Raw genomic sequence first — 72,089 nt, 5'->3', positions numbered from 1 at the left:
GGTTTTTCCGCAGCAGGTAAAGGCAGGGTTTAAAACAGTCCATTTTGCGCGGGTCCCTCTTAAGTGGGTGCAAAATGATCGGACAAGCCAGATGTGAGATCACTAGCTCTTCCTTATTATTCATCTAATCATCCCCTGGACCCCTTTATAATGGAACGGTTTTCTCAAGAGGGGTCTTGAAAGGTTCCAGCGTTAAGCGAGCGGAAGAAAGAAAAAACACAGCAAACAAATACGAGCGGCAATGAGAAGGGGCCTGCACGCTGAGAAAAATGCAGCAGAAGGATGAGAGTGAGCGACGGGGCAGGATAAAAGACAGGCGACTGCCGAAGTAGTGACAAGTTGGACTCAAAACAGCCACCGTAAGATCAGGACATTGGCAGCCATTCTAGGGACTCGTGATCGATTGCTGACAAAAACTTGGAAAAAAAACACGATTCAGTGAAACTTATTTCAAAAAATGTTTAATCTATAGCATGGATGATTAAGTTAAGATATTGAAAGCGCGATGATTGAGTATACTTTGAAGAAGCAAAATAGTCAATCATTCATTGCAACAGAAGGCGAAATGAAACAGCTAGTCATTTTTTATGAGATGAGGAAGAAACAGAGCCCTGGGCCAGAACCCAAGCCCACTCAATTCGTATGTTAAAGTATTAGTTTGACAGACAAATTAATTTGTCTGTACCCAGATTAATTTTTTTTTAAATTGTCAGCCAAATGTATGGAAACTCTGCAGATCCTCGAACATTGACGTCCAATAGAGCTTCGTAAAAATCGATTACACGACAAAGTAATGAGGAGAATATGACGTGGTAGGTCAAAGCACGTGGTCGCATTATGTATCAATGAATAAAGCCCAGGCCCATAACATATATCAGCGAGGTAAGACTCTCTCGGTGATGTGCACATGTCACCAGGCCACAAGCTCTAATCCAGGGTAGGCCAGCGTAGCTATTCATTTTTCTGAGGTGAACTACATGATCACCACTGAAGTGAGTGACAATTGACATATACATGCAGTTCATTTGACCTACAGCTGGCAATTGGTCAATGGTCATGCCGAAACAAACCCCCTTATTTATTCAGCGAATAGAAAGCCTTTCCTTTAAGTATGCATAAATATTCTCTTTAACTATTGGTTGTCTGGGCATATTCTCCTTTGTAGACTGTACAGATTTTGCAATTGTTTTCTAAACTGTTACTTAATGGTGAAACTGCTGAGATGTTTTAGTGTTAAACGAAAGTGTTGCTATTCACTAAGCAGACATTCACTGCTGACAACCTTTATTACCACATCAGTATTCTTCACCATGTCCCATTTAGCTCAAAAACACACAAGCCCTCAATTGTTTTGATTTACGATGTCCCTCAATCGTTTGGAGTGTGCTACTTCTCTCGTTATTCCAAGCCACTGGATCATAATGAACATCATTTACCTAGACAAAAATGCATAATATCAATGTCACATCACCTACTTTAATTATGAAGGGTATCGTGTACGTTCTATTCAATAAAATATAATGGATGGAAAAGTTTGTAAGGTAAGCTTGAATATTATACTCTTAAGTCAAAGTAAGTTCTTGGAGTAAGGATGTTCATCAGGAGCTTCTCTCTTCTCTGCTAAACTGAGAGGAAAGTTGTGTCCAACCATGATTCGACGCGGGTGGAATAAATCCTTGGGGGTGGTATAACTAATAATGTAATAGCCTTGATTATTAATTAAATCTACTTGTATTGTGCGATGATTGAGGTTAAAATGTGTTCTTTCTTACCATGGATAATAAAAAGAACAATACATCTAAGGTTTGCAATGATTTTAATCCTGACTGAGAAATATGAAACATTCAGAGACTTTTTAGTTTGTGAGAAGGAGACCCGAAATGCAAAAATAGAGCAAGGGCGGTGATAATATTATTTTTCTACTTTCCAAATTCTATGTGTTATCTTAAGACGGTATTTAATTGGCACACTTACGCTTGTAAATGTTTCATCTACTTAAGGTGAGACAAAGCAATGTATGCAGAGTCAGAAATGTAAAAGTTAGACACAAAGATCCAGGTCGATAGAGATTTACAGAGGTTAGCAAGATTGATATTAGAATGACAGATCAAAAGAAAGGGGTTCCAGGAGTTGGGATCACTGGCAGACAAAATTGCAGGTACATGGTCTGCTTTTTCATGTTTGGGTATTTTGAAGAAGAGTAGGGAAGACGAGCTGTCGGATCTTCTGGGCATCCAAGAATGGATCCATTACTGAGTAATGACACAGGTGCTGTGATGGGTAGAGGGAGATGTGAATTGCACACAAGACTTTAATATATATATATACTAGCAGCCCGTCCCGACCTTGTCCGGGAGCAACAGGCTTCCCCGACCCCTGCCCGCCCCGACATTGTCCAGCAGCCCGGGCCCCCGCCCGGCCCGTCCCCCGCCTGCCCCGACCCCCGCCTTCCCCGACATGGGTCCCCTTACCTCAGCCGCCGCTTCTCTCGCCTGTCCGCTGCTCGCACCACCACTGGCCTGTCCCCTGCTCCTCACGTCACCGCTCCTCCCCCGCGCCATGTCCGCTGCTCCCTTACCTCAGCCGCCGCTCCTCCAGCCTGTCCGCTGCTCGCACCGCCGCTGGCCTGTCCGCTGCTCCTCACGTCACCGCTCCTCCCCCGCGCCATGTGCGCCGCTCCTCGTCGCGCTCTTGGACGCCGCTCCTCCCCACGCTCCTGACGTGAGCACGCACGTCGCGGCCAGCGCTACTTCGGAGGGACTACTTTTTTTTTACTGTAAATGTTTTAAATAATGTTTTTTTTTTATTTGTATAGCCTATAACCATCTACACACCCTGACGATTCCAACGGTGTATCGGGTGTGTGGATTGGCGCTGTGGTTCCCGAGTTTACCCGCCTCAAAGGCTGAAAGTTCTTCCTTTATTATAGTAGTATAGATTTCGTAGTCGGGAGCCAGTGGGGATCTCAAGCAGGGGTTTAGAAGGGGTTAACTAAGGTACATTCTTAATTAGTCTGGTAGCCTAATCCTCGGTGGCTTGAATACAATGTATCAAGTATTTGTAGAACACTTAAATATGTCAGCTGTGTCAATAAAAATGTGTTCCTTTTATTGTGCTTTCATCCAAAAAGCTTTCAAATTGTAACTCATTTTACTGAGCCTGGAAGGATGAAAATCTGTCGCATCTATGCTAGAATGCTAAAACTCTTGTGTTATCTCTTCGCTGTCTATCCCATTTTAAAACGCATCTTACACTTTCTCACTATTTCTTGCCCTGCACTAACAAATACTCCTAATTAATTAAAAACCAAGAAAAAGATCCCCCTTTGCACTTATTATTTTCTGATGGAAACTACACAAGAGGATACAACTAGATCTTATTGTACCCCCCGATTGAAATCAAGGGTGGACGTGAGACGGTAGTTTTTGGAATCCCAGATGATGACACTGGGCACTTAAATGTGCAATGATGGGACAATAATTATCCTGAGGTGGTTCAAATTTGTCTTTCCCAATCCATTATTTCTCTGCACTTTTTTGTCTTCTTTATACTGAATCTAGGTAGTGCCAAATGCGGCAATAGTTCTCAGATTGATTCTTTGAGGAACGTTACTTTTAAGACTTAAGGATTTCTGTGTTTTTGTTGAATAAGAATTTGGGGGATTGAATACTTTATGGTCTTTTTAAAATTTCCCTTTGACCTTCTACATCGTGATTCTATGCTAGAAGCTCCCAACTTCCTGAACTATCTTTCCAGCATGGGAGGCTGTGATGGTACCTCCTGTACGTCACTGATGACGAGAGACAGAATTATTTTTCTCAAACAGCATAACAAAAAGTGAAGTCAGTTCCCACAGCCGAAATGAGTAATGCTGAAAAGATTTAAATCATACCCAAAGTTTGATTACGAGCCACATACATTGATGATACATAGTCTCCATCTTCACAGGCCAGCATCTCATATGTCAATTCAGAGAATAGTCATAGTCCCTACCTCAAAGACTTCGGTTTTGCCCATGTTCGTTTTAAGTCAGAGGTCACACACCCACTCCATGGGCTGCCCTGTGCAAACTTGGAAAACTCTGCTAATAGAAGCCAATGCCCATCTGAATTAGTCCCATCTTGGGCCATCTGCTTCATTGCAAATACGTGCATATATTCTGGTTCATTAAGAATTACTTTACAGGCATTACATGGGTAGAGTGTCGAATGACATTATGAATGAAACACTAAACCCCACACTAGCCCACTTCTAAAAACTGTCACCATGAGAGGAGGGATTGGGCCTTGATGGGGCAGGACTTTCAGCTGCGTACAATCTGAGGTGCTTTAAATACATTGCCTCCCACCTTCAACACCAAAAAAACGCTTCTGTTACTGCTGCCATTATGGGTGGATTTCACCCACCATAAGGGACATCAGTTGAATAGAGTCTCCAAATAATTTGATGAAAACCATCTTTCTACAGGGCTTAGCATCTATTTGTCTGAACATCATCTTATATTAGCTTCTCACTGGCTGTGTTATGATTCATAAATGTACCACCATATAGGCTTAGGTAGTCACCCAACTTTTCACCTATATTTCTCCTGCCTTTACACTACATAACAAATTTGGTATTGACCTTTTACCTAGTTAAGGTGTTGCATAATTGTTGTGTGGTTTTCCCAGAAAACTAGTCTCATTTATTATGCATGAGGATTCTCGGACTCACAGCAGCACTTCCCTCTTTCCCTTTCGTCATCCTCGAGCGACATGACACAGCAAGGTAGAATCCCCGAGGGTACCTTTTGGGTATATATACACCATATCTTTGCTGAGGCAGGCAGAGGAAAAAGACTTCCATGTTGACACACTGACATGAGGCGCTGAGGTTCCTGCAAACAGGCAATCCAGCTCGCATTGGTCTGACATCCCTCGCGGGGTGTCCATCTCGAGACCAAGATGAGGTCCCACAGTCTCTCACTTCAGGTACTGGGGTTGGCTTTAGCCTAGTGGGATTCTTGGGTCTACACCTACATACATGCTAGGTACACTAATGTACATCTAGTCAGGGTTGCATCCTAGGAGTACGCTTTATTATTGTTATGTATTAATATGCTTGCATATATTCATTGCTCTAGCACTATGGTAGGAATCTACCATCCATTTACTCTAGTGTTGCGTATAATCATTTATATCTGTTTCTGTCTTATGATTGTTTTAGCACACCGATTTTACACTAGAATGACGCTTGTTAAATAAATGCTTTATTTTTTTGATTTCAAAGTATTTTATTTATAAAGAAGTGACAAAGAATAGAAGGTACATAATATAATAAAAGTGACACAATTGATTCAAGATAAACGCACAATCAGAGGCTAAAATTGAGGTGTAAGCAAAGTAAATGCATTCAAAAGTAAAAATAGCCTGTTATAAATAAAAGAACTAATTAAGTAAAGGCTACTATCAAAGCAATAATCAAAAGTATCACTATCAAATTTTATAAGTGGGGACAGGGGAGGAAATAGAATAAAAGAAAGAAGAAAGAAAGAGAGAGCGATAGAAAAGATGAAAAGGGACAGAGGACAGGAAAGAGAAAGAAGAAGAAGAAAAAAGAAGAAGGATTCCCACCGGACTAACCCAACACGTAAAAACATAAGACACCAATTAGACAGACAAATTAAAAGGAAACTGAGCAACCAACCCTTTTGTCGACAAATCCATATAATCATCCTAAGCTTTCCAAACCCCACTAGAGATGGATGGAGAGAGATGAGCTTGATCAACCAGAGTGTGAGCGCTGCGCAAAAAGGAGACCCAAGCCCACCATGTATGATAAGAAACCGAAGAAAAGGATTTCCACTCCATAAGTATGACTTTCACCGTAACAGTCAGAAGGAGATCCATCAACTGTAATTCCATTGGATCTAAAGGATAGGAGTAGGGGCAGCCAATGGACCCAATAAAATTAGAGGAAAAGAGAGTTGGAACTCAATACCAAAGATGAGAGAAAGATGTTTATGGATGAGGTTCCAAAAAGGCTGAAGCAGGGAACATTCAAAAAACATATGCTGAAAATGGTGCACAGACAAAATATCGACTACAAAATATCGAATGAACAAAATATCGAGTTAAAAATATCGACAACAATAAAATATCGATTACAAAAATATCGTTGGTCAAAATATCATATAAAATAATGATAAAAAAATATTGAGTACAAAAATATCGACTCAAAAAAATCGATAATATGTAGAAAATATTAATAGTAATATAAATTGTAGTTAATGTTTAGGAGCGGGATGTTGGGTTAATAGGGGATAAGGGTGGGGAGTAATTTAATTATTATTAATTAATTATTATATGTTTGTAAATATTTTTAATTAATAATTAATTGGTAATTAATTATTTTAATTAGTTAATTAATGAATATAATTTTGTTCATATTTTTAATTAGTAATTAATTGGTAATTAAATAATATTAATTAGTTAATTACATTAATTAGAGTAATTTATTTATATATATAATTTTTAGTTATTGTTAATTAATTAATTTTGAAAAAATAATATTAATTATTAAATTAAATTAATTACAGCTAATGTGCTAATATATTTACTTTATTGTTATTGTTAATTAATAATTATTTGGTAATTAAATAATATTAATTAATTTTGGGTAAAGGGGTATTTTTAGGGTTCAGGGTCAGTTTTCAGTTTTTGGGTAAAGGGGAATTTTTAGGGTTCAGCGTCAGTTTTCAGTTTTTGGGTAAAGGGGTATTTTTAGGGTTCAGGGTCAGTTTTCAGTTTTTGGGTAAAGGGGTATTTTTAGGGTTCAGGGTCAGTTTTCAGTTTTTGGGTAAAGGGGTAAAGGGGTATTTTTAGGGTTCAGGGTCAGTTTTCAGTTTTTGGGTAAAGGGGTATTTTTAGGGTTCAGGGTCAGTTTTAAGTTTTTGACTAAAGGGGTATTTTTAGGGTTTAGGGTCAGTTTTAATTTTTTGGGTAAAGGGATATTTTTAGGGTTCAGGGTCAGTTTTCAGTTCTTGGGTAAAGGGGTATTTTTTGGGTTCAGGGTCAGTTTTCAGTTTTTGGGTAAAGGGGTATTTTTAGGGTTCAGGGTCAGTTTGGGGTTTTTCGGTAAAGGGGTATTTTTAGGGTTCAGGGTCAGTTTTCAGTTCTTGGGTAAAGGTGTTGCTGTAAACTGTGTGAGCTTGGAAAAGGAGGCGCGGGCAGGTGAGAGAGCCGGTGGGGCTGCGAGCACGCAGGCAGGGACTCCAGTGTCCAGGAGCCCCTGCGCGCCCATTTGACACACCTGGGCTGCTCTCCCCGCTGGCCACACCCCCCTGTCCACCAACCAATTAGCAAACAGTAACCAAGTTCAAAGCAGACCACTAATCCCGCTCAGCGGGAGCGAGCGGGAGCGCGCCGGGAGAAGCCCGGGACAAGGGTGGGACCGTCTGTGGCCGTCAGGGGCCGTGGGTGGCTGGGCTGGGCCACCCCTCTGATAAGTTTATTCCTTTTTTGGGGCTTGGTCATATTTAGGTTGATTACAGCTGATGTGATTGTTACCCTTATTGGTTATTTTGTGCTGAATTATAGATTGGTAGTTTTTTATTAATATATATCTATTTTATAATGTCTTCTTCAATTCCTAATTCCCTCCCTGACCGTGTGAGCATCTCTATACTTGGTCCTTTAGATACATTTTTTGCCAAAGCAACTAGGGATGTTGACAGTGAGTTATCACTGGCGGAAAGAAGGGCCAAACGACGCCTCTCTGTTGAGGCACTTAAGAGACAGGCTCCTTCTTCTAGTAAAGCGATACCATCCGCATCCACAGCAGAACAGGTAGAGATGGATGCTGAGCTTTTCAATACGGATAGCATTCCTCTTATTTTTCAGGAAAGCCAGCCATCCGTGGGGGATCGAGATATGGCGGAGAAAAGTTTGAGCGACTTTTCTACGTTAATATCAAACAACCTCATAGATCTAAATACTCCATTGCCCTCGGAAACTGATCCCCACTGTCATAGTAATGTTTTACCTCCCCCCTTGAAGGTACAAACAGAGGTTATTACGTTGCTTCCTTCTCCACCCACTACTAATACGACCATTGTACATCACGGTTAAAAGCGTAAAAATGGTGTTTCTTCTCCAGTTAGGAAAAAAAGGAAGAAGGGAGGGAAAAACAAAAGTAGGCATACCAACCCGTGGAAACCTTTAGGGACAGAAGCTCCTAAATCAACTTTGTCAGTGGATATAGGGGACATAGCATCAGAGGGGACAGAGGGGACAGAAACAACACAAAAGAATGTAGATATTGAGCATATAAATACCTCTAATGATGGATTCCTAGATGCGGTGGAAAAACTGCTAAAAGCTCTTATTCTTCCTCTGGTAGAAAGACTAAAAAGGCTGGATAAAAAACTAGACTGCCTCCTTCCACAGATTACGCCCCCTGAGAGTGTAACACCAACTATCCCAGTCATGGTTACTAAGGAAAAAAATGCTAATAAGTCAACTAGACAACATAATCTCCCTGACAAACCAAAAAATGTACCTCCCAATAAAAACCCTTCTCCTACATCAGATACACCAGTAAACATAGCTTCTAAAACCATGGCTAAAGCTAAACCTTCTGCTGCGGTCTTGGAGCCTACTCAAACTAATAATGCATCCACTCCACAAATAACTTACACTAATAAAGCTAAATTACACTATAAAGATACGGTACAATTACCGCCGGAGTCCTTTAGCTTTGTTATTGTTCTAACAGGAGTTCCAGTTATTCCGGAAGGAAATACGGAATCTAACACAAGCTTAAAAAATAAAGTGATCCATTGGTTTCGTTTGAACAGGCCATTACCTGTGCATTTGAATGGTGATATCGTATCAGTTAGAAGGTGTCGATGGGTAGGAATACGTCCTAAGGATATAGAGGGTGACCTGTTTATAGTGAATTTTAAGGACCATAGGGCGGTATCTTACATAAGTGACTGGTTTGTTAGTGGTAATGATGGTGGAGTGTCAACGCGAAATCTGACATATTTCTATCCTGAAAATATGATGCTTCCTACAAACAAACCCCGGCAGAGATATGGTTTGGATTTCATCCATCATCAGAAACCACTCACAAATAACCCAACTTTCACTTACTCTAATAGAAATTCTAGATTTTACCCTATGGTAAACCACTTAAACTCGTATTCTAGTTCAAATAATCATTACCCCACTAATCCTAGGGATTTTTGGAATATTCCATTGTCAAACATGTTCTATCCTTTGACTCCAATGAACCTAAACGACTGACTGCACTCAACTAAACAACAAAATATATTAGCTAGGGATGACAGATCAACTCTTCCCCCCCTTATGGAGGACTACATGTCTATGCAGATCCCGACCCATCACCATCCTATTTTAGGTAATGATAGGAAAATAATAACTACGGATGATATAAAACGCATAGAGACCTCTTATTCGGTCCAAAGACGGGGGGATAGTATAGATATTCATAGAATTACAAACACGGGTGATGATGTGGAAACGGGGATTGGTGTTAAGGATAGATATGTATATGAGGCTGCTGATTTGGGACTTAATGATACAGGAAATAGGGTAGATGGGTGCGAGCAAACCCATTTCCCAGATAGATTGCAGGTGGAGAATGAGGGTAATTGTGTAAAGGTTAGTAATTTCTGTGTACTCTCTTGGAATATAGCGGGCTTTGGCCAAAGGCCGGAAGATCCTGCTTGGGTAGAATTTGAAGATTCTTTTGACCTAGCCTGTTTACAGGAGACTTGGAGTACTGGGGATCTGAGCTTGGATGGTTTTCAAGCCTTTAATGTCTCAGCAATACCATCACAATCGGGGCGAGCTAAGGGTGGGCTTATGACAGCAATCTCTGTAAAACATAATTTAAGGTATGTCAATAGAGTGGTGGAAACACCCTGGTATCAACTACTTACCATTAAGGAACTTTTTGCTGAAACTGTTCTTCTTATTAATTGGTATTATAATATATTTGATCCTAATGAAACTGCAATTATTGATAATTTACAGGAAGAGATTGCTAAGGTGAGAAATAGAATTTTCCCTCTCCTTATTATATGGTTAGGTGATTTTAACTGTGAGTTATGTAAGCTTAGTGGGTCCAGAGCCTGTGGTCTGATGGATTTAAATGACCATCCTATGGCCCATTTCTCTCATACAAAACAAGGGGAGGCCATAAATAGTATTGTAATAAACAATAATTTATGTATTCTCGATATGATTAGTTTTTCGGGTAACGTGAATATACCCACCTTCCAAGGCACGGGGGGCAGAACAAGTTCAATTGATTTCGCACTGGTATCCATGTTTTTTTTTAGCTATTTGACAGATTTTAAAATTGAGGCAAACCCAGCTAGCGATCATAACCCCCTAATTCTGAGCTTTAACATTGCTTCTGAATTAAAACTGTGCCCGGAACAACCTATAGTATACACTCAGAATCAGGGTGTCACTGTAAGGTGGAATAAAGTACCCGTTAGGAAATTGGAGATAGATATTTTTAAAGATAACGTGGCTCAGATAGAAACTTGTCTATCAACTAATCCTGACCCAGACCATATAATTACGAGTTTTGAGAAATTAATGGAAAATGTAGCTACTCATTTACTTGCAAAAACAGGGGGAAATAACCTACACCAGGGGCCCAAATGGTTTAATATTGAATGCTCTTCTGCTCAAACAACTTTGACTAAAGCATTGCGACAAAATCCAAGAGATAGAAACATGATCATACTAGCCAGGAAACAATATAAGCAGGCAATTAGAAAAAGAAAAAATGAACTAAAGACCAAAGCATGGGAAGACCTGGATAAAGCAGTCGATTTAAGGGACAATAGACTTTTTTGGGAAGTAATAAATAGGCCCTTTTTAAAATCGGGGGAAGACAATACCATTCGAGTTCATTTACCAGAGGAAACCTGGGTAACTCATTATAATAACATTTTTAATCCCAAAGACACATTACAGACTGCCACCTTGGAGGAGAATGATCCTTGTAATATTAATATGGAATCAGCCAAGAAGTTTAGCGAATCACTTATGCTCTCAGAAGTAGAGCTGGCTTTGACCAAGGGAGCATCTTTAAAAGCCCAGGGCCCTGACTCAGTACCCCTAGATCTTTTCAAACATAATCGGGGGGTTTGGGTTCCACTACTTTTGAATGTTTTTAAGGCATTGATAGTTGGGCCAATTCCGACCTCCTGGAAAGAGGCCGTCTTGGTCCCAATTTTTAAAAAGGGTGACAAGTATAATCTATGCTGTTACAGGCCAATATCACTAATAGACTCGTCATGTAAACTAATGGGTAGGGTGATATTGGCACGACTGGAAACATGGGCAGAGTCGTCGAGGTTATTGTAGAATCCCAATATGGTTTTAGGAAGGGGAAAGGAACTGGTGAGCAGTGTCTGAATCTGGCATTGATTATGGGCAAGTACATGGGTGCCAAGAATGGTTCTATACACTTGGCATTCATGGACTTGTCCAGTGCCTTTGATACAGTATGCAGGGACAAATTATGGTGTATGATGGATTCTATGGGCTTTGAGGAGCCGTTGGTCACCCTCCTCCGCAGGTTACATACCGCTACAAAGGTTAGAATTAGATATGGCCGTGGAGGAGAAAAAACAAGACCTATATTATCCACTGAATGGGTCCGACAAGGATGTATTTTAGCACCTTTTTTATTTTTGGTCTACACGAATGGCTTAGAGGGCTTTTTACTAGAAACGACTGCTGATTTTCCAAAGATAAATGGTAAAAGAATCCCAATGTTGTCTTATGCAGACAACACTGTTTTAATGGCACTTACCCCTAATAGCATGCAGATATGTTTGAATGCGTTTGACATGTTTATGGGTAAACTAGACTTAGGTGTCAATTTTACTAAATCTTTTGCCATGACTTGTGGTCAAAAAAATGTTAAAATACGGAAGTATATGGTGAGGAATGCCACTATTGAGAAAGTGGATAATTTCTGTTATCTGGGTAACCTTTTTAATAAAAAGCTGAATTGGTAACCTTTGTTGACAGCCCGGGTTCAGAAGGTTACACAGTCAACAGAAGCTCTCTTTCGCTTCGCCAGCAAGTTAGGCCAGCGACGTGTAGCTGAAATTACATCGTTATACAAAGCTAAGTGTGTTTCTGCCTTGACCTATGGTGCAGGGGTTTGGGGATCACAAAATTGCGAAAAAATACAAACTATGGAAAATAAGTTTTTAAAACGTTTACTATCTGTTCCATTGGGTACATCTAACACATTTTGCCACGGAGAAGCTGGAATTGAGTTTATAAGTGATATTATCCATGTTGCACCTTTAACATTATGGGCTAAAGTCTGGCGATCTGAAGAATTGAAATTAACAAAAGATATCATTCAAGATTGCCTTAAACTTGACCACTATACGCAAATCCCGTGGCTACGTTATGTTAGAGAGACTTTTTATAAAATAGGTCTGGGTAATATGTTTTTAAATCCTGAAATGCTTAGTAAAGATGCTAAGGAAATTATTAAAAATGCCTATAGTGCTAATCTAGGTTCTTTAAAGACAAATGATCAGGTACTACGTGTACGAGGAAAATTAGTTCGCCCGTTCTATTTGTCATATATTATGAACACGCAATGGCGTTTTTATCTTACAAGATTTCGCCTTGGCACTTTACATTTTCTGTTTGCATTTCCAAAGCAGGGAGGTTGGTGGGAAAAGTTACCCTGTTGCCCCTGTAATAATAGGGTTTCGCAAAACACTCTCCACCTTCTTCTTTTTTGTACTTTGTATAAAGTTCCAAGAGACACTTTCATCAAACCATTACTGGTTTTATTTGGAACACGTTACTTTAAAGAAGCTTATGATCTTCTATTATCCTTGCCAACTGCAAATGTTTGTAATGCTGTCTTAAATTTTATTAGATCAGCACTGGTGATTAGAAACAGATACTGAGTCTTGATGGAAATTAGCTTTAATAACTTGTACTGTGATTTTACTTAAACATCTATTTTGTGATTTTATGATGATCAATTGTAAATGTTGTTTTCTTTTGGAAAATTTTATATGTATACTTTTATGATTTCTATATGGAATCGAAATAAAGTTATTTGAATTGAATTGATTGGGTAAAGGGGTATTTTTTGGGTTCAGGGTCAGTTTTCTGTTTTTGGGTGAAGGGGTATTTTTTGGGTTCAGGGTCAGTTTTCCCTACTGTTGCACCCACAGGAGTGGGAATAGTAATTTTAACCCCTACGCTATCCAACGCTTTCCCTACGCTTGCACTCTTTGGAGTGGGAATAGTATTTTTTACACTTCTGGTATCGTACGGTAATATAATAGTATCTTATTTAATTATAGTATGTTACTATATATATATGTTTTAACAAATAAGATTGTAAAAAATCATTTTTATTATTTTCATTTATTATTTAATTATTATAAGTTAATTTAAGTATTTTTAAGTATATTTTAGTAATTAAATTTGAATATCGTTTTAATTTAACACAGTTTTTAATAAAGTCGATATTTTTTACAACTATATTATTGTAAACGATATTTTGTACTCGATATTTTTGTACTTACCTGTTTGTAGATACAAACTCGATATTTTGACTGTCAATATTTTGTCCACGATATTTTTGCAAGTCGATATTTTGTCCCTCGATATTATTTCAGCGATCCGCTGAAAATCGCCCGCCAACAATCCACAACTCCAACATAAATTGTCATCTTTAAGATTGAGCGAATGTAGATGAACAGGCGTCCAATGAAGGAGGTTGACAGAGAAAAATTTAGACTGCATTAAGGATGGGGCGATTTTATTGCGAAGAGAGAATTTACCAATCAACTGCCAAGTATCTGAGGAAATATGATCTGTAACATCATGATCAAAATGGTGTAACCATTTTTGTTGAGCAGCCGTATGTGCGGGTAGTGAGGCAGATGATAAAAATTTATAAATCTTGGAGGCTACGTGACCAGATTTAGTCCAAATATGAAAAAGAGAAATGGTAGAAGAGGTAGGATGAAGACGTACCTTAGCAAGGGCCACTTTAATTTTAAGAAAAGTATAAAAATCAAGGTTTGTTAAAGAATGCTTTTGAGCCAAGGTGGAAAAGGGTAATGGCTCCTCAGAAGCACCATAAAGGTGTTTAACAAGAGAAATCCCTTTAGCCGCCCAATAGGACATGAGGGTGGGAGTAATGTTGAGTTTAATTTTAGAATTCCGCCAAATAGACGACCACCTAGTTTTATGTAATGGGATTGCCACTTTCTTATCTATTCTCCTGACCGCAGCAATTGTATCAAGAATTATAGAACGAGAAAACAGGATATGTAAAGTAGATGTGGTGCAAAAAGAGGCAGTAGGCAAAGGAGATGCTAAGTCCTGTTCTATTAGTAGCCAAGAAGGAACATGAAGAGGTTGCGGAGAGAACCATAAAGCACCTTGAGAGGCCAAAAAGGCAGTTTGGTACTTTTCCCAATCAGGAAAATTGCAACCTCCCATATCACAAGGTCGTCGCAAGAATTTGTATGCAAGTCTAGCACGTTTGTCATTCCACAGAAATTTAGATGTCAGAACATCAATTTCATGAAAAAAGGAATCTGATAACTTAACCGGAAGCATGGATGAAACGAAATTAATAATGGGTGTGATCATCATTTTAAGAGTCTGGAGGCGACCCCACCAGGAAATATGTTTCGGGGACCATGTATCCAAAAGACGACGCACTTTAAGAAGAGTCTGGGATTCGTTATAGGCAGTAGTGGCATAAAGGGTAGAACAGAAATAGATACCTAAGTATTTCAGGTGTGTAGACTGCCATTTAAAGCCCGCAGAACCCATATGAGAAGGGAAACAGTAGGCATTCAAAGGGAACATTTCCGTCTTATCTTTATTTAGGGTATAACCTGAGACCGTTGAGAAGAGGGAAATGGTACTTGAAATAGCAGGTATTGCCAAGGTGATCTCGTCTGAAAAAATAAGAACATCATCTGCGTAGGCAGCAGTTTTAATACAGTGAGGCCCAAAAGAAAAACCTTTAATGTCTGGGTGTAACTCAATTAGTCTAAGAAGAGGATCAATAGATAGTAAAAATAAAAGCGGAGATAAAGGACAACCTTGTCTAGTGCCCTGACGAAGATTAAAAAATGACGACGTAGCACCATTAACTCTAATGTTAGCTCTAGGTTGAGAATATAAGGACATTACCATATTAATGAAGGAGTCGCCAAGGTTGTGTGCACATTAAACAGCACGAAGAAACGACCAAGAGACCTTGTTGAAGGCCTTTTCAGCGTCAAGGGCCAAGGCCGCGGCAGGAAGTTGAGACCGTTTAGCTGCACCAAGAATATGACAAAAAGTGCGTATATTGTCTCGCGCAAGACGTCCTTTCACAAAACCGGTTTTAGAGGGATGAACAAGATGAGGGATAAAGGATTCTAATCTTTTGGCCAGGATTTTGACAAAAATCTTAGCTTCCATGTTGAGAAGAGAAATAGGACGGAAGTTTTTGGGATCCGAATGGTCTTTCCCTTCTTTTGGGATCACTACTATAGTAGCTTCAGCCGCAGTACCAGAAACAGACCCATCCTTAACAAAAGAATCAAAGACAGATTGCAATTTGGGAACAAGCGCAGGGAGAAAAGTTTTATAAAATAAAATAGGGTAACCATCAGGACCCGGGGCCTTGCCAGATCGAGTAGCTTTAATTGCGGTAATAATTTCCTCAGGGGAAATCGGCCTATTTAAAAAAATACGATCATCCTCAGAGACAGACTGAACCGGAACTGAGTTTAAAAAATCCTGACACTGGTCAAAAGAGGATTGATTAGAAGGAGTATATAATTTATTATAAAAATCACGAAAAACTTCAAGAATTTCCCCAGTTTGGAATTTTTTAGATCCAGAGTGGTCAGTAATAGAAGAAATTTGCGAGGACTTAAAGGAGAAATCCTGAAATTTTAATGTAGCTGCAAGAATCTTCCCAGCTCGATTTTTTAACAGTAATTTTTTGGATTTTTGCGCTTGTACTCCAATATGGGCTCTTTTAGTAACAATAGTATTATATTTGTATTTTAGTTGTTTTATTAACTGTAAACAGGATGTATCCTTAGATTGCCTAAAGGTGGCTTCCAGAGTTTTAATTTCAGTTGATAAATCTGTAAGCTCTTTTTTAATATTAGAGTTCCGTTTGGACATACATTTAATAACCTGACCACGGAAAGTGCATTTAAACGAATCCCAGAGGACGATTGGGGAAGAGACAGAACCTTCATTCTCATGGAAAAAAGTTTCTATAGCCTTAGAGAATTCAGTAACCTGAGTAGCATCATGCAAAACTTCTGTATTCAATCTCCAGGAACGAGCACGTGATTTAGGAAGACAGCGTAAAAGTAACTGCAGCGTGATCAGAAATCAAAATAGGATGTATAAGCGGAGAAGAGGAGGACGAAACAAGAGAAGAATGAACAAGGAGATAGTCAATACGAGAAAAGGAAGAATGAGGCGAAGAAAAGAAACAAAAGTCACTACCAGTGGGATTGTGAAGACGCCATATATCTTGAAGCTGAGTGAAGGAACACATGTTAAGCATTTGTTTGTGGGATTTTGGAGGGCGAAACTGAAACGCTGAATTCCTATCCAAAATAGGGTCCATCGGTAAATTAAAATCACCGCCAACAATAAGATTCCCAGAATGCGGGGTATCATTTAATTTTTTGGTAATCGATTTCCAAAAGGTCGGATCGTCAATGTTAGGAGCATAGATATTCATCACATAAAGATCATTATTTCCATCCGACAATTTAGTTAACAACCAACGACCCTCAGAATCATGATCAGAAGAAATTATAGATAAACCAGAATTCTTCGAAATTAATGTAACAACCCCATTACGTTTGCCAGAGGCATCAGAGCAGCAAACATCCGAAACCCATCCCTTCTTCAAAAACAACGCCTCTCTGGTAGAGACCTTGGTCTCTTGAAAAAGGACCAGGTCCGAAGAAAGAGATTTACAATAATCTAAGATTTTTGACCTCTTCACCGGATGATTTAAACCCTTAACATTAAGGGAAAATACATTCAAACCCGGCATGGGAAGAAAGAAAAAAGACGCCATGGATGACAGAGAAACAACCAACCTCACAGAGACAAGGAACCAACCAGCAAACATAGGGAACGAAAAGGGAGTATCCGCGTGGGTAATCCGAAATAGAAAAAAAGACAGAAAAGAAGAAAAGAGAAAAGAGAGAAGAGAGAGAAGAACCAGTAGGGGAGGCCTAAAAAAAGACCAAATTCATACTAGGGAGAACGTGGAAAGGTGAGCAAGGGACCCGTACAAGGAGGAATATTAATCGATATCAATAGCCCCAAGAATATGTCCAGCTGATGGCATTAAACTAGGAAATGGGAACAATCAAACTAGCAACGAATATCAGCCTAATATTATAAATAAACACAATGTAACCAGTAAATCTGTACAAGCACACTAAGGTAACAATCTAGTATCAAGAGTCATACTCATACTATGTATTAATATCAGACAATCTGATAAACAAACAAAACAATGTGGTAAAGCATGAAAAATAGATAAATACATGAAGAGAATTATGTATATCCCAAAAATAAATATTCAATTAACAAGAAATCCTTAACTGCATAAAGTTAACAATATGTAATTGAAATTGAAAATGCAGGAACATATAAACATATAAGAAAAGAAAGAAAGAAAATAGGAGAAAAGAAACAAAGAAGAGAGAAAAGAAATGACACATATCAGCAAAAGAAAGGTAACTATTAGTAATAGACAAGAATCAAGGAAGGAAAAACTGACTTGAAAGGAATATGGAGATGGAATAGAGACTACTAGGGCTGAAGACAAGATAATGAAACTGAAAGAATGACCGACTAAAAAGCCAGCAAAAGAAATAGGTTATAAAGAGTACAAAGAGGAGAAAATGAAATAAATAAATAGAGTAAACAACATGAGAAAAAGAGAATATAGAAAGGAGATATGTTAAGGAGAGGAGTGAAATGGAAGACCGAGAAACCTATAGAAAAATAAATAGCAACAATGGTGGAAAGAGAAACAGATAAGAAATCTAACAAGTAAAAATCCAAGGAAAAGGGATACAAAGAGAAGACAGTGCGGACATAAGGAGAACGGAAAAACTCCAGTAACGGAGTTCGAGATTAACACCGAAATATAGGATCAATAGGAGAGAGATGAGAAAACATAGGCATACAGAAAACCACCATCAAGGAGACACAAGGAGACAGTTCAAGTGCCCGAGGCACCAGGATCCTGCGATGTCGCTCTTTGAATCTCCATCTCAATCTCCAACTGGTTGTCCAGGAATGTAGCTAAGTCAGAAAATTCATCTCAGAAAATTCATCTTAGAATTCATCGAAAATTCTGGAACGTCCTTTGTAAGTAATGCGGAACTTCGACGGACCAGAAAACAAAAAGGGAATGTTCATCTCAGAAAGACGTTTCCGAAGATTAAGGAAGCCCTTTCTCCTTATGACCGTATCTCTGGCAAAGTCCTGAGAGATTGATATTCGATGTCCTTCCCAGACGACATGTTTAGCCTTCCGCATATGAGAAAGAATCTGTTCTGTATGTTGATGTCGCAGTGGCTTAAAAATTATTGCTCTTGGCTGGGTTGCCGATTTAGAACGAAACGTTGGAACACGATGTGCTCTTTCTATCTCAAATTCTCTCTGGAATGAGATTTGTAAGGTGTCAGGAAGCCAATGATTTAAGAACTCAATCATAGACGAAGATGATTTCTCTGCATCCTCCGGCAGACCAAAAATGCGTAGGTTAGATCTACGATTACGGTCCTCCTGCTCAGTGAGATCTCTTCGCAATGCCGCCATTGAGCGCTCCAAGTGGCTGAGGGACCTGGATTGTTTCTGCATACCATCCTCTGCACAACTGATACGTGACTCCGTGGCCGATACACGAAGAGAGAGGGCTTTGAAGTCATTTCTAATAGCAGACACCTCCACTTGCAGTAAATCTGTATTAGTTTTTGTTGACTGCGCAATATCATGCACTTCATTAAGGCGCGTTAATATTGTGTCCAGAGTGGAGTTAGTGTCTGACTGAGCGGACTCAGGCGTAGGGGACAATGACTTAAGTCTCTTAAGCGAAGTGCCAACATCCTTTGAGTCTTTGGTATTCGAGGAACGGCCCATATTTGCAGCCATGAAGGAACAGTCTTCCAGAAAAAATACACAGCCACTTGAGGAAAAGAGGAGAGCAAAAACTGCGTAGTCTGCACCCAGAAAGTGAAATAACAGCACACTGAGCGCAATGGGCGCCAATTAAATAATAACGGCAGACTTATATGCAGGACAGGCACCAAATTGAATGAAAGAGCCTCATATACAGCAGGAGGTCACAGCAAAGACATCGTAAGAAAAAGAACAACAACAGCAATAGACAGCTGCACTGAGAAAATCAGAACGTGGGCAACATAATATCCAGCCAAGCAGCAAAAATAGCAGAAAAAAGAAAGAAATGTTACCAACTTCAGGCACCGTAGAAAAAATTACCTGGACAGCCACCCAAACCGGCAATAATGTATCCAAGGCGGCACTTCTGAAGAGAAATGTCAGCTCCGTCAGAAGCGAGAAAATGGAGGCCGCCCGTGAGGGAAACGAGCGTCACAGGAGCCTGACAGAGAAGACATTCAGCTGTTGGCAGAATTCGCCGAAAATGCCTTCAAACAACTCCCTGCATGTTCCGCCGCAGAAGAATGCCGTTTCTTCGCGAAGGGGCAATCAGGAAGCGGAGGAAATAATCCGACGGGACACTCTCGCCTCGGAGCTCAAGCGCGACACGCCATGCTGCAGCGGCGCGCAAGCCACGCCCCCAAATAAATGCTTTATTTAAAAACGTCACCACCTTTTATTCTCTGTATCTCTCTGAGACAAAGTGAGCACAAGTGACTGAGCAAAAACTATTTTACTGTTCCACGATCCCTGATGGGACAGAGTTGCCATGTTCGATAGTTGATAAGAACTATTCTCTCCTTGGTAAGAGGGGTTTATAGTGGCAGTGTGAACTAGCTGGTATACAGGCGAACATACCCTGTGGGGGTGCCTGGAATCAGTCTGGACACCAATCCCACAGTCTATGTTGTCTAAACGCACAGATCCTATATAGGTTTATAGGAACTAAACAACAGCTGAGCCTTTAAAGGCAACTGCTATTGTGTGACATACAGTGGCACCGTGTAGGGTGTGGGTTGAAAGTATTGAAATCCCACAGCAAATATCATACTGCAGCTATTTGGTCAAACCGTCATTTCATCCCCTTCGTCTTCTCTTCATTTCTTTACAATGAAAGTAGCAATTAAAATTGAAAACGATCTGGAAATGTACTTTTAAAAACTTTAGGCCAGGAAGCTTTAGTCTGTACTTTCCCTCCTTCAAATGATTGCATTCCGTGCAGATGTAGTGGAAATGATCTTTGTACTTTTAAATGAAAAATGAAATTTCAAACTATTTGTGGTTGAACCAATTGTCAATCACAATAAGGTCCTTCTTTACAATAGAATGGCACTGCACGGTGCCCCAATTTGCATTGCAGCACTGAGCTGCATCATTCTAAAAGTGTAGGAATATACTGTATTTACAAGTATATGGTGCATTCTATGTACTGATTCCTGCGCCTGCACAAATAAAGCTGCCTAGCACCAATGCAGTCACCTTTGCACTATGTTGCAAGGGTGAAAGCAATGCAGTGATGATTGATTTTGTGCAGGAAGGGACACCATCATGCACAAAATCAATCAATAGAGATGATGTCCTCCTTCTATGCACAGTGCAGAATGCAGCACACATAGGAAGAGGAAAAAACAAGAAGAAATAAGAATATTTCTCCTCATTGCGCCTCCCTAACGCCACCCCTTGGATGGAGTTAAAATCTCACTCATACCAGGTTGATGATTCCTCGTAAATCTGGGAATGCTTCAGATTCTATGGGTGTTGCGTGGGAACACCCACAGAAACACTCATGGAACAACCCTATCACGCAGTGTTCTGTGTGAAATGGGCAAATATTTACAAGGCCATGAAAATCTACTTAAAATGGTTTTGCGTGCCTTATGAATATGCTGCAGCATTTTGCGCTACCGGAGCATAAAAAAAGTGACGCTCTAGCAGGGCAAAATTGTTGCTAGGGCCTTGTAAATGGACTCTAAGTATTTAGAATTATTCGCAGACAATCCTTGTCAGCATTATACCTAGTATAATATGTAACATTAAACTACCTTGGAAAGTGAGATACCCACACTACCAGACCACCACTCAGACCGAGAAGGGCTTACGACAGATTAAGAATACTTCATTGTTCAGAGTTGGTCAATACTCTTGCAGACTTTACCTTGCAGCATTTGTTTAACAAATGTTAGAAAGAAGTAGTGCCATGGCTGCTGATGTGAAACGTACCCTCCATTCACCTTACACAGACATTTTGTATTAAAATGTAGTGGGTTTACCAATGCTTATTCTAATTACCATTAGTCACGTTTTGGTGAAAATTAGACCTCGTTTAATATGGTACATGAAGTTCCTGACTGGATTCTCACCTTAGCAAATGTACCAATATATGCAAAATCAACGCATCATTGTCACAAAAAATAAATGTTAGAACATTTGAATTGTGACATCCATTAAAGACAATGGAACAACACTTGCCTATTAATCTACTATACGCCTGCAGACATGAAAATGAAACTTCCCTAATTTACAACCTCTGGTTTTCTCTATCCCCTGCTTTTTACTAAAAAATATGGGTGGTGCAGGCAAATTGAAGAGTTGGAAGCTGTCTGTAGGAGGAAGCAGAGAGCCTTCCACTCTCTCCCCTCCCACTATTCACAGTTTCACTGGAAACATGGACACATGGAGGGAGGAATCTTGAACATTGCAAAATGAAAAAAAAACAGCTTGACAGAGCCAACAGAAAATTCGGGGGCATAGAGACTCTCTCCACAGTTCTTAATGTCTGTGTTAGTCAGTAGCTGCTGTGGTCATGGGTGCGGCATTATCTACTCGTCCATCTTCCTGGTGGCAGTCTTTACGCATGATACTTCTCCCTTCCGGCAGAACCAGTTCCTTAGCTGAAAACTCAAAAAAAGTTCTCCCAGGATGGCCCACATTGCCCATGAGCCACCAGAAAAGGGAAGAACAAATGGCACACTTCCTGTAACATACCACGCCAAAGTCCCAAGAAAAACCAAACAGGAAATAGTCACCCGCCATGCCCGAGTGGGAGGGCAAGACTCAGGACTGCATCCAGGAAAACCAGGACTCGGAGTAATGAAGATTACCGGTAAGTAACCGGGCAGTAACTGTCAAACATACACAGAAAGAGCTGTGAAAGGAAGCAAAAGCTTGGAAGCTGATGTGCTTTGCAAAACCCCCTGTTATTCCCAGTGGGCTCTTTATTTAAATTGGGACATTCTGTACTCACAGAATAGAATGTTCTAATTGGCTTGTAGCTCACCTTAGAGGGATATATTGACCATCAATGTCTCTTGTTCCCTTTGGTTGAGCCGGTAACACTGGAGTGGGCCTTTAATGACCGCTATGCCCGCTACAATGGGCAATAAGTCTAAATTAAATCATTTCTAGATTATCTAATAGTTTACACAATTACCTGCTGCAAGTACTTTCCTTCCAGGACGGTATCACATAACTATGAATATTAAAGCTTTACGAGTGTGAAGTTGTCTAGAGGGAGAAACCAATGTTATTTTTCACAATTGTCTCGAATTCCAGTACGTTTGTTTTCTGTAGCTCCTTTGAAACTTTTTAACATCTATTTGAATAGACAAATAATTGAAAATAAATTGGACTCAATTGCGTCCGTGGGATTTAAAAGAAAAAAGTGTATGCGAATTCAGTATCTGTTGCAGAAGATCCTAAGAGGAGGAGGAGGCAGTATCACAGTAACCAGCAACACTAATTGGTAAACACTTCTTTTTATTACCCTCACAATTGCCAGCACAGATCTAGCCCCAACAACAGAGAAAGATGAAAGTAGTCCTATGAAAAACACATGGATCCCATTCAAACAAATAAAGAACATGAAAGAGGATCTGTGCCTAGAGCTCATTTATGATTTACAAAACCCGTATTCATGGCATAAGTTCTATGAAACTACAACATTAATAGCTCACCGACATGCTGATCAGTTGAGAAAAAGTGTCATCAAATTAAAATGCCTTGACCTTGATAATACAAGCATCAATCAAATACTACAGTGTGCATATTTCTGTTCCTTCTTTCTATTAGCCTGCGCCTTCAGTTCCTCTAAAACGAATGCACATCTGCTCGAATCAGAAAGAGGCCTATTTTTATGAAGGGTGGTAGAGGAAGTTCTTTTCAAACGTGCTGCTATTTTTTGAAACCTGCAGGAACATCGTTTAAATTATTATTATGCATTTCATAACTTGACACTCGTCGTCAATATTTATCCCCAACATAGGAAATGTTTACCTCCAAAAAACAGTCTGAGCCACTTGATAAGTGTTTTGTTTTTATATTTATTTTCATGTGGTTGTATTGTCCAGCCTCTTTTGAACATTTTAACGCCCGGTTTAATTACAGTGTTCTCCTTTTTGGTAGTGATGTACATGTTCTAGTATGACATTAGCACTCACAGCAACTTTGGGACATAACATATTCTGCTACAATTAGTGGATTCATTTATTTTAATTAGAATAACCGCTTAAAAGGAAATCAGATGTAACCAGACTGACATTTTTAATGTCATTTCAAATTCTTGTTATCTTGTTATGTCTGTGAGAGTACAATAAACATTGACAAGGATAAGGTATATTTATTTTTATTCATATTATTCGTATTCGTATTCGTATTCAAAAACTTTATTCGATACATAAAATGAATCATAAAAGTATTGAACATACAATCATATCGCATTTCAAATAGGAACACATTTGTACTAATAATATTAAAAACTAATTTGAAGACACATTTAAACAAAAAAAAAACAAAAAAAGTTTTTTAAAAGAGACATAATAATAACAATGACAGAGATTCAAAAAAGGTTATTCATTTTTGTTGCAAAACCGTCCAAATGTTAAGTTGAACAGATATCACAAATGACAACTCATGGTACGAGGAAATACTTTGTGTAGTAGATTTTCCCTCAACAAAACACAAAGAGAACCCTTTGGATATCCTTATCCTTCGATAGCACTTTTCATGGATCTAAATTAAAGTTGCCATATACTGATAGTTTGCATGTATTTTTCTTTATCTAGCTCAAATCTGCGTGGCTAGCAATAGAACACTATATATTAATGGGTTTTGGTTCACAATTCAGAATTATGTAGATTCATTAAGAATGTGCACATCTTCTAATTACACTATGTCATCATATTTCTCATATTTACAGTTTCATTACATTTCATGCACATATAGAATTAACTGATTGGACGAGGTCCGATCGATGTTCAGTGAAGGATTTGAAACCTGATGCCAGATTCCAAAGTATAAAGCTGAGCCCTGATTTCAGAATGTATAGCTGAGCCAAAAGACCACATCTCCTGTCAGGGTAACAGCTGCTACCCTTGACTTGCCCTTTCTTACCCCCTCTTGGAATTTCCTTTTCTACATGTCGAGAAGACCTGAAAAACAGGCCAAGGAACCGCTGGTTTTCCAGGATCCGCGTTGGGACACGGAAAAGGAGAAAACTGTCGTCAGCGTGCCGGGAGGGGCATATATGGCTCTGCTGACGGCACATCCGTGGATGACGTCAGGGTAGAACCGTGCGATGTCACCCCCAGCAGGCAGAGGTGCTGCTGCAGAAAGGTTTCCGGACCGAGTCTGATGCTTGGGGATATTCTAAGTTAAGAAATCTGCGGCTAGACTATGGCTCTACCAGATACATCGTTACCGAAGGTAAGTAACTCGTCCTTTCTACCCAGTGATCAAGGAGGCAGCAGCAGGAACTGAGAGTAAACAGATACCTAAGAGCCATGATTTTGTGTTCACTCCTACTCTAATCAGAAAATAGGAGGATGTGGAGAGGCTAAGAGTGATGTCATTGCGGCTTTTGTGTGTGGAATATAATGTCAGCTACCCCCTGGCATTCGGTGCATTGAATTCTTTAATAGCATTTACACAGTGTTGCTTAAGTACAGGTAAAGCTATCAAAGAAATCTGCCAGATCTTTTGAATTAATATTATTTGGTTACTTGTTAAATTTATTAAAAAACTGTTAGTTGTCTGTGGGGCCCCTGAACCTTTCCATGTTCCAAGATGCTAGACATAGGAAGTTATTTACATTGCACTGTTAGGAAAGGTTATTATAAATGCAATGTGAACCAATGAGATGGTGTTCCACATTATCAACTCAATCTCGTTCTCGCCCTGTGCAAGTCATCAGTACTGCTAAATGTTAGTGGCCAAGCCAACAGTTACCCTCCTGGGGAAACTATGATGTAAATGCCTATCACTAATAAGGCTTCTACCCCTCCATGGTTTCTTGAACTTTACTATAGCTTAAATAATACACTCCTGTTTGGGGGAAACAGTCTTTTATGCCTAGTCTTTAGTACACAATGTCTTTGCAAACATCGTATGTCAGTATTCAATTCAAAGAATCTTTATTCGGTGATTAAAAAACACCATAAAAGCACACACATATTTACATGAATAAAAAGTCATTAAACATTTTCAAGATCCTTATACAAAGTATTAGTGTTAACATGAAACACAGAAAGGAAAAATGTAACACTTTTTAAAAATATAAAGTCAGAAACATTTCATTCGTCTCCCCTAGTTAGCCTTAAACGGACCGCTACCTTAATAAAATTCATTATACAACATAAAGTTAAGGGGTCCGATGCTTTTTGTAAAAAGACTAATGCCTCCCTGGCGTGTTCCAGTTTGGCTTTTTTTAAGACATTTACAAGAAATCTGCGCCTAGGCATTGTGAAAAAAGGACACAGTAAAACAAAGTGAAGGGAATCCTGCAGAGACCTATTGTCGCAGCCGCAGGGTCCCTTCCGCTCAATTGATGTTGCGAATCCTGCTGGTGATGCCAACATAAGTGGGAGTAAGTTCAGTCTGAAGCGACACATCAAGAATCTATCCTGTGCGTTATGCATAAGATACAAATATGGCTCCATACCCTCCACGCTCTTCACCAGGTTATGGGCCCTCACTGTGTTTTTAGACCCTTCGGCCTCAGCTCTGCATTGGTTTTTCCGCTCTAGGAAAGTTTTCCCTACTTGCATCTTGTGCTGGGCTACAATTGTTGCGGGGTTAGTGAAGAGATTCCCAAAGCCTAGTTCATCTAGGGTATTCTTTACGTAATTGAGCCAGGGAATACGCATACATTTAACCCTCTCCAAACAGTCCGATAAAATTTCTCTGCTAAGAGACGCATCAGGATTAACCCAGATTTTTAACCAGGCCACAATTGTCCTAAGTTTTACCAAGTCATCTAGGTATGGCCTCCCTAGTTCCCTATGTGCTACAAATCCAGCAGTACTTGGGGGTGCCCTCAGGATGGATTTCAGATATTTGTTTTCTTCCCGTTGAATTCTTGTGGTGTTAACAAAGCCCCATACTTCTGCCCCGTAGATTACTTTGGAGCATGATACGGAGCTGTACAAGTTCATCACCTGTTCCGGGCTCCATCTACCCAGCCTCCTGCCGTAGCTAGCTATTGCCCCGTTAGAGGCAATCATTTTACTACAGCGCTCCTCCACCAGGGAATTAAACTGTAAGGCGCCATCAAAAGTTACACCAAGATAAGGAAACGTTTTGACCTCTTCTACTATGTGGCTTCCTATTGTGTAAGTGAATTTAGAGGAAGTTTTTTTACCAGCCAGGAGCACATACGATTTACCCAGGTTAACAGAAAGATCTAAGGCACTCATGAACTTAACAAATCCGTCAATCAAGATTTGTAAGCTCCTGGGTGTGCGTGCAATTAGGACCGCGTCATCTGCGTAAAGCAGAACAGGAATATGACGCGACCCCACCCTTGGGCAGTCTGACTTTAAAACTAACAGAAACTGTTCCAAATTGTTGAAATAAAGGGAGAACAAAAAAGGGGCGAGAAGGCAGCCTTGCCGGACTCCACTCATACAGGGAAAAGAGTCGGTCAGTCCCCCCTCTCTGTTAAATCGAACCTTAGCCGAGGTGTCGCTATGCAGTTCCCTCAGTATATTAATTAAGCCACTCTCAATCCCCATACTGGACATCATGTCCCACAATTTCTCCCTGTTGACATGATCAAATGCCGCTGCCAAATCCATGAATCCCATATAGATTGATTCATCGCTGGCCAAGATGTATTTGGCAGTCAGCATATAAAGGTTCAGACATTGATCGCTAGTGGACCTCCCTGTCCTAAATCCATATTGAGTGTCCGAGTATGTCAGTAATCTACTTCACAAGTAAGTGGATTTCCCCATTTTCAGCATCTCTGATTTACACCTCAAGTATGCTGGTGTAAGTGCAACCGAAAGTGTGGAAAAGAGCAGTATTTCTTTCAGTTTTCCAGCTGCTGTGTATGAAGTGGAGACATGATAGTGAAATCAAAAATTAGGATGCAGTTTTTGTCAAATTACAATAAACTACACATTAGTGCTCTAGGCATTGAGAATGCTACGCACATTCCTAGTTAGACAATGAGGTATAAGTTACCTATGTTCCTTGAGTATTACTCACTTCCGTCTGCTTCTCCATGCAGATGTGCAATACGCAAAAAACTGTTTAAAGATTGCAATTTCTAAGTTAAACCTCCACTCATAAGAGGATGCTCCTATCGCAATATACACTTTTTTTGTGAATGATTACACTCCATTTTGGGAAAATGTAAGAAAATGTAAGATATTATTTTTTTTACGTCTCCTTCAAGCGGGATCCACTAACGTGTCACACAAAGTGCCATAAAAAAATCCCAGAATATCTTGTGATTTTGTTTGTTACAATTGTCACACTTTCACCATTTGCTCTGTTGTTGTACCAAATGATCTAGTGGAAAAGGTTTGCTGTCAGGATCAGAGTTGTGACTGACCGTCCCAAAAGCCTCATTCAGCTGGGTCTGGAGAGCACCCCATCGGTCAGACTACATCAGTGTCTTGACAGTGACTGCCTTAGTAATTTTGATATTATAGAATAATAATGTTGTGACAAAGGAAGAGACGCAAGCAGGGCCTCAAGTACTGCATCACAAGAGCAGGTTGGAGGCTGTGGCGCAGAGGAGCAGGGAGAAGCACAAAGGAGCTGAGCGGCTTCAGGTCCAGATTGGAGTGGAGTAGTTAGTCTGCATGGTGTTGTTTTCTGAGTTTAGCAGAGTTCTGCTGCTTACTCTGCAGCCTACAGCCCACAGCCTACCACCCACCAGGTCTAGTGTAGAACCGTCACTAGTGGTCTTCCAGTGGGTTATGGTTAGGTGGCAGCACGGGTCACATGATTGAGTGAGAACCAGTGGGTCTTAGTGGGTGGTGGACGGTGTGCGGTCAGCGGGTATGCCCTCAGCATGTACAGTAGAGGCTGGAGGAGGCAGGGTGCAGATGCAGTGAAGAGGAACACAGCTAAGGACCTACAAGGCAGTACATTGGGCTACCTTCTTGCCCTGGTCTGGAACCCCCTTGGATTTGTACCTGCACGTGTCTTTTTCTGTTCCCATTCTGCACCTTCACCTGTTCCTTGTCTGTGCCTTGCCTGTCCCTGTGCTGTGAGTTGGATACTTTTGCTGTGTGATTTGAGTCCAAGACACAAACTGAGGGATGGAGTTAAAGGTGGGTGTGGTTTTAGGTACTCTCACCATGGTAGGTTGAGCATGGGTGCCACCAAAGCAATCTGACTAGGTCAAGGTGTTGCTTGTGGTTCTGGTGAGCTCCGTCCATAACCTTACTCTTACTAAGTATCTAATTTGGTGGAGGCTGAGAAGAGGTGTAGACCAGCTGTGTGCTTTGAGGGAGAGTACTACAGCCACACCTGATGGTTGGAGGTCTGGAGGATCAGGTTTCATCATCGACATTTCAGCCAGGTAGTGCCCAGGTGAATATGGGTAGTACGTCTTTGAGGTGTGGTGCTACAAGTTGCGGAGATCTGTGGTACTGATGCCATAGAAGGTACAATAGAAAGGGGTGCCCCTGGATGAAGGTATTAGTAGGAGTCATTAAGTCAAAAGAGTTACAAAAGAGTTAAGATCAGGAAGAATAATTTCCATGAGGCATTGCCGAAAAGTCAAATCCTTTAAGGAATACACCTCCACACATGGGTGTCCTAAAAGGGAAAGCAACTATACCCTCATTCCTCTCTAAACCAATGGATGAAATTAATAATTGCAATCTTAACTCTTTGAATGATTCAACGAAACCTCAGTCGTAAGGAATCACTAATGTTATCCTCGCAGATGGGTTGCGCATGGAAATCATTATAAATTCACATCATTCACATCACTCCCACTACTTTCTCAACAGACAATAAAGATAATTCTAGATGTCTTGGGTCATTTGTCTAGAATCTGACCATAGATAATACCTATGGGGAGGTTCAACAGGCAACTCAGGTCACTCAGGTTTTGGCGGGATCTCTTGGAATGGACTATACACTGCCGATATTTCACTTTTAAAATATGTATTCCTGCTCCAGTAGGGATACAGAATCAAAGATAATGGGACCAATGTCTCAGAGAAAGTCAATAAATTAATTTTGCAGTACACCCAGTAATAACTCATCTTCAATGTCAAATATATCGGTGCATACCGAATTGTCACTTAATCCACCTGTTCACTTTCCAATGGGTTATGTCTGTTTTCCTAAGACACTACAATGTCTTGAATGAATCCTGTTATCTATCACAATTCTACTAGAAACAATGACAGACATTTCTGATTGCATTCTGGATATTTTAACTGTAATACTGAAAGAACTCCCAATGAAATCAGACATTCATTTTAATTCAAATAGTACAAAAGGTACCATCAAAAGCAGAATGGATATTAGTACCTAAGCTAGCTTTATCACCAAAGTGTCCAGGGAACCAAAACCACCAAGAACCAGCAAGAATACCTGCAACACAATGCAGTTCATTCAAAGTGCGTTCACGTCAGAGTTGAACAGCACCCTCTCCAAAACCAACGTTTCACAAATCTCGGAGGTGTATTCTAAAACGAGATAATTAGGTACTTGTATAACCACGATGATAAAGACCTACCAAAATGCAAATATTTTGTATAGTTACTGTCTACTTCAAAGCCTATTCGTACTGAAGTATATAAAACGGATGATTGGGACCACTAAGATGTGAAATGTGGCGGCGTTCATTATATGGTAAGCTAGACTGTGCCTTATGTTTATAATCTTTGAGCCCCTTGTGCTAGTCAAGTCCGGCTCAGTGAGTGTTTAATACTTGGACTGGTTTTTATTGTAGTCCAAATTAAAGAACCAGCCGGAAGAGATTGGAACACGACTTGTATATCATACATGAATTTTGTTGTATGTATTCCTCCCTTGGCATTAATTGGGCATCTTGAGGTGATAATTGCATGGAGATGTAAATAGATGTATATAGAGGAAGCCTGGCACGTATTTCTGTGGTTGTAGAACTAGATGTGTTTATAGACACGTTGGGTGTTCATTATTGAAAACACGTTGGGTGTGCACTGAGAAAAATACTTCTGATGCCACGTACCTTGAGATTTATCACAGAAATTAGTGTTCAATAGATTTGTGATCATTTGTGTAAATAGATTGGTAGAATATATTCCTTGTAAAATCATCTGTTGTATATAGAATGTAATTGAGATGTCTGTTTTTCTAGGCATGAATTTGATTTGCCCATCAAGTCCTGATGAGGCATAGATTTACAAGAGGCTGAAATGCGTCGACACTGTTGTTTGAAGACACCAATTCAAACAAAAATTTGTTTGACTAAGCCAATAAAATAAAGCTTGAATTTAGAGTGCTAGAGAGAGATAGGTTAAAAAACTTCTAACCCTGCGACACTGTCTTGGAGTTCGGTTTGTGTTGGTGATCTGGAAATAAGGAATGTTTTTGAATGTATCTGAGATAAACATCCTTGGTTAAAAATAAATAGGGAAAAAGAACCTGAAAAATAGGGTTCGAAATAGTGTGTATGTATATATAAATGTAAATGTATTTGTATGTGTATATATGTATAAAATGAGTATAGCAATGTTAAATATGAGATAAGAGAAATGTAAGAAAAAAGATGGTTTAATAAAAAGAAATACTTAAACCATATAGATGTAGATGGAATTTGTGGAAATGGCGGATTAAAATTGGAGAGTCTCCTTATACATAAGGCTTTGGATGAAATCCGATGAAAAACGATCTTTCATAGAATGGATAAATTATGGTACCCATTCTGAGAAAATTAGATGGACAGATAACCATTCCGTAGGCTATATTCCTTGTGTTTTTGCTTGAGTATTCGACACATTGAAGATGCGATGAATCAACTCCCCAAAATGTCCCAGATGCCTTGTTGGTTTAATGAATTCCCCTGAGATAAATGTTGCCCTTGGAACAAGCCGGATTTCGGCCTAACTGCTCCACATTATAACTGCATTGCAATGAATCCTGGAAAAATGTGTTCAGAGGAGAGGCCTATATTGATTCTCTACTGCTTTCCACCACATGACCACGCCCAGCCTCTGGAGGAAACTTCACACTATGGCCATCCCTGAGGAATTATTCAAGCTTAATATTGGCCTGCACACTTTTGCATGGGGTCACGTTATGCTCGGAGGCAAGTGTAGCATTACAACAAAAATAGACACCAGAAATGGTTTAAAACAAAGATGTCTATTGGCCCCTCTATTGTTTTCGTTATATATTGCTGAACTGCCAGAATTGGTAGGGCGGGTAGGTAGGTACTATCCCAAACTGGGGTCAAATCTTCCGGGTATGCTATTCTATTTGGACAATAATGTCTTATTAGATCGGACACCTAAAGGAATACAGAACCATCCTACTTTGTTTATCGTCATATGCTGAGACACATTTTGTAAAGGTAAATATAAATAAAAGTAAGATTATGAAGTTTCGTGCAAGGGGTTGTTGTGCTCCTTAGAAATGTTGCTGCCATCTAGGTAGCATAGCACTGGAAGTAGTTACATTTTACCTATACCTAGGGAAAGTCCTCACAGTCAGTTCAACTGAAAGGGCCCCTTCCACACATTATATGAATAGGGCTACCACCCATGCAAATACACTTAAAGCATTTTACAGTGCATAGGGGTGAGGGCACCTTAACCTGTTCATAAAATACAAATTCCACCAAACCTGTTAAATACTATAGAGACTGTAAAAATAGATTGGCATTTTATGCGTAGGACTGATGAAATTTATATGTTGAATTTGTGCCTTAAACACATTCGTACCAATCGAGGCACTATGACTAGAAATGGACTTGATAGCCACATTTATAAGGGATTGTGAGCCGTAATATGGGGGAGTTATCGTCTTCTACATTACAAAGAGGATACCCTCAGGAAGTTGTTAGCCATAGAATGTTTTTCACTTAAAAAAGAAGATTGTACACTAATGACACGTTTTTCAATTCGTACTTAACCCCTTCGATGCTGGTGACAAAGCCAGCTCGTCATGGGCGTTACCTGCGCTGCGCGCATGACGAGCTGGCTTTGTCACGTAAGGCTTATTTTTTAAATTTCAGCGCGCAGCGGAAAACCCGCTAGCGCGCATGCGGTTAAACCCTTTTGCCTAAATGAGGTATAGACCTAAAAAACATGACCTATTACCAACTTAAAAGTCATTTGAAAAAAATACATGAAAAAAGTTCTATGGATAATAGCATCAGACTCTGTGGTAAGAAACAGAGGTCATGTGAATAGTATGGTCCTGATGAGTTGTGGTACCACAACCTTATTTAAGGTGGAATATAGATCACAGATTTCATAGATGCATGTTATTTTGTAAGCTTAATAGATTATTAATAAACAGTGGGGCATATTCTCTAGGAGTTATCTCCACGTTAGCACCACTTTTCTGCCGCTAATGCATCAATAATGTTATCGCCCTATTACCAAGCCGTCGCTAGCAGCTGTTAGTGACAGTTTTTAAGCAAAAACGTCTGTTGTAAAGATCACCACTTCTGTTAGCAATAATTATATGCAGGAGAGGCGTTCTCGTGCTAAACGACTGCAAACCCCACATCTCCATATTCACAAGGGGATCCTTGAAGTTCTGAAGACCAACAAAACTGTCTCTAACTGCAGTTAGAGCCAGTTACTTAAGACCAGAAAATAGCTGGTCTTAAAAATGGGAGTAACACTTGGGGCCTCATCTCAGCTGATTTTTGGTGCTGGACAGCGCTGGAAGCAATGTTGCAACTTAACCCTGCGACACAACTACAGTGCAGGAATGTGCACCATCAATAAGATAGTGCGCATTCCTGGGCCCCAGTCGTGAAAAATGTTGCAGCACTGCGACAAGACAGCATTGCAACACTTCTCACTGCACCCTTCTTGCGCCAGCATGGATGCGCTGTATTCACAGGACAGCGCTTCATGACACAAGTAATGACAAATACGTCATGAATCGTGACGTTTTTGTTTGCGCTAAAGTAACGTATTGCTGCAGTCGTGTCACAGCCATGATGCAACTCCATCAATGCATAGGGCTAGCCTATCCCTGTGGCACTGCGTCAACCTCATGCCTGCCATCAGGCAGGCGGAAGGTACTGACACAGTGCCTTTCATGAGGGTTTCCCCAATGTTGGCCCTGCTGGAGATCCATTGGTGGTGATTGCGAGCGGCTGTGCCATAATTTGAAAGCATCAGTGGAGTGCTGGTATGGAGGGAGTTGACGAAACGTTCTTCAGTGGCCTTGATCCAGCTGCAAGGGGGTGCGATGATGGCGGTGGTGTCCGGTGGGCAAAGTGAAAACGTGATGTTACTAATGATGGTCATTCCAGGAGAGTCCAGTGTTGTGGCTGTGACATGCATGACCGTGTGTCCTGCTATATGGCTTCTTGAGGTGTCTTGCTGCTTGCGTCTGATGTAGGGGACCTTCCCCAGGAGGGGGTGGTGTTCTGGTCAACGGGGTTGTCCAGGTGGAACTTGAGTTCACTGAGTAGGATGTCATCGATAGATGGGAGACTCTGGGGTGCAATGAGGTCTACTATGGAATTGGAGAATTGGGGGCCATGGCCTGGGGGGCCTACACACGAGGGTGCTGCAGAGGATGTACTTGGACTTGGTCCGGATCTGAAAGTTGAGGTTGTTCATGTTCACCCTTGGGTCATTAGAGTGTGTGGTCAGTCAGAGTGTGCTTCTGTAGGTGATAGCAATGCCTCCTCCTTGACGGTCGGGGTGCTCCTTGCAGGTGATATTGCAGACTTCAGCGATGGTGATGGTGATGTCAGGTCCCAAGCACTGAATGATCCTGGCAGGCGAGGTGGCGTCCAGGGTTGATGGCGAGGAGGGTGCTGGTGTCGTAGTGGTGGAGTGTCCAAGAGGAAGGCTCCTTGGTGCTGAGCGTGGTCCAGGGCCAGACAGACGCAAACAGCGTAGCCTATGGGTTGCCTTTGGCATGGGAGATGACCATTACAATACAGGCAGTACATCGTTAACAACACAACTCAGAAAATGCAGGTGTCTTTACATCGCATTTGATTACAACGCATTGTGAGGTCAGTAATGTTTTTTTTTGGGTGGGCATGGGTTTAGGCTGACTGAGCAGGAAATTGGGGTGTGTTTTGGGTTAAAATATGAAAATTTGGGTGTGTTTTGGGGTAAAATATGAATATTAGGGGGGTTGAAAATTGGGGTGTGTTTTGGGGTAAAATATGATTTTTAGGTGTGTTTTGGGGGCTCAAAAAGGTATTACTGGGAACACGGTTGGGTTTGGGGTACAAATGTTAGTTTTGGGTGGCACTCACTGAAGTGGGAATAGTGATATTTATGTCTCCGCTAGGCAACACCTACTCTACTGTTGCAATGTGCCTAGTATTAGTATGCATTGGAATGGAATGTGATGTTATGGCATGCGTCGCAACTACATATGTGCCTTTGGCACACAAGTGGTACGCCCGCTGTGCATGGGCGCACAGCAGCTGCCATTGAAAAATGCTGGGGGGAAGGCTGGACAGCTGTGAGGTGGTAAACGCAGGAAAGAACACTGACTGGGGCATGGACGCGGGGTTGTGTGTGTGAGCGGGTGTTGCAAAAATTTTAATGACCTTGAAGCTGGGTCCCATGTCTTCGTAGCTCCTGCTCTCCTGCATCTGCTTCCAGGAAAAGGAAGTAGGCAGCCAGGCTCCCTCCCCTGAGTCAATCACAACGCTGTGATGCGGCGGTGGGATTAGTAATTAGCAAAGGGACAAGTCATGCAGCCTGGGGCTGGAGGGGTGGGCATGTTTTCCATGCAGGCTGTAATGCAGCCTGCATTGTGAACAGGGAAGTGCACATGACTTCTTTGGGCGGCCTGACTCGGCCAACCAAAAAGTCATTGTGCACTTGAGTGGGCATGCAATCCGCCCATACCCTGCTCCTGTGTTTGGAGCAGTCCTATCTCACCCTCCCACACACTGAGGATACAGAGCATGATTACCTCAGTTAGTGATGAATGTTGCTCTTCTGCTCTGTTTGAGGTAGTGGGCCACCTCTCTTCCACCATAGCGGAAGAGCCGCTACTAGGAGTGCATCATCTACGTATGATAGGCCTGTGCGAGTCGCCCCCCGGCCTTCCTGTGCTACTCATCCCACTTTCTCCTTACCTGGACATTGACACAGTGGCACAATCTCCTGCTCTCTCTCCAATCTGTGACTCAGCCAGCAGGAGCATTAGCCAGCTGTGATTTAACTAGGCTGGGTAGAGCAGTCGCCGCCTAATCTACTGGTGGAACTCCAGATGCAGTTGATGCAGCAGGGCCCCTTTAGGCGTGACGTTGCAGCGCTCAAACCACACAAGTTCGGCATAGCCCAGGGGTCTCACCCTCCACAGCATACGGCCAGCCCAACATCAACCAGCCTGTGATGCAGGGAGATGGCATACACCGTTGATAATCCCCTTCGTGCACCCCAGGTGTGCGATCATAGTGTGCGATGCAAACCTCATTACATTGGTGCGCAGGTGCGCCTCTACCATTAACAGCTCCAAGGGTCGCAAGGAGGCCTTCTCACACAGGTCAGCAACATGTCTCCATGCAGCCTGCCAGACTTCACCACCAGGTGCAGGTGATTCTCGCACCTCAATGTCTACCGCCATGTCTCATCGACTCCACAGCTCCTCCACATCCAGGTTCCAGCCACAGGTCCAGAGAGGCATCCAGGTTCCAGACTAAGGTCCAGCGAGGCATCCAGGCTCCAGCCACAGGTCCAGCAAAGTATCAAGGCTCTCATCCTAGTTATCATGGATGTTGGCTGGCTTGCAGGGTTTGTTGATGTGTGCTGCACTTGGCCCTCACTGTTCCATTCTGCATGTTATTGTTTTTATCCCTATTTTCTTTGGGCGGTTGGCTGAAAGGCTAGTTTTGCATTAGAGGCAAGAACACGCACGTTGGGCTGACAAACAGGAGTTTTCTAGCCGCTATTGGGCCTATCTCTAGGCATTGCCCGCTTACGCCGGATTTTCTATCGCCATCGTGCTGATGTTAGTGGCAGTTTTCACCGCCGTTCCCTTATACTATTGCCATGTAGCGACGGCCTGGTAATACTCCGCTAACATGACAATAGTTTTCAGGGTTAGGCAGCGATTAATAAAATGGCACTAATTGGTGTTTGCCGGTCCTTATGAATATGCCCGCACATTTTAATTAATATTTACCATCACAGCACTGCTGGCACGAATGTTTGATCGATAACCACAAACTGAATTGAACTACTTTTGCCTAAGTATACTTCTACACACACTAAATGAAGTCTTACTGAATGTCTAATATGCTGAATAAATGGCAGCATGGTATTAATACACAGTGCGTCTCAAGACCTGGTGCCCCTTTGATTCCCAGCAGGAATAAGGCCGGCTTGCATTCGCCATGTTTGTTAGCTGTACAATGGTATTTATATTCTAGTCCGTTCTGTGTAGCTCAAAGGCCCATTCTGTGGTAGGTTACCCGCTAATGGGACAAGCTCAGAGTGCTTAAATTTGCATTTTCCCCCTTGATGTGCTGAATATAGTGATCGCTTGTACAGCCGTATATCATCCAGTTCACAACTGTGCCAAGGAGGATACGAGTCCTAGGGAGAGAAGAAAAAAAACGTTTGTACGTTATGTGCTGCTGGGAAAAGCTCTAACATTCCTGTTTATGTCTCTCCAAACATGTGTAAATTAATATGATAAAGCGCAGGTCCGGTGGCGGTCTGGCCCTGCTGATGCCGGTGCTGTCAGGCTACAGCGCACCACCGTAGAGCTAGGGTGGACAGGCCACAGGGGACCGGGTGGAATCAAGTGAACAGGTCCACATTGGTATATGGTCTGCACCAGTGCCGGCTGTAGCAGGCTCTCAACAGCAGCCGCTCGTGCAAGAACTGCTGGAACTCTGTGTCCAAATGGAGCCCCGTAGAGAGGCTGCACCACCCCGAGTGCCATCACTCAAACAGATTCAGACTGGCACACCAAGGCATGGGTGTGACCCAGTGCCGGCTATGCAGGCTCTCTGCAGCAGTTCCTCGTGCTGCCGCTGCAGGAACACTGTCCCTGTAGACAGGCAGCCATGCACGGTCAAATCTTCGCTAGTACCGCCAGGTCTCACCTGAGCCTTGCCTAGCGCCCAATACTGGCCGTGCCACCTTTATTCCAGTGCAGATGCCAGATACTGGTCGAGCAGGGCCCCTGCTGAAGTGGCAGTCTCTCCTGATGCTGATGTGGGTTAGGACGGAGAGGCCTCAGCACCCCTACCACAGGACCCGCACAGGCTTCCGATCGTGCCAGCTCCGTTCCTGCTGTAGCATTCACCAACCCCTTGCTCGATAACTGGTGGCTCAGCCATTCCATTATGAGCTGTTTCGTCAACACCCAGTTTAAGGAACGCACACTTGACCATTTTGAATTCCAGGCCGTGCCTGACTTCAACATGCTGCTGCCATCAGCAAGTGACCACGTCAAACCAGGTACTTTGTTCTGATGCTGAGTTTACAAATTACTGGTATTCTCACATACTATGGGGCATATTCTCAAGGAGTTATCGCCACGTTAGCAGCACCTTTCTGCCGCTAATGGGCATATCGCTAGGTATCGCCCTCCAACGCCGCATTACCTATCGCCATCACGCAGATGTTAGCAGCAGTTTTCATCACCGTTCCCAGATACTATCACTATGCAGAAATGGCTTGTTACTACGCCTCTAACATGGCGACAGTTTTCAGGGTTAGGCGGCGATAAAAAAAACTGCTGCTAATTGGCGTTTGCGATAGGTATCGCCGGTCCTTGTAAATATGCCCCAGAGTGACTTGTGCTTAGTGGCATGTAAAATGGGAGGACAGATTATGCACTTTATGTAATGACACAACATACACATGCTAGATCATGTTTTATTTGTTTCTCCTGCCCTAAGCTTTCCCCAACATATTTTTTTTAAACGCTTTAAAAAACAAATGGCATCAAAGCAGCAAATGCAGCAATTCAGCTCTTTTACTGACCAGCAAATGAACTGTTGCAAATTAGTAAATTATTTCATTTTTCTTAAAGATGTATTAAGTGATGAAATGAGTAATGAAATGAACTGAGGTGCTGCAATGTTTTTGAATACTCTTATATTTAAAAAATTGTTTTAAGTGATGTAATGCTTATGTTGCTTTTTTGATATAATTGTAGATCTAAATCTTGCATTACAGATGCAACACTACAGAACCCAGTGCCAAAACACCCATTTTTTGCAGGTCCATGGGCAGTAATATGCAGAGGGCGATTTGCCCCAGGGCACAGCTTGAACTGGGTGCACCATGCACAGACTGAGATACGGAGCCCTATTTAACCAAATGTGCTTTTCTCAGTTGAGACACATCCTGTGCCTGCACTATGAATTGCGCATTACTTAAAAGTGGAGCACCAGTTTGAAGCTACTATTATATCTTTCAGTGCAGGTGATTGACTCAGCCTCCCTTTCAAGAGGAAGGCAGTGAGTCCCTAGTACCTCTTTTTCTTCTGCCCAAAAAGGCACCTGTGGAGGGAAGGGCTCACTAACTGTGTACCACCTCATCTGTCACTGCACCTTCTTACAGATTCCATGCCTCTGCACCTGCATCTGTAATACAGCAAAGGCAGAAAGCCAAGGGTTTTTGTTAATTTGCATCGGCCCATGCCCCATGTAAACGGAAGCATGCTGCTTAGTTATCTTGACTGTGCTGATGCATTCTGTATTGCATAAGGGGGTTACACAAATATTTGCAGCTGCTTCTGTTATACCAAAGTATTCAGGAAGCACAAAAAGCTATCACAAACACCTGTTGGGTCAGAGGCAGGGGGTACCTTGAATAAAACAGCCCCAGGAATTTATCTAAAGATCGTAATTTCAGTTTGGGCTTGTATTTGTTGCCAACAGAGTAGAATAGACCTGGCATACACGCTGAGGAAAGTCAGAGCTGCTGATGGAAACACATAAAAAGTACTCTCTCCACTTCTAACTATGGGCCCCATTACAATGCCGGTCAGTTGAAACATCATGTCTGAAACAGAACCCACCGACAGGAGTCTTCCATAATTAAGATGCAACCAACTTCATGGCGGTCGGAAAGTGCATATTTCCTATTGCGTCTTGTACTGCAGGCTGCCACATGATGTCGGGATGTTTAGGGGGGCACCACAGGTACCCCCATGCCCCATAGCTTAGGGCCAAGGGGGGCCGCCATGAAAGGGCAGGCGGAATGTAAAATCGTAATCCCGGCGACGGGCTGGTTTTGCTGCCATTTGGGGATTACATTTCCTACCACCACCTTGACGTGCTCCATGAGCCCATCAGAAGCAGAGCAGAATACCCCTGTGGGTTTCCCTCCCACCACCACTATCATAATATGGGGGTTGGACGGAAACCGCCTGACATCTTAATCACGCCCTAAATGTATTTTCTTGTGCACTGCTCAAAGCATCTTCAAAGGCTTATGTGCTTTTTCTGCTCTAGTTTGGAGAATCTGATGTCTACACCAATTTCTCTTCCGAGAGCCTTGCCCATGTAACTATTTGAGTATGCACTGAAAGGCAACGAATACTGATCTAGATTTAATGATGGAAAATTAAGTTTTAATTTTCTGTTAGCTGTTACCCAATTTAAACTTGAATCATTTTTCACTCTGTTACATTGACCTCGAGGGAACTTTGAGAATGTGTAAGCGAGGTTTTTGAAAAGTGGTCCCCCCATTTGTTTGGAAATAGGAAGTCTGTTATGCAAATTGATTCTTATAATTCTCTTAAGCCTTGGCCAGAATGTATATGGTCATTTTATCGAGCAACCTTCATCATATGGGTATATTCTTTGGAGTCATTTGTCAAGCAAGGTCGACTTGGCAATCTCTACCCTCGATCAATTCACCCATGACAAAGATCACACATGTATGAAAAGGTACTCCATTTGTTGCGCATCTCTTATTGCATGGTCTCGTAAACTGAATGTATGCCCGTAAACAGAGGAAAAAAATATTGCCCTACAAAAATATCACATCCACTATATAACCTATCATTATATTGTCAAGGTAAGTATAGATTTACCATGCTTTACTGCACATCAACTTACCTTAATGATAAAGTGGCAGTCAACACAGTGGATGCAACAAGTTGTAATGCAATACATCACACGAGACACAGTTACCCTCTACTGTCACCCCATCCAACCTGTAAGCTTTCTGAAAAGAGTTTTCTTCATTACTTTTAGGAGTTATTGGGTTGGAGGTTTGTAGTTTGGTCGCAGCCAATAGCACATTGTTTCCAGATACATTTCCTCAAGGGACAGTTTATTGCCCTAAATAAAAATTGCATGTTTCTTTTTTTTACTCAGCTTTCATTCTTTCACGCATGGAGAATTTTTATGTAAAAGGTTTGGCAGTTTGGAAACTATTTATTACCCTAAATAAAAATAGCTTTTTTTTTGTTTTATTCAGCTTTTGTTTTTTCATGCATGGAGAATTTCATTGTAACATGTTTGCCAGTTTGGACACTGTTATCATTATAGGCTATAAGGACACTGCAAGAAACGATTGAGACTGCCTGTGAATGTATTTATGAATGTATGATTTAGAGACCCACTGAAAACATTTTAAATGATCTACACATGGATATTTGTCAACATTGGTCTTTATTTTAAGAATCAATTATTTCATCAATATTTCAGAAGATTCGATGATAAAAGACACGCTTGCCTCGTGCCTCTCTAAACAGCAACCTCCTTTGATAGCATTTAATGTCAACATATTGCATCTATTGTGGCTAAATAGAGAAACAAGAGTACATGAGTGTGTATATTTTTTGGTTTCTGCTTGCTAAGAGTGCGTCAGTGTAATTGTATCCATCGTTAGAACGGATTCTTAGCAAATACTTTCTTGGCGATTGCCTAAACCGGTGTTTGTAGGCTCAGCCTCAGTGTACTAACGCACCTGAGTTTTACCCTAGGATAGAACCAGAATTTCATTTTACCGATCTTTATAAAATTATACCTCTGAGTTGGTTGGACAACGTTTGTTATTTGTCAACAGCATCACAGGCATTCCAACACATGCTATAAAAATGATACTTTTAAGATGTGTAATGAATATCAAAGTCTTTGGCAAGACCTTAAAAAATTACCTTAGTGAGAGGGTCACCTTGATCTTATGCTCTAATGAACTCCCCTTCCCAATTTCTTACAACTTTTACTGTTCTTACTGTTCTTAACTGTAGGCCTACCCTTAGCTTTGATCTCTATAACATCTTTGTTATTGGGATCAGGAGAGCCTGTCTGATTAAGTAGGAACTTATGTGGGCTTCTCCCCGCACTCCTTAGCGCGTATCTAGAAACCCCACTCGGGCCTCTTACTACCTCAACTTCAGCTCCCGAGTTACTGACCTCAACGAAGTCCCCCAAACCCACTTTGTATTTTTGTATTTGTATTTGTATTTCCGGTTTATATAGCGCCAACTCACCGGCAGGTCTCAAGGCGCTTTTGACCAAAAAGACGCAACGACTTTCTGCACACCTGCACTGCCTTGGCCCCCTCAGAGCCGCAGCTATTTAGCCTGGAAGTATAAATATCCTATGACTGTTGCTCGGCACAAACGTGAGACAAAGGTACATTTAGAGCGTTTAATGAAGAGAGCTGCTCTTCCGTAGTTCTCACACTCATTCTGTCTGCCCGCCTGCCTTTCCCCCGTCCTCCCCCTCAAAAAATGTTTCTGGCTGCTGCTCGGCGACCCTTGCTGACCTCCAACGCAGCTGTCTCCCAGCTGAGCTCTGCTTGCCCCGCTGGCTCCACCTCCGCCTCCTCCCGTATCGCCAAACTTCATGCAGCTGAACCCGCCATACACAGCCCACGCTGTTGATTATTGGCCGCTAATGCACTGCTCCCCTCGGAAAACGACTCTACCAATTATGAGGGGTACAAGAGTCACCCTTCATCTCCTTTCCGCCTCTCGCCAGACCACATACGGTACGTCAAAACATCATGAAACACCGCCGCCTTGAACGACACCCGCAGCTCACAACTAGCCAGCCGCCATGTTTTTCTACAACCACCCCACAGTCAAGTTAACTGGGCCACCGATATCCCCTAAAGTTGAACAGGATTATTTGAGTGGGGAGTGTAGTTTGGTTGGTGCTGGGGACGCTTTGGGAGAGGTGTTTGATATAGATTTGATTGATTGGTCCAACCACTTAAGTCCCAATCGTTTCCAGGTCCTGTCATTAGATATGGGTGATGGTGATGATGTTTCACAAGTCCAGGATGAGGTGAACTTAAGTTTACTGCAGCAGGTTTCGCCCCCGATGTAAGTGGCTTTGAGGTTATTATTGGCCCTCCTTGTAGTCCAAGCATATCAGGTGCAGAGGGAAAGCAGTCCGATCAGTTGATCCAGCAGAGGGAGGCAGAATCAGAACAGGAGAGGAGTGATCTCTCTGTTATTGCTTTGCTTAAAAAATTTAATTTGGAGATGCATAAGAGATTTGAGGTTTCTGAGTTGAATCAGGAAAGCATCAGGGCGGCTTGTGGCTTGCTCGAGAAAAAGATAGATGATTTGAGTACTTGTACAACAGCATTAGAGGTGGAGGTCAAAGACCTTAGAGAGGAAGTGATGGTAAATTGGAAAGAGCTAGAGGTAATGAAGATTAAAGATAGGGAGCACAAGGAAAGGGTAGACAGGTTGGAGAATATTTCCACCCACTGTGGATTGCACCACCCAAATTCAAGTAATGTACGTATCAATAAAGAATGTCCAAAAAGTATTGTGTCTTTTTTTCTTTTCTTCTTCATTCAATTTTCTTTTAGGCAGCCAATGGGTTTCGTTCAATAGAACTTCATCAGGGCGTGCTGGCTGTGTCCAATGTGCACAGACATCACTTTTCGTTTTCTATATTTCAGCGTCCAAGATCAAAGTAAATGGCTAATGTGCCGAGCGAAACAGTAGCGTCCTCTCCTCAGTCAAAGGCGTCCGGATGTGACGCCTTTGACTGAGGAGAGGACGCTACTGTTTCACTCGGCACATTAGCCATTTACTTTGATCTTGGACGCTGAAATATAGAAAACGAAAAGTGATGTCTGTGCACATTGGACACAGCCAGCACGCCCTGATGAAGTTCTATTGAACAAAACACGCTGGCTGCCTAAAAGAAAATTGAATAAAGAAGAAAAGAAAAAAAGACACAATACTTTTTGGACATTCTTTATTGATACGTACATTACTTGAATTTGGGTGGTGCAATCCACAGTGGGTGAAAATTTTCATTGTTTTGGATAAACAAATTGCCTCTTGGGAGCAACAGAGGCAGTGGTAGTGCACACCACAAGAGCTAATAGCTCTGCCTTAGACAAATAACGGAGACGGGCGGGCCCAAGGCCATCGGTGAGGTGCAGCACACCCAAAATCTCTGCTTTTGTGTGTTGATTTGAGTTGCTCAGAAATAGGGTCATAAGGTTGGAGAATATGTAGAGAAGAAATTACCTGAAAATGTTAAAGCTCTCGGAGGGCAAAGAAGGAACGGATATTAGAAAATATATAGTGCAGTTATTGAACAGTGAGTTGCAGCTGGAGGAGACAGAGGAGGAGATCTCGGGGGATATTCAGAGAGTACACGTGATCCTTTCAGGTTGAACCCGAATGGTGCTAAATCCAGGAGAATTGTTATTAATTTTATGACATATTCCTTGAAAGTAAAGATCCTAGCAAGCACCCTTAAGAAGAAAACAATTGAAGTAGATGGTTTTAAGGTGGAGGTAAGATCTGATTTATCATCTGTTACTGCTAATAGGAAATGGGAGCTTCGTAAAAGGATCGAGCCTTTGAGGAAATTAGGGGCTTCGGTTCAACTGAAGTTCCCTGCGCTTTTAAAGGTAATGAAGAATAACAAGATGCACCCCTTTCATTATGTTGATGAGGTTGATAATTTTCTGGAACAATGTCAATCTGGGGGTATGTAAGTCAGGAAATGCTATTCCCGTGTATTGTGTTTATTAGGTTGCTCATGTTCTCTCTTAAAGGATTCTAAGCATGCACATCACAGTTTCTATTTAAGTTGTAATGTTTTCTAATTGCACTGCCTCTCAAGGGGCACACATAGGGCTTATTTAGCCATGGGTAATTGGTATGGGTTTTCTGGGGAGAGGGGGTGATATCTAAGTTGTCTTTGGGAAGGGCGGGAAGGGGGAAGTGAAAATAGAGAAAAATCCTCAGAAGCATTTTTGCCGTCAATGAAAAAGAGGGTGTGAGAGATTGTTTGTTTATGTCTAGGAGGAGTGGGGGTAGTTCTAAAGAGTTGAGAATTTTCTCTTGGAACATAAATGGAATGCGTGTGAAAAGAAGAAGGGATTTGATTTAGAAATATTTGAGGGATTCTTTGGCCCAAATAATAATATTACAGGAGACCCATCTATTTAGGGAGGAGAGTAAGAAGTTGTTTTCGTCTCAGCGGTGGTTGGCTCATGCTGTTTATACTGCCCAGACAGCCGTGAATAAAGGGGTCGCAGTTTTAATCAAACATGGTTTAAATATTTCGGTTGATGGGAAAGCGGCAGCGTATTAGGAGGGTAGTTAATTGTCAAGTTAAAGGGTTATGGGCAAGTGCTTATTGTGGTGCGCTACTATGGTCCAAACCAAGATGATATAGGCCCTTTAGATGATTTGGCTTGGGAACTATTGAATTTTTCGGGACAGATCATCTTGGCAGGCGATCTTAATACAGTGCTGGATCACAAATTAGACCGATCTGAGAGGAGTAGAGCAGCTGTGAATCCTAAAATGTCACATAGTCAGGCTGATGATGACCCAGTCAGGGTTATGTGAAATTTGGTGATGCAGGTTTGGACAGCAGTTAGGATTTACGTTTTACAATAAAAAATACAACCATGAATCTTGAATTGAATATTTTTTGGTAGATCGAAGGCTGGTTGATTCAGTTGTTCAGGTGGGCCATGTCGGAGTACATCTTTCTGACCCTTCAGCCATAATCCTTCGGTTGGCAATAGGGGATGGCACCTCGGGTTCAATTTGGAGGTTAGATCACACAATACTCTCCGATCAGGAAGCAGTAGAGGTTTTTAAGGAGGAGACCCAGCTAGTTTTTTAAAAGAATCAGGGATCAGCCAGAATAGAGATTCTCTGGGATGCCTATAAGGCATTTTTACGAGGGAGATTGGGAGCTTTGGCGGCTAAGAAAAGGAGATCCTATTATGGTAGGGTCACCACAGACCTTGAGAAGAAGATCTTTAAATTGGAGGCGGGCTTGGTAAACTCTGGTAGTAGGGGCCCTAATGAAAAGGTCCTTCAAGATCTTACGGAGTTAAAGAAAGATTTAGTGGGAGTTCTGAGAGAGAGAGTTAAAGAGAAGTGGGACTCCAGCCCGCTTGCGTATTTTGAGTATGGTGAGGGCTGCAGTAAGCTGTTAGCTTGGAAGACAAAAAGCGACCAAGTTCGAAATCTGATTAAAGAAGTAAAGAATGTGGAGACGGGTCTGATGATTACAGATAACTAAGGAATAGCTGCTGCTTTTAATGAATATTTTGGGAAGGTCTATAAGGAGGATCAGGCTGTGCAGAGCTGTGTGGAACTTTTGGACCCCCTATCAGATGAGCATAAGGATGTTTTGAATCAGGAGATTACTGAGTTGGAGGTTGAGGAGGTTATCAGGGGGGAAGAGGCAAGGCACCTGGGCCAGACGGCCTCCTGCTGAAGTTTACAAACCATTGCTTGGAATACTAACATTAATTATATGTCAGTTGTTTAACAAGATATTTTTGGGTGATGTGTCTCTGCCTCCCTCTAGTAATGAGGCAAATATAACATTAATACCGAAGCTAGGGAAGTCTCCAAATTGTGTGGAATCATATAGGCTCATCTCATTACTTAATATTGATAATAGGTTTTTTGCTAAAATTATTGCAGGTAGGCTGACCGGTGTCATCTCACAGTTAGTCCATGAGGATCAAAAAGGTTTTATTAGGGGTAGATATTTGAAACAGTTGACTTTTTCCCTCGTTGGTGCTATAGTTATGGCATCTGCTCATGATCTTCCCTTGGCGGTTATTGCTTTAGATGCCGTCAAGGAGTTTGATGGAGTTAATTGGGTTTATTTGCATGCTTTAGTAAAACATCTTAACATGGGATTACATTTTTGTAAATCTCTCTCAGCAATATATCAGGCCCCCAATTCAAGAGTGTTAGTTAACGGGATGCTAACTCACCCAGTGTCAATTATGCGGGGCACCAGACAAGGGTGCCCACTGTCACCACTTCTATTTTAATTATACATAAAGCCCCTAGCGCGTAGGATAAGGTCTGCTGAGAATATTGTTCCTTTTGAGTTTGAGGGATGGTCTAAGGAGATTGGAAATGTATGCAGATGATATAATTATCTATACCTCGAATCTACAGGAATCGATGACATGTCTACTAGATTTAACTAAAGAGTTTGGGGCTGTTTCAGGCTACGATATCAACAAAGAAATAACAGAAGTTATGGCCTGGAATATAAATATTGATGGAATTGTATGTAAAAAGGAGATGAGGTATCTCAGAGTTAGGATAACGCAGAATATTGCAGATCTCACCAAAGTTAACTTTGTTAAGCTTAAAAAGGAGATAAGTGCTAGTTTACAAGGGTGGTTGCATTTACCACTTACACTGTTTAGTCAGACAAATTTGGTAAAAATTATGCTTTTGCCTAAGTTAACTTTTTTATTTGAAACAGTCCCTCTGATGTTTTAGATGGATTGGTTTGCTGGTCTTCAGAGTGAGATTAGTACTTTTTTGTGGGCATCAACAGGGCCACGCCTGTCCTTGAAGAAGCTTAGGAGAAGACTCGCTAAAGGAGGTTTAGCGGTCCCAGACTTGCAATTTTATTTGTGGGCCTTTTTTAAAAAAAACAGCAGGATGTTCCTGGACATTCAGACTAATACAGTGATTGGGAAAATGTTTGGAGAAATGTTGAAGAAGCAAAACTATAATGAAAATGGTTTTATGTATACGTTTGCTGATCCGAAATTCTTCAAAAAGGTTTGGTTAAAAGTTTTAAGAGACTCAGCAGAGACTTGGTTCAGAATTAGGAGGGCTTTATAAATCCCTTATTATAGCCAATTGGCTTCGATTTGGGATGCGCCGGGATCTCCACTTTGGTCTAGGAACTTGCTGGCCCGACCATTAAAGGAGATGGGTCTTAAGAGATGGAAGGAGTTATTCCCGGATGGAAAATTGGTTCCCTGGGGGCATTGTGAGGAGGTATGGGGCTGCAGTTTTTCCTGATTCATGTATTTACAGATCCAAAGCAGGTCGGGGGTATCAGGTGATCAAATTGGAACTTATAGCAAGCTGGAGGAAAAGCTTTTCTCTAACTGTGTATTCAAAAAAGAAATATCACTGTGGTACTGGCTGATGTTAGAAATGGAGGATGGCCCCTTCAAGTTACCTGAGATCCTGTGGGAAGACTGCTTGCCGGAGATCGCTACGGAAGACCAATGGCAAGTAACAATGTCTATGCTCTATAAAATAGTAAAGTCTGCAAATTTAAGGAGGAATCATTTTTTTACGATGCACAGGGCGTATTGGTCTCCATGAAGACTCTCCAAATTTGGTTCAGGAGGTGTGGTGGTGTGTCCCAAGTGCAAAAGCCCTAAAAAAGATGATCTGCATATGTTCCTGCTGTGTCTGAAGATTCAGGCGTTTTGGGAGGCCGTGAGTAGCTGTTTTTCGAGTGCCCTAAAGTTGCAGATCAAGGTAAGCCTGGAGTTAGTCATAACTGGAAGACTTGACCTGCAAGGTAAGGGCTCAGACGATAATGCAAAGCTTATTTTCTATGCTATACTCTTGGCACAAAGAGAGATATGTAAACTGTGGGTTTCTCCGGTCTCGCCAATAGAAGCGGACTGTTACGAGCTATGAGGTTTATTGCGAAATTGGATATTTAGGATCAGACGAAGAAGAGATATAAATTTTGGACTCCTTTTTTGGTATGTTTTGGGTGAGGGTAGGGTGATTTTGGTTTCGAAAAGATATAAATCCAATGATTAAGCCTTAGCCCGCTTCGACTGGTGAAAGTCTTCCTGGTTACTGGGAAGATTTGGGGTATGGTTTGACGCGCTATGGAAGAAGACTCCTCGTCCCTCTCCTTCGATGGACTATGCCCAGGAGGGGAGTTTCTATTCTAAAAAACATTGTTTTGTCTCTTCCTCTATAGCCAATAAATGAGGTGAAAAACCCCAGGGTGGTTTCGCTGAGTTTTGGGTGGCAAAAAGGCGAATAAAGAATAAAAAATAAAATTAAAAAAAAGATGTTTAATGAATGACATTTGAAGTTAGCACGATTACTTCCTCTCCAATAGCAAGTGTTATTTTCTGATGCTCAGTTATGAAATATAATTAGACTGCTTTTCCTAACTAGGGGCATTCAACAACATCTGCCTGATGAAAGGACACCTAGCATTTAAAAAATATACTTCAACACAGATGTAATGCTTTCAAAAGCATGCGCATTTATTAAAAACATATGACTTCCTACTTATGATGACCAACAAATAATTAAGCTGGAACCCAGATTTTTGCCATGGCAACACATATGTTGCTTAATTAATTCTTCAAGCTGGAAAGTCCTAAAATGATAACATTCTATGCCACTGGATTATCGTTGCTCTTGTACATTTGCCATAATGCAATCAAACACGTCAAAGCTAAATTACAAAGCAAATAAAACAACTTACAACCTCCATCTGTAATTAATTCATTATTATGTCCTTACATCTCAAATGTCCATGTATGTAATACTTAAAATAGAGCCAGTTGTATAGATTTATCCATATTAGGACTATCTATCCATATTGTATACTTTTTATTTATAAAATTACATTTCTATGACATTTTTGCCTTTGCGACAGCTCCAATCAGTGACACCTTAACATAAATAAAACTTTTAACGATCAATGTCTTTGGGGGTCTTACCAGACTGCGTTGCAAATGTTTTGCAATTAAAAAAAGACAGGCATCCTTATGTAGCACTACGAAAGCAGCTGCATAAATTATAGAGGGGCATATTTGCGACTTTTGTGGTGGAGGGCAAGTTTCTGCGCTACCCTACATCACAGGCACCCATGCAACGCCTATGGAATGCCTTCTTTGCATAGAGTAATTCAACTCAGCGATAGGCACTGCGTTGCATTACTCCAGATTTTTTACGTAATTTATAGTCATGCCAAGTGGCTTTGGGTTGCTTCCAAAGTACAGATTAAGGTTTGTGTCACTCTTGCACCTACACCGGGTCATAAATATGACCAGGAATCTATTGCTATATGCAGTCTATGGGCCTCATTTATGAGGTTTTGCAGTAGGGAAGCGCAGCAGGCCTTCCCTCTGCGCTTCCCTACGGCAAAAGAAAAGGAAAGGAATACGCCATATTTATAAGATACAGCGCATTCCTGTCCTTTTCCCCTGTGCCAGCGCACAATGTGCTGCCTGTGCCAACACAGGAACCTTTGCACAATGGTGTAAGGGTGCCTGCGTTGTGGGGATGATTATTTTTGTACAGGAAGGGAAACCTTTCTGTACAAAAATAATCACAAGAGGCTTTTCCTCTTTCTATGTGTGCTGCAGAATGCAGCACACATAGAAAAAGGAAAACGAGGAGAAATAAAGATATTCTCCCCGTTGCGCCTCCCTTACGCCTCCCCTGAAGAGGTGTAAACTTTTGGCACTGCCTCAGATTCACGATTTCTCATAAATCTGGGGCAGTGTCAAAAGGCCATGGATGTTGCTGGGAACGCCCCCAGCAACACCCATTGCACGTCCCTTTAATGCAGAACACTGCGTTAAAGGGACTGATATTTATCAGGCAGCTTTAAGACAAAAAAAGTGGCTTAGTGCTGCCTGATAAATATCACGCAGGCTTCTGCGCAGCGGAACGTCACAAAAAGTGACGTTCCGATGGCGCAGGGGCCTCATAAATGAGGCCCTATGTTTCTCTGAGAACTAATGCGAACCCTGGATAAAAGTGGGCTTTGGTTTTCTTCATGAAATGTGAAAGTTTACCTCTTGGTCGTTTATTTTTCATCACTTTAGTTGCACTGCATGTGTGAATGACAGACCACCATTTAGAACACTTTCATTACGAGCTCAAATATGTCATCGTAGCCAAATTGACAAAGGTCTTCTCATATCTATGCCTTATTTAGAAGCGCAAATAAGTCCTTTTGCAAGGGCAAAATCGCATGCAATGAGTCACAGAAACAGGAGGGGCTCAATTGATCCTTAGTGATTTGTTCACAAGGACGTTCTGCCAGTTTGGTGTTGTTTCCATGTGAGCAAATTCAGTAGCAGAGGCAGGCTGGGAGTTTTCATCAGTGGGAATCAGAATCTTGTGGACACCGACAGACTTGTAATTTTTTGAATATTTACCCCAGTTATTTCTGTGGTTTAGAGAGATGCATTTATACATGCTTAAAAACTCTTCTGTGCACAGGGAAACAATAAATATGGTTTACATGCACAAATTCAATCAGGAATGTTAGCCTGTTATATATTTGCACATGTTCCAGGGAGTGGATTTCCCCAGAAGGCCGAAAATATTTACAGCAATCATAAGAGTTATGGGGCATGTTATCAAGATAGGCAATACAATTATCGCCGTTTTAGCGGCAGAAAACTGCTGCTAAAACGGCAATAATATGCCCCTATGTGTTTGAAATTAACGCAGACTCTTCTGTGAATCCGGCCTCATTTGCTCATACCGTATCTTTCAAACATACTTGGATTCTCGTCTGCTTTGAGCATTTAGAAACTTCTATAAAGCTTCTTCTAGCTACCGAATGCACTACAAAGCCACACTAATGGCTACTTGAGCACTATATAAGTGCCACATAAGTGTAATAACAAAGAAAAACATTCATGTAACCATATTTTATATATTAATCCCAGATTTACAAAGGTGTCAGGCAGTGCAGCCAACCACCCAAAGTTACTGCACTGTGTTGCGAGACAGGGAGAGAGCAGGAGAGCTTCATATCTACTGAAATTAGGCACTCTCCTCCCCTCTCCCTAGCGCCAGCGCAGAATTTTGCTGCCGAGCACCACACACACACACCTTTGCATCATAATGCAAAGGTGGGTGAATGAGTAGCATAATCTTTGTACCCTTCCATTACAAAATATTATGGGCCACATTCATAAACATTTTGTGCTGTGTTTGCATCACACAAGTTTTGCAAAATATCACAAAATCTTTTTTTTGTTATTTACTTTCCAGTGGAAAATTGGCTAAAACTAATAAAAGGCAGCGCATGGTGCTCCTTTGCATCATTTAGCGTCAAGAGGGGCTACATGTGTGATACATGGGCATTACCGTACCACCACTAATGCTTTTTGATGCAAAACTCTAGCTACCAAAAATGTGAGACATGGTGTGGCGTCAAAAACAAAATGCCACTTAAAAGCTGGTGTTAAAAGGAGAAATGTTATGCAGCTTTCGGCTGCTCACTCCACGGTAGATGGTCCATCGTGTACCACAACCCATGCAGTCTGGTTATCATCGTAAAGTGCCAATTTAGGCACCATCCAAATACCTTCACTTGGGACTACATAACATACGCTGGCCGAGAAATACATCATATATTCCAGTTTCATGGCCTTGTACATTGGATAGGTTATCTCTTCCACCCGTGCATGCCAGAGGAACTGTTTTCATCGCTCTTACTTTGCCTAAGTGACCTGCCTCTTTTGGGCATCCTGATTCTATTTTCTCCTAGCTTCTCCTGATGAAGGCACTGCTATGCAGAAACATACATAGACCCCAGACACTATCTGGACTGTAGCCACCGATTAATGCTGGAATCATTCACCAGTTCGATTCTATTACTAGAATTAGGCATTCTTGCCATCTATGATGACATCATTTGTCACAGAGTTCGCATAGAATGAATATCATAAAAAAAGGAACTGGCTCTACATATGTATATATAACTAACTTGTTTGCCTCAACTCTGTACTGTGTTGTCAGAGTGAATGCTGATATGATTGTGGTGTGCCTGTGGACTATTTTATTGTTTTCATCATTCATATTTATTGTCTTGTCTTAATAAAAGTACAATTTGCATTTGCTGTATATAATTCCTCTGTTTTGGTATTTTGACCCACTGTGTGAAAGTATTGTATTGCTGACACAGTTTTTATTATGCTTTAGTTGCCCTAGGAATTGGCATTTTTCAATATGGGCTGCATATATGTTAGTCAATATATGTGAGTGTTGGAGCATATAAGTGAAGGTATGTGAGAGTGAGTGTGAGAGCACTTGTATGGATGAGTGTGTGCTTGTGTCAGTGATTGTATAAGAGAGTAAGTATGTACTAGTATCTGTATGAATATGTGAGGTGGTATGTGTATAACTGTATAGGTGAGTAAAGGGCAGTGTGATTGACTCTTTAAGTGACTGACTAGGTGTGCGAGTAACTCTGTTAGTGAGTGGCAGTTTGTGAGTGTCTGTATAACTGTATGAGTGCATTTATCAGTGGCAGTATTGATGAGTGAGTGTTTGTATGAGTGCCTGTATAAGTGAGTGAGTGTACATATCAATCAGTGAGTGCGTATGCATGTACTGTTATTGGTGTGTCAATGGTTTCGAGAATGGTAGTCTGAAATTTTGGAGTGGCTGTATGAATGGTCATATTGGGGTGCGAGCAGATGTATCTGAGATTATGTGGATGATGTCATCAGTGAAGTCGTCAGTAATGTTATTTGAAATGTCATGAATGATATAATCAGTGATGTCACTGACCATGTCATGAGTGATGTGATATGTGACGTCATCAGCAGTGCATTGCGGGGGCTCAATTAATAGTTAGTTCAGCTAACTATTACAGCTGAATTTCTATGGTTTTGTACAAGTGAAATGTCAGACAGATTCTAATGTCCCGTAAATTTGTGTTTTTTTCAGTGAATTTCAAAGGTTTTTTAAATGCTAATCCCAAACTATAGCGTCATTGAAACCTCTATTTTTTTCAGAGAATTTCTACGTTTTTTTTAAATTTGAATCCCTAACTATAACGTACCTGAAACCTGTGTTTTCTTCAGTGAATTTCTTAGGTTTTTTTTAACAGTTTAAAATGTAACTATTTTTTTGCAGGTTTCTTTCTAAGATTTTGTTTGAATCATTTCAATCTTTAAAAAAATTATCAACACAATTTAAAAATATATGTAACAAAGGATATTAAACATTTATAGAATTATTTACTTGAACAATTATATTTTTAAATAACTGTAACTATTGCTCTATTGTTTCAAATGTTGTAGTGTATGTTATTATATGAGATAATTATGAATAGAACTAGAAATACTGTTTTTAATATTTTAAAGTCATTTTATTTTATTAGTATAAAAGATATATTGGAGTCACATTATGATAAATATCTGCTTTACATATATATATATATTTCAGTTTTCAAAAAAGAGTCGCACACCGATCACGATCATACACGGTGGGTGCGCAAATCCGTTAAACGAATGTCACTCTAAAAAACATATTTAGAACAAATTAATATATTTTGGTCACAAAGAGGCTAATTACTGAGTGCAAAAAAGGTTCTGAATTTTAGACCATGTGTTTATTGCTCGTGATTGTTTGCTGGATGTCCTATTTATTTATTCAATTGTCAAATAGGCATGATACCCGATTGCCAAGTTGTGACAATGCAGCAAGACAGCACATTCTCCTTGAATTGAGGTTTCTTTGTCTGTGTTCGTCCTTTTAACTTGAATGCAAATGGGTGTTAGCATTCAAAAAATTTGCAAAATTAAATGAAGTGTCCCTTTTCAGAGAGAATGGAATAATGGAAATAATGGTGGCCATGTCTTCCTCTCGTCCAATTAGAGGATTGTGATTTTTGCATATGGACACAAACGCCGTTTATATTTGCAATACTTCCATGCTGTTTGCAAGTTATCGATCCAAAACACATTATTCCAATTTCAATCAAACTAATTAGTGAATAGTTACACTGAAATTATATATTTTTCAAACAAAGAGGTTAATTTTTGAATCCCAAAAATTGGTATTATTGTAGTTATAAAATATTTTCAAGATCTTTAAAGCACATGTTTGTGTATGCGGCACCATTGTGCACCGGAGTCTCGATCCCTGCCAGCAAGTATTTCTGGCATGGCGTAGGGGTTGAGACTTCGACATGATTTTAAAGTGTATGAAATATCAATGTTGCAAGTTTAAATATCTGTTATGCTTAAAGACTTTTCACTCAAATGATTTGAAACACAATTTGCTAATGGCAATTTATACCTTTAAATTGTATTTAGCTCATTTTACAGGTCAGCGACAGATACGCAATGGGTGCACAAAACTTACACGACTCCATGTGACATTGAAAGAAAGCTTTTGATTGGTTAAGAAGCTTTTCATTCTCTTAGAGGTTGGATCCAACACCTTTTCAAGTTCTCTTTTTTTGGGTGTGTCTGCTTCTGAGACCGCTTTTTTGTAGACTCTGAAAATTGTTTATTTTATTTGGTGTTGCAAGTATTTTTCCTTAAAAAATGGCATCAGCATTTCCAGAAGAGGAGCAGCAGGAGGAGAGGGATGAGGTGGAAAAGCCGGTAAAAAATGACAAAAAGTATTGTGTGGGTGTTTTTCACTGTGCATCTGCCACAAAGTCCTCTCCAGAGGTTCTGAAAAGAAATACTCCTGTGTCACTTATTCGATGAGAAAACATCTGGAAACCATCCATCCAGCTCATCTTCTGCGAGAAATAATGGCATGGGAGATTATTGAACAACCTGCAGTTGATGACACTAACCAACCCTCTACATCAGCTGGTGTTGTTCTCACCACTCCAAAACCCCAGATCTTCCCTGAACTGGCATATGCAGGAATTCACTGCAGAAAATGCCTCACAACTCTTTGAGTTGGGGAACTTTTTATATCCCATTATCAATCTTTTAAAGCAGCTTGGTGCTATTTTTTTAGGGGGCTTCTACCTTGTGTTTCTTTGTTCTAATAAAACACTATAGTTGGACTTGTTCACTTTTTTGGGATTCAAAAAATTCAAATACACCAACAAAATACCCTCAACTTGTTAAAATAAAAAAAGGTTCCTATGGAACCACCGTTACTGCTTAAAAATAGAAAAACTGTATGTGGTGAAAATGATTGCTTGCATAAATGTTTGTACTACTTGAATGATTGCATGAATGGAATGGTTGTGTGTCCGTCAATGTATGACTGCATGGGTAGTGCCAGGGTGATGGATCATTGCATGTGTAGTGCCTCAATGAATGAATAGGTGCATGGGTAGTGGCTGAGTGTTTGAATGAGTGCATGTATAGTGCCTGGGTGTTTGGATCGGTGCATGAGTAGTATCTGAGTGAATGGATGAGTGGGAGTGTAGTGCCTGGGTCATTGGATGAGTGTATGAGTAGTGCCTGAGTGAATGTATGAGCACATGCATGATGCCTGAGTCAATGTATGAGTGCAAAGGTAGTGCCTGTGTGATTGGATGAGTGCATTGGTAGTACCTGACTAAAAGGATGAGTGAAAGGGTAATACCTGACTGCTTAGATGAGTGCATGGATAGTGTGTGAGTGAAAGGATGAGTACAAGGGTAGTGCCTGGGTCACTGGATGAATACATGGGTAATGCCTGAGAGAATAAATGAGTGACTGATTAAGTGCAAAAGTAATGTCTCATTGTTTGCATGAGTTCATGGGTAGTGCCTGGGTGATTGCATGAGTACAGGGGTAGTACCTGGGTGATTGAATGAGTGCATGAATAGTCCCTGAGTGAATGTATGACTGCATGCATAATGCTTGAGTCAATGTATGAGTGTATGGCTAGTGCCTGGGTGATTGGATGAGTGCATGGGTAGTGCCTGAGTGAAAGGATGAGTGTAAGGGTAATGTCTTGGTGCTTAGATGAGTGCATGGGTAGTGCCTGAGTGAATGGTTGAGAACAAGAGTAGTGCCTGAGTGATTGCATGAGTGTATGGGTAGTGCCTGAGTGACTTCATGAGTGCAAAGGTAATGCCTGGGTGCTTAGATCAGTGCATGGGTAGTGACAGAGTAAAGGGATGATTGCAAAAGTAATGCCTGGGTCATTGGATGAGTGCATGGGTAGTGCCTGAGAGAATGGATGAGTGCATGGGTAGTGCCTGAGTGATTGCCTGAGTGCATGGGTAGTACCTGAGCAATTTCATGAGTGCAGGGGTAGTTCCTGGGTGATTGAATGAGTGCATGTTAGAGCCTGAGTGAAAGGATAAGTGCAAGGCTAATGCCTGTGTGAATGGATGTGTTCATGGGGAGTGCCTGAGAAAATGGGAGAGATGGGTGAGTGTATGGGCAGTGCCTGAGTGAATGATTGAGTGTGAAAATAGTGCCTGAGTGATTGCATGAGTGCATTGGTAGTGCCTGGGTGATTGCAAGAGTGTAGTGGTACTGCTGGGTGATTGGATGAGTGCATTTGTAGTGCCTGAGTGACTTAAGGACTGCAATTGTAATGCCTGGGTGCTTAGATCAGTGCATGGGTAGTGCCTGAGTAAAAGGATGACTGCCAGACTAATGCATGGATCATTGGATGAGTGCATGGGTAGGGCCTAAGAGAATTGATGAGTGCATGGGTAGTGCCTGAGTTAATGGTTGAGTGCAAGAGCAGTGCCTGAGTGATTGCATGAGTGCACGGGTAGTACCTGGGTGATTGCATGAGTGTAAGGGTAGTACCTGGGTGATTGGATGAGTGCATGAGTAGTGCCTGAGTGAAAGGATGAGTGCAATGCTAATGCCTGGGTCACCAGATGAGTGCATGGATAGTGCCTGAGAGAATGAATAAAGCATGGGTAGTATTAACTGAGTGAGTGGTTGAGTGCAGGAGCAGTGCCTGAGTGAATGAATGGTTGCATGGGTATTGCCTGAGTGATGGCATGAGTGCATGGGTAGTGCCTGGGTGATTGCATGAGTGAATGGGCAGTGCCTGAGTGACTCCATGAGTGCAAGGGTAATGCCTGTGTGCTTGAATCAGTGCATGGGTAATGCCTTAGTAAAATATTGAGTGTAAGAGTAGTGCCTGGGTAATTAAAATAGTCCATGGGCAGTGTCTGAGAGAATGAATGAGTGCATGGGTAGTGCCTAAGTGAATGGTTGAGTGCAAGAGTAGTCCATGAGTAGAAGGATAAGTGCAAGGTTAGTGCCTGAGTCATTGGGTGAGTACATGGGTAGTGCTTGAGAGAATGGATCAGTGTATGGGTAGTGCATGAGAGAATGGATGAGTGCATTGGTAGTGCCTGAGTGATTGGTTGAGTGCAAGAGTAGTGCATGAGTGATTGCATGAGTACATGAGAAGTGTGTGGTTGATTGCATGAGTGAGGGGTAGTGCCTGGGTGATTGCATGAGTGCAGGCTTAGTACCTGGGTGATTGGATGTGTTTATGGGTAGTGCCTCCTTGATTGCAAGAGTGCATGGGTAGTGCCTGAGTGAATGGATGAGTGCATTGATAGAACCTGAGGGAATAGCTGAGTGCAAGAATTGTGCCTAAGTGATTGCATAAGTGCTTGGATACTGCCTGGGGGATTGCATGAGTGCAGGGGTACAGACTGCGTGAATGGATGAGTGCATGGGTAGTGCCTGAGTGGAAGGATGCATGCAAGTGTAATGCCTATGATATTTGTCAAGTGCGCGGGTAGTGCCTATGTGATTGTATGAGTGCAGAGGTAGTACCTGAGTGAATGACTGAGTGTATGGGTAGTCCCTGGGTGATTGGATGAGTACATGCAAAGTGTGTATTTGGTTCCATGAGTGTGTGGATAGTTCCTGGGTAATTCCATGAGTGCATGAGTAGCACCTGGGTGAATAGAGCAGTGAATGGGTAGTGCCTGGGTGAATCATTGAGTGTATGGGTACTGCCTGGGTGACTGGAACAGTGCAAGAGTAGTGTCTAGGTGATTCAATGAATGCATTAGTAGGGTCTAGATCATTGGATGGATGTGTGCCTAGTACCTGAATGAATGAATTAGTGCAAAGATAGTGTTTGAATGATTGGATGAGTGCATGGACTGACCAGTATATAGTAGATTCTATCCGTTAAAACGTAGTCCTATTAGCTCTATAATATATCTTTAAATACTTCTTCAAATGACAAGATACATCATACTTCAATAGTGTCAAATTTTCAAATATAAGAAAAAAAACTTTCAATACCCACCTGCACTGTATAAGGAGGAGAATGTAATACAAACACCTTCTTATACGTAAATTTTGAAAACATGTGATGTGAAATAGATGTATACTACTATGTATAAGTTTCTACATATAGTCTGACACGTGTTGTACATCTGTTGACTGTAACTTCAAAATTATGTAGTTTATCACACAGGTGCACACATCTTATCAGTTGTACTAGAGTATTGAGTCACAAAAGCATACATCTGTTATCTAAGTATGTGTCTGAAAAGTCCTTGGATAGAGATATCAATGCACACTTGCCCTGTATAATGAGGAATAAATAACTTGCAATAAATGCAATTTTATTGGTTTATGCACTTTTGTAAAAAGTAAGTGTGATACTAATCATTGGAAATATGATGAAAGTTTTCAAATACAGTAAAAGATGAAAAAATATTTATCTTAAAATAAATAACATATAATTACATTTGAATTTTTTTTCAGGTTATCATGGATATTATATTATGTATTCTTACCTTTCTAGTAATTTAGATACATCATTCAGTAAGAGTATTTTAGAGCGGTATTATCCTAAACAGCATTAAAAACAGTTTTCAAACTTCAACAGTAGCTGCTATAAAGAACAAAAAACAAACTGTTATTTAAAGATAATAAATTAGAAAAATTACAATATTATGTTATTGAGAACACAACATAAATTTAGAATTACTTAACATTCTCACTTGCCCTTTTTTTGCTCTTCTCAGATTCCACTTAAGTTCGCCATGCAAAGTGATTGAACAGCAGGGAAAAAGAAAAATCAATTTGATTGTAGAAAAAATCCCAGATCATCATAGAACATCATTATCAATATGTGTAGCTATGCATTTTCTTATATACAGTTTATTAATCACTTCCTTCATCTACATTAACGGTAATATATTTCACAAAATGTATAACCTTATTTACATTGGCTAAAATATAGCCAACAAATATATAAACTATTTGCTTTTAAACACAGTCTCCCAAAAGTAATATCAACTTGGGAAATAATAATTAGACCACTAAATGTAAACAGTAATACTTTGCAGTGCTCTCTATTTTCTGTTGACGTCTTCCCCAATAGGCCGAATGATATACTGAAAACTTTGGCTGCAGAAATAACATATATGAATTTTGTAGTAAAAAATGCAATCTAAGTTTGAATTCCAGATGGGCATCATTGCAAAGCGTTCATCCTTTGTTACACTTTAAATAATAATAAGTACAGTGTCCAAATGTTGTAGTGGGTCCATAATGAAAAATAATAGCCACTGTTGTAAAAGCTCTTCCTGAAATAGGTACCTAACTTCCTTTAAAATCTGTAATTTTTGTATCTAATTTTCTTCCATTTGCTCTGCAACATTGTAACATTAAAGGAGGTATTTTCCATATCTTATTATATGTAATGTAGACAACATCTGTGATCTACATTGTGAACAAGTCATTTCCTGATTTGCTATTTTTATCAATTTATTAAAAGGTACTGGTTTGCAGTCTGGTACTGTTAAGTATAAGAATTGTTGTGCTTATATTGAGTGGTAGAAGTAAATGAACACTCTTCACAGTTATCCTCCCATCTGTAACTTAGTCCAAATAAGGTGTCAATGTGTATTTCTTCATGTTCTAATTCTCTAAGCATGAGCATTAACAATGATTGTGCATCTTGTTGTATGTTTAGAGTAAATGTCAATGAACCAGTACATATATCTAAAAGATGCCGAATGCCAGAAGCAGTATTCATTTTACTTCTGTCACTTACCAACCGTTGAAATGCATGATGTATTGCAACTTATAGACTTGTTTTCTGCAAGCATATTGTACATTACTTCAGCTGCTGTTTTTCCAGTTGTAAAGATGTTTTTTAGTAGCCTATTTTCTAAAAGTTATTTACCCTGTTGTTAAGACACCAATTCTTATGTCTTTAAGAATATTTCAATAATCTTCATCATTTGCTTGTCGCATATTTTTGACAAAGTCTTTATATTCCAAGCTTATCCAAATATTTACATGCCCAATACTTCCTAAACATTTCCTTGTGTCATCATGCAGAAGTGTTTTAAAAACAGGTTGTCTTTTAAAGGGAGTAAGTTGTAGGAGGTCTTCACATACAATTAAATGCTTTCCTCCAAACAGAACATCATGATCTGTATGTTGTATTCTCAAGTGTACAAAGGCAAGCATTAAGTTTGAGACCATGCTCACTTCATCAATTATTAAAAGTTTCATTTTCTTTAGTACTCTTAAGACTTCATAACACGCTTCTCCAGCTAGCTTCTGATATTCCAATTTATTATCATGTTCAATATGTAGCATAAGTAATCAATGTAAAGTAATACATTTAATGTTGTGTGCTCCTAATCCATTTGGAGCTGATAAGACACAAGATAAATGTGAATCTGTAGTTTTATGTAGATAACTGGTCAAACCTTTAATTAAGAAACTTTTTCCTGTTCAAGCTTGATAACAGATGTACAATATCAAGCTGTTGTAATGTTGGGCCTAGCCAAATTTAAAAGAACAACCCTTCCCATGTCACTGTTGTAAGTCTCACCATGTTTCTGAACATGTACATGCATCTGTATGTGCTTTTTGCTAGTTGTGATACATAAAAAGAAACATACAAATAGTTGTATACCTGTGTTTTGGACATCTGGCATTTTCAGACACATAACTCCTATGATAATACATGTACAAGTACACGCATACCTCAATCACAAGAGCATGCAGACCTTTAAACTTAACAGACTGCATTTCCCATTTTAAACAGTCACCTAAATTTATATGGACTACTTCGAGTGTACCTTTACATAGATTTATACAAACTACCCTAATCCCTCTGCAAACATGTCTAAAAGCTCACTTTTTCTCTGGAAGCATCAGTTTTCACCAACTGCTCAGAATTTTGGACCAAATTTAAAAGAGCAACCCTTCCCATGTCACTGTTGTAAGTCTCACCATTTTTCTGAAGGCATGCATGTATCTGTGCCTTTTGCTAGTGGAATGAGACATAAAAAGAAACATACAAATAGTTGAATACCTGTGTTTCACAGCACATGCTCTCTGAATTTGTGTGGATGAAAGTATGTGAATTCCTTTTGCTCATAAAACAGGGCACCTGGATATTGAACAGTCTATTTGAGAAGCTCTATACCACCTACAGACATAAGAATTGACTGCCTGTGCGAGAGAATGACAGAGCAGAACTGACAAGATTTCTCCAACGGTAGCAAAAGCTACCAGGTTTCCAAGTTACCATTTTCGGTAGCATAACATGTGTCACAATACATGTACAAGTAGACACATACCTCAGTCAGAAGAACAACAGACCTTTAAACTTGAAAAACTGCTCTTCCCATTTCAAGCAGACACCTAAGTGTATATAGCTTGCTTTTAGTGTACCTTTCCAGAGACTCATACAAAGTACCCTAATAACTAATCCCTCCACCAACATGTTTTTAAGCTCACTTTTCTCATCCAGCTTTAGTTTTCACCAACTGCTCAGAATGTTGGGCCTATCCAAATTTAAAACAGCGACCCTTCCAATGTTACTTTTGTAAATCTCACCATGTTTCTGAACGCATGCATGCATGCGCCTGTCTGGGCCTTTTGCTAGTGGAATGAGGCATAAAAAGAAACATACAAATAGTTGAATTCCTGTGTTTCACAGTGCATGCTCTCTAAATTTGTGTAGAAAAAACTATGCATTCCTTTCTGCTCATAAAACAGGGCACATGGGTATTGAGCAGTCTATTTGAAGAGCTCTACACCACCTACAGACATAAGACATGACTGCCTGTACGAGCGAATGACAGAGCAGAACTGAGAAAATTTCTCCAACAGTACCAAAAGCTACCAGATTTTCAAGCTACCATCATCAGTTATATAACATGTGTGAGAATATACGTACAAGTAGACACATACCTCAGTCATAAGAGCACACAGACCTTTAAAATTGAAAAACTGCTCTTCCCATTTCAAGCCCACACCTAAATTAGTACGGCCTGCTTCGAGTGTACCTTCCGAGAAAAGAATTCAAAGTACCCTAATCACGAATCCCTCTGCAAATATGTCTTAAAGCTCACTTTTCTCTTGTAGCTTCAGTTTTCACCAGCTGCTATGAATGTTGGGCCTAGCCAAATGTAAAACAGCAACCCTTCCCATGTCACTGTTGTAAGTCTTCTCGTGACACGCCAAAGGGTTGTTGCTGTTGTGGACCTTGCTGTTTGCCTTGTTTTGTCCGGCCGCTACACCACTTATCGCGGCCCCCGCTTCGCGGGAGCTGCTCGCCGGTCCCTGAACTTTGTACCTGTGTTTTCACCGGGACCCTGAACATTAAGGATTTGCCTGGAGTCATCTGCCCCACACACGGACAGAGGCGGGACTGCGAGGACCAGCCTGCTCAGCGGCGCTGATCGGCCGCAGCTGGTCCTCTTCCTGCCCCCTCCTGCAGAAAAGAACTTGTAGTGAGCCTAACTGGTGGGAGTCTTCTCGTGACACACCAAAGGGTTGTTGCTGCAGTGGACTTTGCTGTTTGCCTTGTTTTGGCCGGCCACTACGCCACTTCTCGCGGCCCCCGCTTCGCGGGAGCCGCTCGCGGGTCCCTGAACTTTGTGCCTGTGTTCTCGCCCGGACCCTGAACATTAAGGATTTGCCTGGAGTCATCTTCCCCACACACGGACAGAGGCGGGACTGCGAGGACCAGCCTGCTCAGCGGCGCTGATCGGCCGCAGCTGGTCCTCTTCCCGCCCCCTCCAGCGTCTCCTCCTTTATTAGGAGCAACCACAACACGCACACGGGACGCACGCGGGATGCGCGCGGGGCTAAGCCCAGGCAAAGGGCGGGCCGTCAGAGGCCGTCACGGGCTGAAGGAGGATAGGCTGGGCCTACCCTCTTACATTTGGGCCAGGACCTTATTCTGACTCTCGAACTTCAACACAGTGAGTCATTTCCAGTCTGATACCATTAACTGTTATTGTTAAAGGACTACTACACCCTTGGGACTTTTTCACGTAGTCAACTATAGTGGCTAAGTTTTATTCTACTATTAATTTTGGCTATAGTATGACTACGTGTACACCAATTCCCTTACCTTCCTCAGTAGGGGTTTCAATATTAGGACCTCTAGACAAATATTTTCTCAAGGCTACTCGAGAGATTGATAGGGAAATCGCACTGGCTGAAAGACGCGCTGAGCGTCGGTTATCCATCGAACTCCTCAAAAACCTCCCAGAGAAGCGGTCGTCATTGGGCTCTTTGGCGCTAGCACCCCCTCCAGCACGCGCAATCGATCCCATGGTGAATGCTTCTCTTCCCTCAGAACATCCACGGGTTACTGACTTAAGGGATAGTCCGGACAGGCTGGAGAGTACGGCAGACATAGCCCCACATATCGTAGATGATGCCACGGATTTGCGGTCTAGTGATGCCCCCGTCCCTATGCCCCCTCCCAACATTCCCTCTAGCCAAGGGGATCCCCTCCCACCCCCAGTGTTGGCATCTCAGGCAGCAATTAGACCTGTCCTTCCCTAAAGGAAAAGAATTGTTAGCTCGCGCAAAGGTTATCATCCCAACCCCTAAAAGAAGCTTAGGAGACTTGGAACCGGGGTGGGTATGAGCCATGAGGGCGTAGGGGTGGGTGTAAGTTGCCCCCAGGGGGATATGAGGGGCGAGCTCTCCGGCGCTAGAGCAGTGAAGCCTTGTGTTGATCTGACCCTGCCGAGCTCCCACCCCATGAGATCCCTTCGATTGCCCAAATAGAGAAAATGCTGAAATCTTTGTTGATCCCTGTCTTAGAGAGAGTTAAAGGTCTGGTAGAGCGGTTGGATAGGTTTGAGCAAGTGACCCTGGATAACTTTTTCTCCATAAAATCTCTTATTAGGTTACAATCTAGAATTAGGGAGGATAGACCAGGGAGTGAATCTGCTGTCCGGGCGACCCCCGATATCACCACAAGGCCCACCCATTGCATCTGGAACGGCTAAAGGGGTGGCTGCGGCGAACACTGGCGCTGCGCCCGCTGTGGTCTCTAATGGGGGTGTTCGGAACCCAGGGTTGGCAACGACTAATGTCACAGATCATCCAAACACACCAAAGGCCAGCACTCTCCCTGTTAAGAAGCTTGTGCGTTCCGAGGTCCCTGGTAGAGATGGCCCTGTTAGTCTAAGAAACTCTGGTATTAGCAAAGGCCTAGAGTTAGCTCAACCAAGAAGATCCAGCCCTAACCATCCATCAGCTATCCAACTTGACGCGCTCTCTCCTAAAGAAGCTCCCAAAATACCACCCGTGAACCTACTACCAGACTGTCTGCCCTATGTCGCCATTCTTACTAATGTACCACCCTTGAAGGCTGACCAGCAAGAATCCAACCAAATGCTAAAAAATAAAACCATGCATTGGTTAAGGACAAATAGGCCTCTCCATAGGGAACTAGATGGCCTGATCCTAGGTGTTAGAATGGTAGGGTGGGTAGGCTATGGGCACAAGCAATTTGAGGGAGACTGTGTGGTGGTTAATTTCAAGGATGTTAGGGTTGCCCAAACAATCTGCAACTAGAATCTGGGATCTAGTGGTGCAGGTATCGGGGTAGTAGATCTGACCTACTTCTACCCGAGATCTGTAGGAAATCAATACGGTATTAATTGGGGAGAAGGATGGAGGCACAATCTCACCTCTCCCGAGAATCATTTCATCCCCTTTCCACATCAGCCAGTTGTTTGGTCAGGGCCATATGGGAGGATGGCAGGATACTGAAATGATATTTTTCCGGGGGTGGTTCGACTCCCCTCGTGCCCAGGTCCTGTGTTAGACCCTCATGCCCTAGGCCCAACTAACGCCAGTATGCTACTTCCACCAGTTGTACATAGTCCCCTAGTTCAGGATTTTAACTTGGATGTCGGGACCAAACAAGGAGAAAGTGCACCTTGGATCTCCCAGGTGAGGGAGGGGGTATCCAGTAATGAACCGCTTAGGGAGCAAGCTGTGGGGGATTTAGACCTAAGGATTCTCAGCTGGAATGTTGCAGAGATTTTGAGGAAGCTGGCTCTACCCGACTAGAATACCCTTGTGGAAGGATACCCTATTTGCATCTTCCAAGAAACTTGGATAGGGAGCCTTGCCACAAGGTAGGTTATTCATCTTTTTTTGTACCAGCAGTCTCCCCCCTTTCGGGGGAGGGCCGCCCCTCAGGAGGCCTCCTTATATGGGTTGCCATTTCACTTGGTTGCCAAGGTACTCAGTATGTGTCAAACTCACCCGATCTACTGAGTATTTCAATTAAGGGACCCCGGAGGGGGCTGATCTTGGACATCTTTAATATCTATGCCAGGAGCACTAAGGGAGGCTCTCAGTCACCTATAGTATCAGGGTTAGAAACTTTGCTTAGGCAGCGTCCCACTGGTTCTCATGTCCTGGTCGAGGGGGACCTAAACTGCACGTTTGAGCCCCTGGGGTTGGAAGACACCTTGGGAACTGCCGATGAAGACATAAGGAGAGCAATACCAGCCCTAACTATACCTCCCATAAGGAGGTGGTCACAAGTGGTGGTTCAAATCAACTCCTTAAACATGGAATTTGGCCTTAGGGCTGTTAATGGAAGGACAAAGTCAGACACTTCGGGAGCCCATACTTATAAAAGGGCCAACCACACATCTAGGATAGATTACATCCTCCTTGACAGATCCGATGAGGCCAATCCACTTCCTGGGAGCCTTGGAATGTTTCCTCCCATCCTTGACGTCACTCCTCAATCTCTCATTCGCCACGGCCACGGTACCCACCTGCTGGAAACAGGCCTGGGTTACTCCCATTATAAAAAAAAACCTTCCCTAGACCCCTCCAAACCGGAGAACTACCGGCCCGTCTCATTGCTCCCTTGGGTGGCGAAACTAGCGGAAGCCCACGCGAACAAAATACTCAATGATCACATGGCGAAAAACAACATCCTGGACCCCTCCCAACATGGGTTCAGGCCGGGCCACAGCACGGAATCCGCGCTCCTTACCTCCACGGAAAACTTACGGGAAATTATGGACACCGGTAAAAGTGCCGCGCTGATACTGCTCGATCTCAGCGCGGCCTTTGATACGGTCTCCCATGCCATCCTACTAAAACGTCTGGAAAACATCGGGATCGTAGATGCGGCACTACAATGGTTCCGATCGTTTCTGACTAACAGATCCTTCCGGGTATCTGCCCCACCGTTCATTTCCCAACCCCAAGACATAGGACAAGGAGTCCCACAGGGCTCTGCCCTCAGTCCATCCCTGTTTAATTTATATATGCAACCCCTGGCGGAGGTTGCCAAAAAATGGGACCTCACAATGGTGTCGTACGCCGACGACACACAGTTGGTCATCAGCCTCAATGAGGCTCCCTCTCCCGATGCCACTAGATTCAGGGATGGACTGACCGCCGTCGCTAAATGGATGACAACAAACTGCCTCCAACTCAACGGTGGCAAAACCGAGGTGCTGATCTTGGGGAAAAACCCTAACAGCTGGAGTGACCTCTGGTGGCCCCACTCATTGGGCCCAGCCCCCCCCCCCCAAAAAACTCTGGCAAAAAACCTAGGAGTTTGGCTGGACTCTGCACTTAACTTCCAGTCGCACACTAAAAAAGTTGCCGCAACTTGTATTGGATTATTGAGAAGCCTCAACCCCATCTTAGGCTACTTTGATTCCAAAACGCGGCAACTTATCGTACAATCGACCATCTTGGCCAGACTGGACTACGCGAGTGTCCTGCTGTTAGGAGCTAACAAAACTGAAATCAAGAGATTCCAACGGATTCAGAATTCGGCTGCCAGGGCAATAGTAGGCCTGCCTAGAAGGTGCTCCGCGAGAGCTACCATCCACAGACTACATTGGCTGCCCGTGGAAGCCCGCATCCAATTCAAGGCCCTCATCTTTGCCTTTAAAATTCTGAATACCGAGGGGCCAGAGCTCCTCCGCCCGCTGCTGACGTCCTACAATCCTCAACGCAACCTCCGGTCCAAGGGGCAACATCTAGTCATGGTACCCCACACGAAGTTCTGTCGCATCGGAGGACGCTCTTTCAAACTACTGGGGGCTAAGTTATGGAACTCCCTTCCCCTCCACATCCGTTGCATCGACAACCTACTAGCTTTCCGCAGAGCTATCAAAACTCATCTCTTTCCCCCCCTGTAGGTCTCCCTTTTTTCTCTACTCAGCTGGTTGTGTTATGGTTCTAGCGCCGGGACGCCCCGTTGCTGGGGCAGCTGTTTGCGCTTTACAAAATGCATAACATAACATAACATAAACTTTGGAGTTTCTTGCAGGACATGGAGGTAATCCCTTAAGTTGAAAGTGATCATAACCTCCTTTCTCTTGCCCTCCGTCCCTTGTGGACTGGGAACCAGGTGGCGCATTTGTCCCACTTAGCATCTAGCCCTCAGGAAGTATACCCTTCCAATTGCGGTAGACGCTTGAAATGGAGCAAGCTCATCTTAGATGAAGAGAAAGTGCTAGCTATTGAGGCACTCTTAGAAATAGCTCAGTCTAAATTGGACTCGTTGACCTCTCTGTCTGGGGAAGTTACAGCGCTCTTTTGTGACACAATCAAGGCTTTGAGTGATCTTTTCACTCTCCCAAGTAAGACCTCCTGAACTGGCAAGTGCAAGAAGTTGCCCAAGCCGCCGGGTTGGTATAACAAAAAATGCAGGGAGAAGTGCTGTCAAAAGCAAATCCAAGGCTGCATTAGACTGGCTAGGAAACAGTTCTCCCAGACTACTACTGCAGCAAAGAGAGAATGGGAGGATAGGTTCTGGGCAGATCTCATGGAAGCAAGTACGGGCAGGGATGCCAGAAGCTTCTGGAATCTTATGAGATCTAGGGACAGGACGGTCAGCACTCTGATGATGTGCAACATCCCTGCCCAAAATTGGTTCAATCTCTTCTCGTCCCTCTATACCCCTATTGAGGTGGTTCCCCATACCACCTTTGTTCTGGCTGATTGCTTAGGGGATACTGAGGGTGTTCCCTTTACTGCTAGAGAGGTGGAAGGTGTCATTGAATCACTGGTCCCTTTAAAAGCGGCAGGGCCTGATGGGATTCCGGGCGACTTGTTACGGGCAAACCCCAGGGAGTGGGGGAAGCTGGTTTCAGCATTGCTTAACACTTTTAATAGCGGTGCGCCTGTACCTGATTCCTGGAAGGGGGCTGAGGTTGTCCCGATATTCAAAAAGGGGTGTCAGGATAACCCAGCCAACTACAGACCAATAAGTCTCATCGACTCAACCCAAAAATTGACAGGGAAGGTAATTTTGGGAGGGTGCTCCAATGGGTGGACGACAATAATATCTTGTCGGACTTCCAAGCTGGATTTGGCTCTGGAACCGGGAGTATCGAACAGGCCTTCAGAGTGGCTCTTTTGTACTGGAAGGTGGTGGAGCTGGGCAAAGGCAGTCTGTACTTGGCCTTTATAGACCTTAAAACTGCCTTTGACTTGGTACCAAGGGAGGAGTTATGGAGGGTTTTGTTGGAATTAGGGTTGCCTCCATATATCCTATCCCTCCTCGTGAGATTGCATGCCGGCAATTTTGCACAGGTGCGATGGGGTACAAATGGAGAAAAAACTGACAGGATTCCCGTGGGAAGGGGCGTCCGTCAGGGATGTGTGCTAGCTCCCACTCTGTTCTCTCTTTATGTGAACGGAGTGGTTGAGCATTTGTTAAAGAATCCCTCGTATGCTCCTTCCCTGGCGGGCAAACGGATCCCAACACTGCTTTTTGCAGATCACACTCTTCTCATTTCATAGTCCCCTATGGGCCTCCAAAGCCTCCTGAATAGTTTCCAGGAGTTTTGTTTATTGAGAGGATTGGTAATCAACACGGCAAAAACTAAGTACTTGATTATGAATCCGCCTAAAAACCCTGGGCGACCTCCGACTTTGAATTCTGTGCCAAAAGGAGAGGGTATCCGAGTTCGACTATTTGGGTATCCGCCTTAATGACACATTTAGCTGGAACCCACATATCCAAAAAATGCTTATCAGTCACAAAAGGGTGGGTGGAGTATTACTTAAGGAACAACGTTCCTCCACAAGCAAAACCATAGCCCCAGTTCTGGAGATATATAAAGCTAGAGGGGTTAGTGCTGCCCTCTACGGGGCGGAGTTGTGGGGCACTTGCAACCTGGATGCATTAGCAAAATCGGAGAGCAAATTTTTGAAAGATCTGATGGCTCTCCCGTTGAGTACTCCTACTGTACCCGTGTTATTGAATCTAGGTTGCAGATCGATTAAGGACGAAGCGCTACTCCGCCCCTTGCTTCTTTGGGCACGGTTGTGGCGGGTGCCCGAACTAGCCTCCTATGCAGAAGCGTTATTAGAGGTTATGGCCATGGAAGTGTGGTCCAGGATCAAATGGTTGAGGGATGTAAAATGGCTATTAGTGGAGTTAGGGCTGGGTGATGCATGGGTCCAGAGAACTGCCCCACCTAAAGCCACAATCAAGAAATTGTATTGGAATTGGGTCTCCTCTAAATTATTCTTAGATCCATGCCATTGTAATTCCACTGTAGCCTTTGTGAGGATCAAAGACGTTGTGGCTTATGAACCTTACATAGATATGATTTCAATCCCTTTCGACCGTGCCCTGTATTTTAAGTTCAGAGTGGGGACCCTACCTGTAGGAGAACTAGTTGCCCAATGGAAATCCTCTTTCCAGCATTCCCCCTTCTGTGCACGTTGCCCTATTTGAGTAGAGTCGGTAGCCCACATTCTTTTCGAATGTCCAGATTATTGTGCACCTAGGAGGCGCTGGCTTAAACCCTTATGTAGACTCTTAGGTACCCGCGAGCACAAAGTGGCGTTACGTATTTTAATGTCCGACACATCCACTTTGATTGTTTGTGCTGTGTCAACATTTTTAAAATGGTCATAGTTAATGCGTGTAAGAAGGCTTTCCTTGTCGTTTTAATTTTTGTCTTGAACTGTTTTTAACACTTTCTTTCCTTCTTTCCCTTTTCGTGTAATTATGAAATGATTGTCTTAAATGCTGTGTTTTATACTTGTTGTACAAGCTTTTCTGATATTTTTATATCGAAATAAAGCTTATCAATCAATCAATCAATCAATCAATGTAAGTCTCATCATGTCTCTGAACACATGCATATGTCTGTCTGTGCCTTTTTATAGTGGCATGAGCCATAAAAGGAAACATACAAATAGTTGAATACCTGTGTTTCTCAGCACATGCTCCATAACTTTGTGTAGAAGAAAGTGTATATATCACTATCTGCTCATAATTCAGGGCACCTGGGTGTTAAACTGTCTATCTGAGATGCTCTATAAAACCTACATACATAAGACATAACTTCTTGTGCAACCAAATGACAGAGCAGACCTGAGAAGATTTGTGCAAGAAAGTGTATGCATTCATTTCTGTTCATAATACAGAGAACATGGGTAGAGAGTTATATAGACTGTGATACACTTTAATACATCTGCCAACATGTTTTAAACCTTAGTTTTCTCTACTACTTTCATTAGAGGCTCAGGAAGCACACATATTAGTATGCACAACCTATTTCAATCTTCATTTCAGTACAATAAAACAAACCGCAATACCCATTTCTACATTTGGTAACAAATTTCAAGCATCACATTTCTCTAATGTTTTGTTAGCTTTATAAATAATGCTTTACATACTTAAAAATATCATTACAAACATTTAAGCACTCCTACACAGTATATAACACACCTTACACATTTGTAACTCACCTCTGAAATACTATTGAAGAATATGATAATGTAATACATTCCAAAACTTTTTTCTTTCCAACACAATAAATGTGGTGCACCACTCTCAACAAGGTAAAACCAGTAATGGCAACGTTTTTCTGCCCTTTTCCAAACAAATGAATGTAAGTAACAAATCAAAATGCTCCCTTAATTTTTTCAAATTTTAAAACCCACTTCTATTGGATACACATATTAACCCTTTTTTAATCTCTTCTAAAAGTGTCCAATCTGCTTCTCTAATGTACAGAAGTCACGGCTCCACCGCCACGCCATCCTAAAGGGACTTCATACACCTATTTCCAACAATACTAGTATTACTTTTTGAAAACATACCGCTCCTAAACATAGTACTGATTTTGGAAAACTTACTTTAAAAGCATATTACATATATCCAACATCCATTTAATATTTTAAAAGCAGTTAACTTGCAACCCTTCCCCAATTCTGCTTAATCCTAGTTTCTATAGTAACAGTT

Source organism: Lissotriton vulgaris, chromosome 4_1, assembly GCF_964263255.1.
Source record: "Lissotriton vulgaris chromosome 4_1, aLisVul1.2, whole genome shotgun sequence".
Lineage (NCBI taxonomy): Eukaryota > Metazoa > Chordata > Amphibia > Caudata > Salamandridae > Lissotriton > Lissotriton vulgaris.
Note: the sequence above shows the minus strand (reverse complement) of the source record.